Source organism: Pinus tabuliformis, chromosome 3_1 (assembly GCF_031772625.1).
Source record: "Pinus tabuliformis cultivar Carrire ecotype Pingquan chromosome 3_1, CPIR1, whole genome shotgun sequence".
Lineage (NCBI taxonomy): Eukaryota > Viridiplantae > Streptophyta > Pinopsida > Pinales > Pinaceae > Pinus > Pinus tabuliformis.
In genome coordinates this window covers 729,663,024-729,735,112 of record NC_142301.1, presented here as the reverse complement: position 1 = coordinate 729,735,112, position 72,089 = coordinate 729,663,024, and the positions used below count along the sequence as shown (strand labels likewise).

The window sequence follows — 72,089 nt, the reverse complement described above, 5'->3', positions numbered from 1 at the left end:
GGTTCCATCCTTTCACGACATAGTTTCCACTGGTGCTTTTTTGATGGTAAGTCTAACTGTAAATTCTTCCACATTTTTCTTGAGTATTATTACAGTTGTATATGAATGAGTTCTAATGTTTCTATCCATCCCACTTGGATGGAAGGTTTTCACAAGTTCAGGGGTCTTAAGCGGCATTGTGGGGAATCCCTCATACCAACCTTGATTCATAAAAAGGCAAGACCTGCCTTGCACCGGGTACTTAACTTCTTTTTTGTTTTTATGTTGAAATGTCTCGCGGCCAGAGAGCCAAGGTTTCTTGTTTACAGTTATTAATCTCTTGAAGGGTTCTTAGCTGTCTAGAGCTATTATCAGACTGCACATGTTTATGTTTTTTAGTTACGAAGAACTTATGGGGCCGAGGCCTCGACCCACTCCATTGTTCACATAAATATAGGTGTTTTCATGCCACTACTCTATATAATAAGGATACTCTTAAATAATACAGGTTTTTACTCAAGTATTGTATATATGTTCTTGCTATTTTGTAACATTCTATCTCAATTTCTAGACAGTGCGCATTTTCTTAGTTTTTCGGGTGCTTACTTGAAGGAGTTTGGTCCTTATCCGTCAAGGCATGGTGAATATATGAAGGGTTCTGTTATCTTATTATTAATGTAGTCTAAGTAATGTTTAAATCCTTAACTGCATAAGCAGTCCAGGATTTTGGTCCTTCCTGGTTCAGGTTTTCTCTTCGCTTCGATATTTTGCAAATTATTTATCTGAATATCGTTGTTCTTCTCTAATCTAGCACAGAGACTTGCTTTTTAATTTATTCGCTTAGTGTAACATCTTACATGCTTCCTCTGAACGAAGCGTTTCTTTTCATTAGATTCTAGCTCTTAGTATTGTATTTTCCTTCTAAACATTTATGTGTCTTGGTACTGTCGGCATTCAATTTACAAATTTCAGAGTATAAGAATATGTATTTGACAATTCTGGTCTTGCTACTGAAGAATCTGACTTTACCATATATGAGGGAAAATATTATTTATTTCTTCTTTCTATTGGGTTTTTAGTTATGCGCATACGGAACTATGAATAGTTTCGGTCTTCCTTTCATTGAAGCATTTCTTCTACATGGTAATTTCTTGTCTAAAATATTGGATACAGAGTTTTGAATATTGTTGGTTATTTTTCAGTTAATTCGTTATACTACGCTATAAAACTCTGTCTGAGATTTAGCTATGTTGTTATTGATTTATATCCAGTTTCAATTTCTTTTTTGGCACTGTACTATAAGTACTTTCTAATTTTTCTTCAATACTTACACTGTAATTTCTACTATGAATACATAGATAATTCCTATCAGATTTCTATTATCCACTCAAATCGTAATTGCGCTACTCATGGGATTGTTAAGGAAGGAAATCTATCTCTTTAAATATACAAAATAACCTACTGATAATTTCCTGAATTAACCAGTTTACGAAGAATAACTATTTACTAACTTAGAACTTAAGCTTATTTAACTGTGTAAATTATATTCCTAATACAAGAAGATTCCACTTATCTGGTTATGTTGTTCTAGAATTTGGTCTACAAATAGACCTGCTCTTTATTTTGTCTCCCAACCCTGAGATTACTATTCCAGCAAATCTCCCCCCGAGCTGTTCTTGATACAAGAACCTTCTTAGTTTCAGTGTTCTCAGCTATCTGGTCCCAACTAGACCTAGCCACGAAAAATTGTCTATTACACCAGCACATATTTTCTTTCCTCTTTTCTTATTCCTTTCTTTGTTTCCTTTTTCCTGATCTCAGATACCTCTATCCTCTTGATCTTCTTGAATATATCTGTAAGAATTTAGTTATGGATAGATAACTGTCTCTCTAACTACTTAGCAGGTAAAACCATATTTACTAATAAATGCTAATTCATTTTTCAAAATCATTAGATTCTAAAAAATAGTTTTTATAAAAGAAAATAATAATATTCTGTTTGGTCTGCAGTAGATTTAAATATTTACATAATCTGGGGATATCACATCTTCCTCCTCTAAGATGTAACATCGTCCCGATGTTTTCCTCCTGAAAATAATCCCAAAGATGTCTCCTTCATAACCTGCTCATCTTTCCAGGTGGCCTCTTCCGACCCATAGTGCTGCCACTGCACTTTAACCTGGGTGATAACTCGTTTTCGTAGCATTACTTCTCTCTGATCGAGTAGAACTAGGGGCTCGATCAAGAACTCGTCTTCCAATTCGACCTATACATAGTAACAAAAATAATTTAAGTCATCATCTAGCTAGTTAATAATCTATATGTATATATATATATATATATATATATATATATATATATAATACTTTATTGTATATTTTACCTTAATGTCTTGCCAATTGATTACGTGATTAACATCATAAACATATTTCTGAAGTAGAGAAACATGAAAGACATAGTGTACATGAATGTGACTGGGTAAGGCGAGCTGATATGCCGCCGGTCCAATTCGAGCTAGAATTTGGAAAGGACCGCAGAATCGCGGTGCTAGTTTAGTACATCTAATCCATTGCAAGGTGCTTTTCTTGGCTCGTACTCGAATCTAAACATGATCCCCTACTTGGAATTCCCGAAAGCTCCTCTTCTGATCAGCAAAGTTCTTTTGCCGGTCCTGAGCAGCTTTTAAATTGACTCATACATTTTTCACCATCTCTTCCATTTCTTCTAACATATCTAGCCCTAGCATCAACTTATCCTCTGGACCACTCCAACTCAAAGGTGTCTTGCACTTACGCCTGTATAATACCTCAAAGGGACTCATCTGTAAGGATGCATGGTATCCATTGTTATAGGCAAACTCTACCAAGTGTAGGTAGTCCTCCCACTTAGTTGGTTGTTGCATTACGTAAGTTCGCAACATGTCTTCAACAACTTGATTTACTCGCTCAGTCTGTCCATCCGTTTGAGGATGATATGCAGTGCCAAAGTGTAGTTGTATGCCCAATCCCTCAAAAAAGGCCTTCTAGATAGCTGATGTAAATTTCACATCACGGTTGGAAATGATCATCTTGTGGATCCCATGTAATTTAAAACTGTTTTGCATAAAAATGTTAGCAATTTGCACCGTTTTATAAGTTGACTGGACAAGTATGAAATGAGCAGACTTGCTCAATTTGTCCACTACCACCATGATGGAGTCATTTTTCTTTTTTGACTTAGGCAGTCTGGTAATGAAATCGATGGATATGGTTTCCCATTTCCATTCAGGGATAGGTAGAGGGTGAAGTAATCCTGCTGGGTGTTGGTGCTCAGCTTTTACTTACTGGCATTCCAGACATCTAGCTAAATATTCTGCGACCTCCTTCTTCATACCAGGCCAGAAAAATTCCTTTCTCAGGGCATAAATCATTTTTTGGTATCTGGGGTGGCCTGCATAAGGATTTCTATGATATTCATCTAAAATTAAATTTTTGAGATGTTTCGGGTTAGGCACATATAACCTCTTCCTATAAATCAGAAACTCTTATGCATTTACTTCATATCCTAATTGTTGTTCATGACTATTTGAAATTTTAGCTTACTACCACAAATGTTTATATACTAAATCTTGCATAGCAGATTCATGAATCTGCTCAAAAAAAGTTGTTCGTGATTCACTAAAAGAAACTTCATATAAACAATTTACCTTTCAACTTAAGGCATCCACAACCTTGTTTTATTTTCCCTTCAAGTGTTTGATTTCGAAATCGAATTCACTTAGGAAATCTGCCCAATGAGCTTGCCTAGCATTTAAAGTTGGCTGCTTGAAGTAGTTAGTCAGACTATTATGATCAGTGATCAACAGAATTTTCTTACCCATTAGGTAATGCCGCCATATTTTTAAGGCGTGAATCACCACTGTCAGTTCTAAGTCATATGCCGAGTACTTTTTCTCGTACTCTTTAAGCTTCCTGGACTCATAGGCAACAACCCTGCCTTCTTGCATTAATACTCCACCTATACCTTCCTTGCTAGCATCCGTACAAACCAAATAATCTTTCTTGGGATCATCAATGCTAAAAATGGGTGCGGTGATAAGTAAATGTTTGAGCTGATCAAAGCTCCTTTGACAGTCGGGGGTCCACTTAAAGGCTTTTCCTTTCTTTTGCAGAGAGGTAATAGGATATGCCACCCTAGAAAAACCTTCCACAAATCTCCTATAATATCTCGCTAGACCCATGAATGATATTATGTCAGCTACATCTTTCGGTACCGACCATTCCATGATAGTTATTATTTTCTCTGGGTCTACTGTGATTCTATCCTTGGTGATGATATGTCCTAAGTACTAGATTTTCTCTTTAAATAAATCACATTTAATGTACTTGACATACAATTTGTGTTCTCTTAGGACTTGCACAAAAATATGGAGATGCTCCTTATGTTCTTCTATGCTTCGAGAGTAGATCAATATGTCATTAATAAAGATCAATACAAACTTGTCTAAGAACTGATGGAATATATTGTTCATGAGGCACATGAAGGTTGTTGGGGAATTAGTTAGCCCAAACGGAAAAACAACGAACTCATAATGTCCATATCGAGTCCTGAACGCAGCTTTTGCTATATCTTCCTCCTTTATTATGATCTAATGATATCTTGAGCGAAGATCGATCTTTGAGAATACAATTGCACCTTTCATCTGATCAAATAACTCATCTATACGGGGAAGGGGGTATTTGTTCTTTATGGTCAACTTATTTAAGTAACGATAATCCATGCACATTCACAGGGTTCTGTCCTTCTTTTTAACAAATAATACCGAATCTCCCCAAGGGGACACACTGGGACGGATATACTTTTTATCAAGCAACTCTTGAATCTACATTTTTAATTATGTTAGCTCTGGTATGCTCATTCGGTAAGGTGCTCTAGAAATTGGGGTAGCTCCTGGAATTAACTCAATGGTAAAGTCTATGTCCCTCTTTGGGGGTAGACCTGGAATTTCCTCAGGAAATACATCTGGAAAATTTTGTATCATGGGTATATTCTCTAATGAAACAGTTTTATCTTTAGAGTCAGCATACCCTACTTGTATTGCATAAACTTGGTAGCCTTTTCTTATGCACTTTTCTAATTGGGATGCTGTTACAGGTCTTAATTGCAGAGCTTTTTGAATACCTTGAATTTCTTACCTCTCCCCTTTTTCATCTCGGTAATTAATAGTTTTGGTTTTACAGTTAATGAGGGACCAATGATTTTCCAACCAGTTCATTCCTATAAGGATTTCATATGACCCCAGGGGTAACACATATAAATATGCCATGATAGGTTGATTAGCTAATTTTAAAGGGAAGTTACTTACTTTAGCCAAAACTGTCATTTTTGCTCTTGTGGCTACCTGTACTAATCAAGGATTTTTAAACTTAACAGCTTGCAATTTACATCGTTCCACTATCTTGGGACTAATATAACTCAAAGTGGGCCCGGGATTAATTAAAATAGATATAGATTGGTCAAAAATTGTACCTTCAAATTCAACCATGGTTGGCTGAAATTCTGCCTGATGGTCTTCAAGGGCAGCGTTAATTTTGGGGATGCTTCTTACCACTTCTCCCATAGTAGTTGCTTCTTGGACTTGGGGGATCTGATCAGCTCCCTTGCAGTGTGGGAAGTTTTTGACACAATGCAGACGTCCGCATCCCCAACACTATACAGGTGGTTAGTTAACTAACTTTGCTTCAGTTCTGCCAGATTGCTCGTTCATCCTGTTTTCACTTGGTACCTTAAATATGGGTTGATTCCTATTCATATTTTAGTTAGTTTGTCCTCTATACAGCCCTTTGCTACCTGTGCTCTTATTTCCCTTATGGCTAGGAACAAATTTACTTCCCTTTTTATCAGCCCACTTCTTGCTCATATCTCCCTTTGGCTTGTTTTACTGGTAGAAGATATATGCCTTACGAATAACTTCATCCATGGTTTTTGGGTTATCAAATTCTAGTCATTCTTTCATGAACAACGGAAGACTGCTGATAAACCGCTGCACGTTTTCTTTTTCTTTGCGTATGTACGGAACATATCAAAGTAATGACGTAAACTTTGTTATGAACTCAACCATGGACATTTGGCCTAGTCGGAGGTCATGAAATTATTTTTCCTTTTCGTCATAAAATCTTTCTGTTAGATATTTCTCTTTGAAATATTTTTGAAACTTTTCCCAGGTTATGCTTTGTTCACTGACTCCACGAACTATTTTTACTTCCTCCCACCACTGTGTGGCTTTCCCTTGTAGCTGAAAAACGGCTAGACGAGCTTTTCAATTGTGGTCATACTCGTAAAGTTGGAAATGTTTATTCATATTGATGAGCAATACTTCTGTCGCCTCTTCTTGTTCACCATCAAAGAGAGGAGGCTTTATTTTTCGAAACTCCCATTGAAGTTCCATTTTATGCCTTTTCTGGGTCTTGTGATTTGACACATTGACTGATTCTTCTTCATGGTTTTCTTCGGCACCTTTAGTTTCCACATTTTTAGTTCGAAACTCTTTCTCTCCTGTCATATTTCTGTGTTCAGGGCTAGGGAGTGACGGCTGCTGATTCTGTCTATAGGAAAGACTCTTCATAATTTTTTCCTGCTCTTTCATTAGTCTCTCATTCTCTGCCCGGAGTCGGGCCATCTCATCTTTCAACTCTTGCACAGTCACCATGATATTTGTATTAGTATTTCGTAGCTCATCACCCAATTGCACTCAAACCTCAGGATTGCCTTCTTGAAATGATGTTGGTCTTGTTCCCATTACAGACCGGTGTGGTGGATTCCCACTTTTCCTCGTGTTGATTTCTCCTTGCCTCCTATGTGCACATCACTGAGTTTGTTATTTATTTATTCCAGAGGCCTCTGTTTTGGAAACATGAGTGCTCTGATACCATATGTCAGACCTCCACATGCTAATAATAGCATATATAAAAAAAATTATTTACTATGTCATCCAATGCACTTTCACTAATTTCATGGCAATTATATATCTATGTTAACATTATAGAGATAGTAAAAAAATCTATAATTAAAATCAACAGCGGAATTATTAGCTAACTTTAATTACATTGTTTAACGTATATGTAATATATTTTTTGCATAAGAGTTGGCAGATTTGATTACACACCCCAATAGGCTCATTTATGGATTTGAATGAATACATTTATTTCCCAATACCATGCCTAGACTGGTACTTAAATGAAATCCGGTCAAGGCCTCATCATCCGGCCATTTCATACATGTGTATTTATTGACTCTGGTTGTTTCGGCATAGGTGGCTGTTCGAAGTACTCGCTATTGTCTAGCTCCCGCGTTGCCCTCGGGATTGTTTCCCCCATTGACGATGCTTGGCTATTCTCTAGATTGGACGACGTTGGTGAATTCAAGCTTTCATTGCCCAGGAGTAATGGAACCGTTTGGTCATTGTGTCTTTCCAGACAATGAAAGACCATCTCCTGCTCTGCTCAGGGTTTTATTGTTTGGCTCCATCTCTTCTAGTTACCTTGCTCATAACTGTAGTGCACTCTTATTCCATTTCCTGCGTCTGGCATTATGACTTTGCTCTGGCTTGTCAGATATTCTGCAATCAATTTCCTTGGTGTTTTGGTTCCATCCTTTTGCGATAGGGTTTCTACCGGTGCTTTTTCAATGGTAAGTCTGATTGTAAATTCTTCCGCATTTTTATTGAGTATTACAGTTGTATATGAATGAGTTCTAATGTTTCTATCCATCCGTCTTGGATGGAATGTTTTTACAGGTTCAGGGATCTTAAGCGGCGCTGTGGGGAATCCCTCATACCAACCTTGATTCATAAAAAGGCAGGACCTGCCTTACACCGGGTACTTAACTTCTTTTTTGTTTTTATGTTGAAATGTCTCGCAGCCAGAGAGCCAGGGTTTCTTGTTTACAGTTATTAATCTCTTTAAGGGTTTTTAGATGTTTGGAGCTCTTATCAGACTGCACATGTTTATGTATTTTAGTTACAAAGAACTTATGGGGTCAAGGCCTCAGTCCACTCCATTGTTCTTGTAAATCTAGGTGCTTTCATGCCACTACTCTGTATAATAAGGATACTCTTAAATAATACAATTTTGGACTCAAGTATTGTATATACGTTCTTGCTATTTTGTAACAGTCTATCTCAATTTCTAGACATTGCGCATTTTCTTAGTTTTTTGGGTGCTTAGCTGAAAAAGATTGGTCCTTATCTATCAGGGCATGGCGAATATATGAAGCGTTCTATTATCTTATTATTAATGTAGTCTAGGTAATGTTTAAACCCTTAACTGCATAAGCAGTCCAGGATTTCGGTCCTTCCTCGTTCGGGTTTTCTCTTGGCTTTGATATTTTGAATTAGTTATCTGAATATCGTTATTCTTCTCTAATCTAGCACAGAGACTTGCTCTTTAATTTATTCACTTAGTGTAACAGCTTACATGCTTCCTCTGAACGAAGTGGTTCTTTTCATTAGATTCCCGCTCTTAGTATTGTATTTTCCTTCTAAATCTTTATGTGTGTCTTGGTATTGTCGGTGTTCATTTTACAAATTTCAGAGTATAAGAATATGTATTTGACAATTCTGGTCTTGCTACTGAAGAATTTGAGTTTACCATATATGAGGGAAAATATTATTTATTTCTGCTTTCTATTGGGTTTTTATTTATGTGAATACGAAACTATGAATAGTTTCGGTCTTCCTTTCATTGAATCATTTCTTCTACGCAGTATTTGCTTGTCTGAAATCTTGGATACATAGTTATGAATATTGTTGGTTTTTTTTTTTTTTTTTTTTTTTTTTTTTTTTTTTTCAGTTAATTCGTTATATTACGCTATAAAAATATTTCTGAGATTTAGCTATGTTGTTATTGATTTATATCCGATTTCAGTTTCTTTTTTGGAACTATATTATAAGTACTTACTAATTTTTCTTCAATACTTACACTGTAATTTCTACTATGAATATAGAGATAATTCCTATCAAATTTCTATTATCCACTCAAATCGTAATTGTGCTACTCATGGAATACCTAAGGAAGGAAATCTATCTCTTTAAATATACATATATTCTTTGCTTTGATCAGTCAAATTAATTAAAAATATATATATTCTTTACTTTCATCAGTCAAATCAGATGCCAAACTAATTTAAAAATATATATATTCTTTGCTTTCATCAATGGAGGAAGGATGCTATTCATTCTAAAACTCATAATTTTACCATATTTAAGAGTGGAGTCTATTTCACAATCAAGATCATTTATCTTAATAAGTTATTTTCAAAAATCTAACATGTGTGAAGTGGATTATTCAATATTACAAGATATTGGTTAATTTTGATTAATGCTCATGACACATTGGTTATAGATTAATAACTCACTTAAATGATCTGGAAAAAAAATGGTTAATTTTGATTAATACTCATAACATATTGGTTATAAACAAACCATTCACATTATTTAAATAATTTAGAAACGAAAATTGTATTTTATAGTGCAAAACTCCAACATTACTTAAATTTCATGATTTTGTTTTAAGAAATCATGGATGATTATTACTATTATCTAAGATCAATTTTGGTTTATTGAACCTTAGGAAAAATGTTAAAGAATTAATCACTTTGTTTAAAATTTATATCTATATTCCAAAAAAAATATAGAGAAGCTCTTTTAAAATCTCCATAGATTAAAAGGTTGATATCACTCGATTTCAGGTAGGCATATGCATAGTATTTTAAGAGAGACCATTTTGCATCCTCCAAACTTCTTAGTATCACAAAGATGAAAAATTCTTTGATCTTGAGATGTCTTATAAATTGTTCAACTCCCTGTCTCACTATGAATATTGTGAGAGTTCGATCTTATCTTTGCAATATCTATTTTCTTCTTTAAGCTAGCTAAACAAAAATATGTTCTATTCTTCTAGATTGAGGTTAATGGTTCATCTTTATAATTCCTTAATTTTTTTCTCTATTTCTTTGTGACACCATAATTTAGCCTTAAATTTAGATGTGATAATATTTGGTATTAATATTATACAAATGCCCTCCTCTATTTTGCAATGATGTAACTGAGGCTTACCATATTTATGACATCTTCTCTTAGGTAGGTCATAAGTGACATTGATGGGAATTTGAGGCAATCTTAGAAACCTCTTGCACTCTTTTGTGTTTTCAAATTAGGTACTTAGTGATAGCCATACTCAATGGGGGAAGACTAACTTTTATGAGGAGAATAGGATGGGACATATTTATTTTATGTTTAAAATTCTAAATTATAAAATACTTTGAAGGGTTGACACCTTAATTTGCAAGATTTTGGGTATGCTGGTGAAGTCCATGTCAATGTCCCCATATGCCAACTTGTTAGCACCTTTAGACAAGCCATATTGGAAATAGTGGTTAGGCTTACTAGGTTTTATGGAAATCACATTAATTAATCTACTTTTGAATTCTTGTTGATAACATTTAATAGTTTTACTTTGTTGGTCATTTTATATGTCTCATAAGATCTCTTTAGTCATATCTCATATATACAAATGCTATGACATTTTCCAGGTCAAGGACATTTGATTTTAGAGTTATGGATATTTTATTGTGAGTGTTACATGCACTTTCAAACCAAAATTCACAGTGATTTATGCCTTATAGTAATTTTATTTTTTTCTTATATTAAATATATGATTTTTTAAATATCATTCTATTATTGAAAGTTAATTTTTTAATCAAATTTTTATTGGTGAAAAACTAATTTATTAATAAAACATAATATTCTTTAACAAGAAACTCAAAACATCAACAAAAAATAAAAAATAAAAAACAAAACAAATAAACAAAAACAAAACAAACAAACAAAAACAAAACACAAAACAAAGTATCAAAACACTTCATGAGGGAACGGAGAAACGCATCATGAGGGAACGGAGAAACGCAGAATATTTTGGATGGACGTGGTCTACATTTAAATTTGGGCCGTTCCCCATTGGATAGTCGTGTAGACCATTTCAACTCCGCTATAGTGAGAAGTTGATAAAGGTGTCGCTGAAAGATTCTAATTCAAATCAAATTGACAATATAAAATAATATTTGGTACTTGGGTTGTCTGCGACTTTAGTGTCAGGCCCTGATTTTATATTTGGTACTTGGGTTGTCTGCGACTTTAGTGTCAGGCCCTGTACACTTGAAGTTACAGTACATTTTAATGTTCTGAAGACTCTCAACGATTTATATTTAAGATTGATTAATTTTGAAATAAATATAAAATAAATTAATTGATTTTATAGCAAACATCTTTTTAGTTTATTAATATATTTATATTAATCTTTAATATAGTTCCCTATAAAGTTTTAAATTAGCGCCCTTCACACTTTGCATCAAACTAAACAAAAACATCTTATTATCATTAATATTATAAATTTGTTTTATTTGTTTGTAGTTTGAGTTTTGCATAATCTAAATTAAATTGTATTTTATTTCTTATTTGTATATTGAAATTTAAAAATTAATAATCTTTAAAATTAATTAGAATTTTAAATTAATAATAATAAATTGTTATTTTTATTTGTAATATGTAATTATATTTATATAAATTTAGGTTTTTTAGGTAGAATTTCAAATAGAGCAATCATGGGTTATGTCTTATGGCACATAACATGATCAACAATTCATGTTAGAGCCTTGAATACTCTAGACAAATATAATTCTTGATTGAATTTGTTTTATTCTCCAAACCTTAGTGTGACTTTTGTTGCCTAGTAGATCTAGTTTGCTAAGGGATACTCGTTGTTGCATTCTTGTCCAATGTGATAAAGGCAATGACATCTAAAACATCTTGTATAATACTTGAATGAACGAGCAATTCACACATGCCTTTTCCTATTGAATCCATATGAATCCAATCTGCCTACAAACTTGCTTTTAGAGGATTGATAACCATCTTTATCATAGGCTTTCCAATCCCTAGCCTTATGCCCGAATTTTGTACATAAAAAGAAATAACCAAAAAATGTACTTTGATACCTAGATGAGAAATATTCCCTTAAATATATTCTAAAGACATTCTTCCTTGGAGGAGGATTGAATCTTTGATAATGATCATTCATCCTTACATTGTTGTCTTCTTCCTAATGGGGCATCTTCAGAACATCAACAATATTTGCAATTTCCCCTTCTTCAACTTTGTCTTCAAACTCAAATTTAACCTTTGGAAACTTAAAGCTTGAGTGTTCTTTTCAAAGAGATTTACCTATATAACCAAGACTTGTTTTGTTGCTTGGAGGTCTTTGACAACTAAGAATGTTATCCAATACATGCGAACTCTTCAAGTTCTTATTGAGCTTGTCAACTTCAGTCCTTAATGAAACATATTCTTCAAATTGGGACTTCAAGGAGATGCTTTTGTCTTTAAGCAGACTTGTCGAAATTTCTTCTATCTCTCTTGCCTCTTTTCCTCTATCTTTAATCAACTAATTTCTTCTTCTACTTTGATAAGCTTGTAATTCGTCTCCTTAGAGTCTTGCATCTTCTCTTATAGTTGATTCACCAAGACATCCTCACTTATTTTAGATTCTTCTAGTTGTGCTTATAAGGATATTGCATCATGATCCCTGATTTTGGAAAGTTCATGCTTACTTTTTCTTTTATTCATGACATTTTCTAGCTTATCTCTCAAGGAGATATTCTTCTCTTTTAGGGTTTCACAATGGTATTCTTTTTCTTTCATCATGGTTTTTCATACTTCATCTAGAGTTCTTGCTTCCTCCAGTTGAGCCTTCAAAGTAACAATATCACGATCCTACTTTTTATGGAATTCATCTCTTTCTCAAAGCTACTATTCTAATTGAATAACCTTTATTCTTTACCATTCTAGTTCATTTAGGGCACTCTTGAGTTCTTCATGATCTACTTTCATCTCAACTTCATCCTTTACTTCCTCTTTCATTAATTGAGGAATATCATCTTCATCCTCTATAACAAGATATGGACACATATAAGTATAATGATCTTGTTTACCACAATGGAAACAAAATATAAAACCTCATTCTTTAGCATCCATGCATATGTAGAAGGAGTCTTCCTTGGTATCACAAACATTGCTCACATGATTGCAACCCTTCGTTTATTGAGATAACTTCTTCTTTCTCTTTCCTTTATTGGCCATAACTTCCTTGATCTACCTTCCAGCAGTTAACTATTGGCATAAGACACTTTCTTTGATACCACTTGTTCGACCAAAGATCACACTAAGAGGGGCGGTGAATCAGTGTGAGATAAATCTAACCATTTCACAAATTTTAGTCAATTAACAATTATGTATTTATGAATCATAGTCATTTGTTGGATATAAATAAGTAAAGCAATGCATCATCACATTAGCAAACCATCAAGAAGCCACCACATCAAGAAAAATATTTTATGTGGAAACCCATATGGGAGAAAACCACAAATTATTCTTCTTATTGTTCTTCAATTCATTACATAGATTTATAGGCACCCATCCCCAAAATATGCAAGCTGCTACTTGCAGTAAGCCACAACATGATTAAGGAACCTACCTCGAAAATGTGAAAGAAAAAATCCACTATAAGCTAGAACGTGAATGAGGCACCAACATCAATGATGAAAAAACTCTCACTTGCTCTAGGCTCCAACCTGATTTAGTCTCTAACCTTAGTGGAATCACCCACCCCTTTCTTCAAATTCTTATGGATTTATTTTCAAAATATTTCAACTTGGATCCACTATCATCATCTAATGAATCTTCTCTCATAAAAACTGCCATAACCTGCAATCATTGCCACAACCTACAAACATTGTCACTAGAACCACTGTCACAACCTACAAATATTGTAATCATTGTCATTGCAACCACTATCATAACCTGCAAACACTTCCACTGCAACCATTGCCAAAACCTCCAAAAGTTGCAACCATTCCAACCACTGTCACAACTTGTCACGCTATTTTCAAACTGTTGTCCATACTCTATTCAAACCTGTTCATCAAGCTAGTTGCATGAAATCCTTCTCAAAACTATTCTTTCCATATACCCAAAACCAACTACAACTTGTTCATAAACTCCTAAACCATGTAATGATGATTCCGATCATAAAAAATACATCAACAAGGCTTTTCATGCCTTCCAAAATGTTCACCTTCAAACCCTAATCATGGAGCTTCTTATGGAATTCAATTTGGCTCATGAATGAGCCTAGAAACCCACAAAACCATATAAAACCATATATTAAACTAACTATTCTACAAAGTTCCCTCTTTAGGGCACACTTCTACAAATTTCCACTTTCTGGTAGCAATGCTACAAAATATAGACTAGTGCCTTATTATTTGTTCGACAAAATGGAAATTATAAATAATAAAGAAAAATAATTTTCAACCTAACAATTGTTGAGGCTCGAGCATGGGTCTTGGTTTCCATAACACAAATCTTTTACCAACTGACCTGCTCAACATTTCTTGTAACACCATCCTTCCAATTTAGTGTTATTGAGACTATTCTAACTTCAAAGGGTGGGAATGGTTCCACTTCAATCGTCGACCAACAACATACTTATGGTTTGGAGCGAGACCTGATGTGGTTATATGCTAATCATTCCTAATCTTCGCTTATATAATATGTAATACCGCATGTAATAATGACTTATTCCTACATGTACATCAGCACATGGTGTATCGATCCTATGTGTCAACTATTTTGGTAAGGGACATCCTCCCTTCCTCGTGAAAATTCATAACCCTATTGATCCATGTCTCTATGTAACCATGTATGAAAGTATGAATAATTACAAATTTTACACAAATTGATGTGTCTAGTCACCTCATGTTGTTTCTTTATTGAAAACCTAAGCCAATCAAATTCTAGATCAATTAATCATGCCTGGAATAATTCAATCTCCGCTCAATGTGAAGCCAACTAATTTCACATATTCCTCCAATGTGTTGGTCTTTCCATAGTCAACCAACCCCAATACATGGCCATCTCAAACAACCCCAACTCAATGTATCACTCTAACAAAAATAACTCAGATTAATGCATTAATATTTCACTCCACGTGTTGATCATTATAGCTCGCATGTCTTTCCATATGGTTGGTAATTATTCCAATGCATAATGCATCATGTATACCACATTCTATGCTTGTTACACCTCAGATCATAGCTAAGTCATTAATAAACTGTACCAATGTTAGGAAGTGAACCATGACTAATTAACTAATGTATATTGTCACTAACGATGAACCATGAAACTGTAAATGAATACCAAGGAACCATAAAACCGCATGTCACTACCAACGAACCATGAAACTATAAGTGAACTATGAAACTGCCATTACGGGAATTTTTAAGTCTAAAATGGGCCTCCTAGGGAAATTACATAATAATAATGGAAATAATAAAATAATATTAGATTACATCATCAAATTTTAGAGGGAAAAAATATAAAATAAGTTAATTGATTTTATAGCAAACATATTTTTAGTTTATTAATATATTTATTTTAATCTTTAATATAGTTCCCTATAAAGTTATAAATTAATGCCCTTCACACTTTGCATCAAACTAAACAAAAACATCTTATTATCATTAAGATTATAAATTTGTTTTATTTGATTGTAGTTTGAGTTTTGCATAATCTAGATTAAATTGTATTTTATTTCTTATTTATGTATTGAAATTTAAAAATTAATTAGAATTTTAAATTAATAATAATAAATTGTTATTTTTATTTGTAATATGTAATTATATTTATATAAATTTAGGTATAATTTCAAATAGAGCAATCATGGGTTATGACTTATGGCACATAACATGATCAACAACTCATGTCAGAGCCTTGAATACTCTAGACAAATTTAATTCCTGATTGAATTTGTTTTATTCTCCAAATCTTAATGTGATTTGTTTTTGCCTGGTAGATCTAGTTTGCTAAGGGATACTCATTGTTGCATTCTTGTGCAATGTGACAAAGACAGTGACATCTAAAGCATCTTGTGTAATACTTGAATGAAGGAGCAATTCACACATGCCTTTTGCTATTGAATCCATATGAATCCAATCTGCCTACAAACTTGCTTTTAGAGGATTGATAATCATCTTTATCATAGGCTTTCCAATCCCTGGCCTTATGCCTGAATTTTGTACATAAAAAGCAATAACCAAAAAATGTACTTTGATACCTGGATGAGAAATATTCCCTTAAATATATTCTAAAGAAATTCTTCCTTGGAGGAGGATTGAATCTTTGATAATGATCATTCATCCTTACATTGTTGTCTTCTTCCTAATGGGGCTTCTTGAGAACATCAACAATATTTGCAATTTCCCCTTCTTCATCTTTGTCTTCAAACTCAAATTCAACCTTTGGAAACTTAGAGCTTGAGTGTTATTTTCAAGGAGATTTACCTATATAACCAAGACTTGTTTTGTTGCTTGGAGGTCTTTCACAACCAAGAATGTTATCCAATACATGCGAACTCTTCAATTTCTTATTGAGCTTGTCAACTTCAGCCCTTAATGAAACAAATTCTTCAAATTGGGACTTCAAGGAGATGCTTTTGTCTTTAAGTAGACGTGTCAAAATTTCTTCTCTCTCTCTCTTGCCTCTTTTTCCTTGATCTTTAATCAAAAAATTTCTTCTTCTACTTTGATAAGCTTGTAATTCTTCTCCTTAGAGTCTTGCTTCTTCTCTTCTAGTTGATTCACCAAGACATCCTCACTTATTTTAGATTCTTCCAGTTGTGCTTTTAAGGATATTGCATCATGAGCCCTCATTTTGGAAAGTTCATGCTTACCTTTTCTTTTATTCATGACATTTTCTAGCTTATCTCTCAAGGAGATATTCTTCTCTTTTAGGGTTTCACAATGGTCTTCTTTTTCTTTCATCATATTTTTTCATACTTCATCTATAGTTCTTGATTCCTCCAGTTGAGCCTTCAATATAACAATATCACGATCCTACTTTTTATGGAATTCATCTCTTTCTCAAAGCTACTATTCTAATTGAATAACCTTTATTCTTTACCCTTCTAGTTCATTTAGGGCACTCTTGAGTTCTTCATGATCTACTTTCATCTCAACTTCATCCTTTACTTCCTCTTTCATTAATTGAGGAATATCATCTTCATCCTCTATAACAAGATATGGACACATATAAGTATAATGATCTTGTTTACCACAATGGAAACAAAATATAAAACCTCATTCTTTAGCATCCATGCATATGTAGAAGGAGTCTTGGTATCACAAACATTGCTCACATGATTGCAACCCTTCGTTTATTGAGATAACTTCTTCTTTCTCTTTCCTTTATTGGCCATAACTTCCTTGATCTACCTTCCAGCAGTTAACTATTGGCATAAGACACTTTCTTTGATACCACTTGTTCGACCAAAGATCACACTAAGAGGGGCGGTGAATCAGTGTGAGATAAATCTAACCATTTCACAAATTTTAGTCAATTAACAATTATGTATTTATGAATCATAGTCATTTGTTGGATATAAATAAGTAAAGCAATGCATCATCACATTAGCAAACCATCAAGAAGCCACCACATCAAGAAAAATATTTTATGTGGAAACCCATATGGGAGAAAACCACAAATTATTCTTCTTATTGTTCTTCAATTCATTACATAGATTTATAGGCACCCATCCCCAAAATATGCAAGCTGCTACTTGCAGTAAGCCACAACATGATTAAGGAACCTACCTCGAAAATGTGAAAGAAAAAATCCACTATAAGCTAGAACGTGAATGAGGCACCAACATCAATGATGAAAAAACTCTCACTTGCTCTAGGCTCCAACCTGATTTAGTCTCTAACCTAAGTGGAATCACCCACCCCTTTCTTCAAATTCTTATGGATTTATTTTCAAAATATTTCAACTTGGATCCACTATCATCATCTAATGAATCTTCTCTCATAAAAACTGCCATAACCTGCAATCATTGCCACAACCTACAAACATTGTCACTAGAACCACTGTCACAACCTGCAAATATTGTAATCATTGTCATTGCAACCACTATCATAACCTGCAAACACTTCCACTCCAACCATTGCCAAAACCTCCAAAAGTTGCAACCATTCCAACCACTGTCACAACTTGTCACGCTATTTTCAAACTATTGTCCATACTCTATTCAAACCTGTTCATCAATCTAGTTGCATGAAATCCTTCTCAAAACTATTCTTTCCATATACCCAAAACCAACTACAACTTGTTCATAAACTCCTAAACCATGTAATGATGATTCCGATCATAAAAAATACATCAACAAGGCTTTTCATGCCTTCCAAAATGTTCACCTTCAAACCCTAATCATGGAGCTTCTTATGGAATTCAATTTGGCTCATGAATGAGCCTAGAAACCCACAAAACCATATAAAACCATATATTAAACTAACTATTCTACAAAGTTCCCTCTTTAGGGCACACTTCTACAAATTTCCACTTTCTGGTAGCAATGCTACAAAATATAGACTAGTGGCTTATTATTTGTTTGACAAAATGGAAATTATAAATAATAAAGAAAAATAATTTTCAACCTAACAGTTGTTGAGGCTCAAGCATGGGTCTTGGTTTCCATAACACAAATCTTTTACCAACTGACCTGCTCAACATTTCTTGTAATACCATCCTTCCAATTTAGTGTTATTAAGACTATTCTAACTTCAAAGGGTGGGAATGGTTCCATTTCAATCGTCGACCAACAACATACTTATGGTTTGGAGCGAGACCTGATGTGGTTATATGTTAATCATTCCTAATCTTCGCTTATATAATATGTAATACCGCATGTAATAATGACTTATTCCTACATGTACATCAGCACATGGTGTATCGATCCTATGTGTCAACTATTTTGGTAAGGGACATCCTCCCTTCCTCGTGAAAATTCATAACCCTATTGATCCATGTCTCTATGTAACCATGTATGAAAGTATGAATAATTACAAATTTTACACAAATTGATGTGTCTAGTCACCTCATGTTGTTTCTTTATTGAAAACCTAAGCCAATCAAATTCTAGATCAATTAATCATGCCTGGAATAATTTAATCTCCGCTCAATGTGAAGCCAACTAATTTCACATATTCCTCCAATGTGTTGGTCTTTCCATAGTCAACCAACCCCAACTCAATGTATCACTCTAACAAAAATAACTCAGATTAATGCATTAATATTTCACTCCACGTGTTGATCATTATAGCTCGCATGTCTTTCCATATGGTTGGTAATTATTCCAATGCATAATGCATCATGTATACCACATTCTATGCTTGTTACACCTCAGATCATAGCTAAGTCATTGATCAACTGTACCAATGTTAGGAAGTGAACCATGACTAATTAACTAATGTATATTGTCACTAACGATGAACCATGAAACTGTAAATCAATACCAAGGAACCATAAAACGACATGTCACTACCAACGAACCATGAAACTACGGGAATTTTTAAGTCTAAAATGGGCCTCCTAGGGAAATTACATAATAATAATGGAAATAATAAAATAATATTAGATTACATCATCAAATTTTAGAGGGAAAAAATATAAAATAAGTTAATTGATTTTATAGCAAACATATTTTTAGTTTATTAATATATTTATATTAATCTTTAATATAGTTCCCTATAAAGTTATAAATTAATGCCCTTCACACTTTGCATCAAACTAAACAAAAACATCTTATTATCATTAAGATTATAAATTTGTTTTATTTGATTGTAGTTTGAGTTTTGCATAATCTAGATTAAATTGTATTTTATTTCTTATTTATATATTGAAATTTAAAAATTAATAATCTTTAAAATTAATAATCTTTAAAATTAATTAAAATTTTAAATTAATAATAATAAATTGTTATTTTTATTTGTAATATGTAATTATATTTATATAAATTTAGGTAGAATTTCAAATAGAGCAATCATGGGTTATGACTTATGGCACATAACATGATCAACAACTCATGTCAGAGCCTTGAATACTCTAGACAAATTTAATTCCTCATTGAATTTGTTTTATTCTCCAAATCTTAATGTGATTTGTTTTTGCCTGGTAGACCTAGTTTGCTAAGGGATACTATTTGTTGCATTCTTGTGCAATGTGACAAAGACAGTGACATCTAAAGCATCTTTTGTAATGCTTGAATGAAGGAGCAATTCACACATGCCTTTCGCTATTGAATCCATATGAATCCAATCTGCCTACAAACTTGCTTTTAGAGGATTGATAATCATCTTTATCATAGGCTTTCCAATCCCTGGCCTTATGCCTGAATTTTGTACATAAAAAGCAATAACCAAAAAATGTACTTTGATACCTGGATGAGAAATATTCCCTTAAATATATTCTAAATAAATTCTTCCTTGGAGGAGGATTGAATCTTTGATAATGATCATTCATCCTTACATTGTTGTCTTCTTCCTAATGGGGCTTCTTGAGAACATCAACAATATTTGCAATTTCCCCTTCTTCATCTTTGTCTTCAAACTCAAATTCAACCTTTGGAAACTTAGAGCTTGAGTGTTCTTTTCAAGGAGATTTAACTATATAACCAAGACTTGTTTTGTTGCTTGGAGGTCTTTCACAACCAAGAATGTTATCCAATACATGCGAACTCCTCAATTTCTTATTGAGCTTGTCAACTTCAGCCCTTAATGAAACAAATTCTTCAAATTGGGACTTCAAGGAGATGCTTTTGTCTTTAAGTAGACGTGTCGAAATTTCTTCTCTCTCTCTCTTGCCTCTTTTTCCTTGATCTTTAATCAAAAAATTTCTTCTTCTACTTTGATAAGCTTGTAATTCTTCTCCTTAGAGTCTTGCTTCTTCTCTTCTAGTTGATTCACCAAGACATCCTCACTTATTTTAGATTCTTCCAGTTGTGCTTTTAAGGATATTGCATCATGAGCCCTCATTTTGGAAAGTTCATGCTTACCTTTTCTTTTATTCATGACATTTTCTAGCTTATCTCTCAAGGAGATATTCTTCTCTTTTAGGGTTTCACAATGGTCTTCTTTTTCTTTCATCATGTTTTTTCATACTTCATCTATAGTTCTTGATTCCTCCAGTTGAGCCTTCAAAGTAACAATATCACGATCCTACTTTTTATGGAATTCATCTCTTTCTCAAAGCTACTATTCTAATTGAATAACCTTTATTCTTTACCCTTCTAGTTCATTTAGGGCACTCTTGAGTTCTGTATGATCTACTTTCATCTCAACTTCATCCTTTACTTCCTCTTTCGTTAATTGAGGAATATCATCTTCATCATCTATAACAAGATATGGACACATATAAGTATAATGATCTTGTTTACCACAATGGAAACAAAATATAAAACCTCATTCTTTAGCATCCATGCATATGTAGAAGGAGTCTTCCTTGGTATCACAAACATTGCTCACATGATTGCAACCCTTCCTTTGTTGTGATCACTTCTTCTTTCTCTTTCCTTTATTGGCCATAACTTCCTTGATCTACGTTCCAACAGTTAACTATTGGCATAAGACACTTTCTTTGATACCACTTGTTGGACCAAATATCACACTAAGAGGGGCGGTGAATCAGTGTGAGATAAATCTAACCATTTCACAAATTTTAATCAATTAACAATTATGTATTTATCAATCATAGTCATTTTTTGCATATAAATAGGTAAAGCAATCCATCATCACATTAGCAAACCATCAAGAAGCCACCACATCAACACAAAGAAGCAAAATCTTTTATGTGGAAAGCCATATGGGAGAAAACCACAAATTATTCTTCTTATTGTTCTTCAATTCATTACATAGATTTGTAGGCACCCATCCCCAAAATATGCAAGCTGCTACTTATAGTAAGCCACAACATGATTAAGGAACCTACCTTGAAAATGTGAAAGAAAAAAACCATTATAACCTACAACCTGAATGAGGCACCAACATCGATGATGAAAAAACTCTCACTTGCTCTAGGCTCCAACCTGATTTAGTCTCTAACCTTAGTGGAATCACCCTCCCCTTTCTTCAAATTCTCATGGATTTATTTTCAAAATATTTCAACTTGGATCCACTATCATCATCTAATGAATCTTCTCTCATAAAAATTGCCATAACCTACAATCATTGCCACAACCTACAAACATTGTCACTAGAACCACTGTCACAACCTGCAAATATTGTAATCATTGTCATTGCAACCACTATCATAACCTGCAAACACTTCCACTGCAACCATTGCCACAACCTCCAAAAGTTGCAACCATTCCAACCACTGTCACAACATGTCACGCTATTGTCAAACTGTTGTCCATACTCTATTCAAACCTATTCATCAATCTAGTTGCATGAAATCCTTCTCAAAACTATTATTTCCATATACCAAAAACCAACTACAACTTGTTCATAAACTCCTAAACCATGTAATGATGATTCCGATCATAAAAAATACATCAACAAGGCTTTTCATGCCTTCCAAAATGTTCACCTTCAAACCCTAATCGTGGAGCTTCTTATGGAATTCAATTTGGCTCATGAATGAGCCTAGAAACACACAAAACCATATAAAACCATATATTAAACTAACTATTCTACAAAGTTCCCTCTTTAGGGCACACTTCTACAAATTGCCACTTTCTGGTAGCAATGCTACAAAATATAGACTAGTGACTTGTTATTTGTTCGACAAAATGGAAATTATAAATAATAAAGAAAAATAATTTTCAACCTAACAATTGTTGAGGCTCGAGCGTGGGTCTTGGTTTCCATAGCACAAATCTTCTACCAACTGACCTGCTCAACATTGCTTGTAACACCATCCTTCCGACTTAGTGTTATTGAGACTATTCTGACTTCAAAGGGAGGGAATGGTTCCACTTCAATCGCCGACCAACAACATACTTATGGTTTGGAGCGAGATCTGATGTGGTTATATGATAATCATTCCTAATCTTGGCTTATATAATATGTAATACCGTATGTAATAATGACTTATTCCTACATGTACATCAGCACATGGTGTATCGATCCTATGTGTCAACTATTTTGGTAAGGGACATCCTCCCTTCCTCGTGACCATTTATAACCCTATTGATCCATGTCTCTATGTAACCATGTACAAAAGTATGAATAATTACAAAGTTTACAAAAATTGATGTGTCTAGCCACCTCATGTTGTTTCTTTATTGAAAACCTAAGCCAATCAAATTCTAGATCAATTAATCATGCCTGGAATAATTCAATCTCTGCTCAATGTGAAGCCAACTAATTTCACATATTCCTCCAATGTGTTGGTCTTTCCATAGTCAACCAACCCCAATACATGGCCATCTCAAACAACCCCAACTGAATGTATCACTCTAACAAAAATAACTTAGATTAATGCGTTAATGTTTCACTCCACCTGTTGATCATTATAGCTCGCATGTCTTTCCATATGGTTGGTAATTATTCCAATGCATAATGCATCATGTATACCACATTCTACGCTTGTTACACCTTAGATCATAGATAAGTCATTGATCAACTGTACCAATGTTATGAAGTGAACCATGACTAATTAACCAATGTATATTGTCACTAACGATGAAACATGAAACTGTAAATCAATACCAAGGAACCATAAAACCGCATGTCACTACCAACGAACCATGAAACTACAAGTGAACTATGAAACTGCCATTAGGGGAATTTTTAAGTCTAAAATGGGCCTCCTAGGGAAATAATAGTGGAAATAATAAAATAATATTAGATTACATCATCAAATTTTAGAGGGAAAAAATAAAAAACTATTTTTTCAACTCGTATTTTCAACTTATCTCCCTATGGGTTAACTCAAATTTCGAGCGGAAACACTTGTTGGATGCAAAATTTAATTCCTCATCCAAGGAGTACCCATTTTGCATACTTTCGATGGATCATATTACACGAAAAATGAGAAATACATGAAAAACATTATTGCAATCACGTTTATCATGTATTTCTCATTTTTCGTGTAGCAGGGTCCATTGAAAGTATGTAACATCGGTACTCCTTGGATGAGGAATTAAATTTTTCATCCAACGAGTACTACCACTCACAATTTGAGTAAAATCTTAGAGACATAAGTTGAAAATACGAGTTCAAAAAGTAGTTCTATTATTTTATTATTTTTTAATCTTTTTAATTTTTTACTCCAAAAATGGTGAATCATCCCCCATGGTTGACATCATCATCTTGAATCCTATTGGTTCTTATAAAGTTTATTTTTCTTGTATATTTTTCTTAGGAGGCCCATTTTAGGTCTCAAAATTCCCCTAATGTTACAACTTGGTAAAACTATATTCATTTCCAATGAATTTGGAACTTGGTTGCATCTTCGAACTAGAGAAAATACATGTAAAAATAAATCATCACAAAACTAGAACCATAATCAAATCATTGTATTTCAAGACCATACATCTTAGAGTATAACCATGAATTGGTTTCATAAGCCTTCATAACTCTCACCAACTCATTGTGTTTCATTTGTGCCTCGGTCGATCCATAAATTTTCATTCATTTTTTTTCACTGCGGGACATAATTCAAATCGTAAATAGTCAATATCAAGAGTTCTTAGCCACAAACTCATCCAAACTCAGTAGTAGATCCATATCATTAAGGCATTCCAAAACAACGAAATTAAATTCTTCAAATGGTTACACCCATAGTCAAAATTGTATCGACTTCAACAAAACCTCTTAGCTACATCTACAATATTTGAATCATAACCACGATCAATGTAACTTCTTCGAAATCAAAACCACAATTAATATTCACCACAAAGCTTGTATGTTTCTCTTTCTCCAGAAGAGATCATTGTACACACTTAATCACATACACGCGCACACACACGTACATTGTTGAGTGGTAAGGGGTGTATGTGGGCTAACATGGAACTAACATTCACAGTTGTAAACTAGGAGTTTTAACCCCATACTGATGCCCACAAATATGGAATGTTAACCCATATGACCACGTTCATATGACCTGTGTACATTCTTCAATAAGTTTGGTGATTTGGATTTTTTTGCACTATTGTTTGTTTTCAAATGACCATAACTTCTCATTTGGGAGGTATTTTTCAAGCTATAATATACTATTGGAAAGGTCTTTAGGAGAAAAATCCAACCATACTATCCATATGATTATTAGGGCAGTGTAAATTCATAAAAAATGTAATAATCTTCAAACCTATTAAACTTCACTTAATGAGAGCCTACAATAGATCTAGTTGTGATACTACTTCATAGAGGTTACTTTTGATTCCTCAGGCACCCCTTTGACATTAATGACATTTATTTTCATCAATGAAAACACAATGTGTAACAATTTATTTATATGAAATATCTTGTAGGAACCAACCTATTGTTACATCAATCCCTTTTGCTACTTTGTAGGCACCAACCTATAGGAGACACCAATCCCATCTACTGCTTTATAGGCGTTACAAGAGACACCAATCCCGTCTGTTTCTATGTAGGTTCCAACCTACAGGAGACACCAATCCCATTTACTTCTTTGTAGACACCAACCTATAGAAGACACCAATCGCCTCTGTTGCTTGTAGGTACCAATCTACAAGAGACACCAATCCCATCTACAGTAAATATTTGTAGGCAACAACCTACTTTCTTGCGTCTTCATACTACCTATTAGTTGCTTCTACTTTCACCAAGTATTCTTGTTTATTATGTCTTCACCAACTTCGTTAGTTTCTTCTACCACCACCAATTCTACCTACTGCTTCTTCCTGCACCAACTCTACTTCTCCCAAAACTTGTTGCCTTGGGCTTCTTCTCAAGAAAACATTTATATAGCATGCCACGTATCTAATTTTGAAAATATGGTTCTATAATTTATTTCATAGGTAGATTGATATTTCTTCTCTTTCTCTCACAAATTTCACAGCCTAAAACATCTCAAGAAGAAATCTATAGTAAAAATGACTAGCTAACCTATTTGAAACATGCTTCATGGGAATTTAGGAACACTAACTTCCTCAAATAATATCTCAAAAATTATAGTTAACCAAGGTCTATAATTTGAACCATAGGTACATAACAATATTCTATTTTTATCCTCCAAGCTAATGGTCTGAAACATCCTAAAACATTCTCAGATGACATGTTTGAAGAATATTTCAGGAGCATTCAGGAACCCTAATTTTCTTCGACCATATCTATAAAACGATAACGAATCAAGGTATGAACTTTCAACCATAGGTACATGAATATATTATATATGTATCTTCCAAATCTCATGGTCGAAAACATCATAGACCAAAATATATAGTGAAAATTCCAAGATGACTCGTTTAGCTATAGATCACATTTTTGCTTCCACCTTTAGACTCCAAGAATCATCCCAAAATTTATTCCTCGGATCCTCTTGCAACCTCATATATGTTCTACAATGAATTATTGTTAAAATGAACTCATATTCCCTTCCTTTATTTATAGCATTTGTATGTTCTATTAAGTGGATGACTTATAAAATTGGTTGGGTTGGCCTACATGTACTTTGGTTGGGTCATCTAGGAAAATTATTCCATATATCGTTGTTCCTATGGAATTAGAAGGAGTTACATATGTAGTTGGAAATGCCATGGAATAACATTTCTAGCCATATATCCTATGAATTATTTGACCTAGGTAATTAGAGTAAAAATTCCTTCAACAACAGGGTATTCAAATGGGGCCTGGTTGTACTTTGGTTGGGTCATCTTGACAAAATATTCCATATCTCCTCATTCCTATGGAATTAGAAGGAGTGGAATATACCATTCGAAAGGTATTGGAATAATATTTCCAACCATATATCCTATGCTCCCATTTGAGCTAGGTTTTGGACGTAAAATTCCTTCAAAGATATGGTATCCAATTCAGACATCAAAAGTCAAAAAACAACATTTGCAACAATCTTCTTTTCCAATCTTTATCTTGGACATAAGTAGTCTCCCCTGTTTAACATTAATGAGAAAAATATTTCCAAGTCTTTAACATTAATGAAAAAAATATTTCCAAAAACTAGTTGATCGAGTTTTAGTTGGGTCATGTGATCGTGTACTATTATGATTGACAAAGACTCAATGGATTGACAAATGATTATATGCTCTTGTTAGTCGGCTGATCAACTGGACCATGTTGTTTTGTTATCTAGTCAACTAATTTGTGACTGTGATTGGGATAGAAATTGGGAGAAGCACAAGTTTAGGGGGAGCATCCCTTTGTCATTGATGTGTTAAATGGGACGAGTTTCAAACACGGGGAGTATTGGAGAAAGGGGAAGTTTCTTTTTCTATTCCTAGCGGATTACGTGTTTCATTGTAGAATTTCCATCAATTGCAAAGGGGAAGATTATTGAACAAATTGTTATCCTTGATGTAAAAGGGCTTATATCATTGATATTATATATAAGTATCGAAGTATTTTAGAAAGGGGGTTCTTGTGAAAAAGAAGAAGTCAATGAGTGAAATGGAGATTCCAAACCCATGGTTTATGAAGCCAATAGTATTTCCCATGGTATTTGGAAAAATGGAATAAAAAGGTAAATTAATTATTTAATTAATAAATTGATGTGACTTTTTGAATTAAAATATATTTTCATGGAGGGTTATGATAATATATAATAGGAAAAAGAATTGGAAGGAAAGTGTGTGTCAACAAAAATGTAACTTTTGGAGTGAACAAGTTTACAACTTGGAATTTTCACTATAACTATTTTTTTGGGTGCTTCAAATGGTGAAATTTTGAGCATATTGAGCAGAGATTGAGTAGATCATTTTATTAGAATTTCATATCTTATTTCTCTATACTTTTGGAGATATACACTATGGAATTTAGGGTTTGTGATTGATCCTGAAACCTCCTTCAAATGAATCATCTTGGGACTTTTGCTATAAAACAAAATTGACGTTTTTGACCAAAAAAAAATTGTGGAGATGAAGGTGAGATCTCGAGATACACATGATCAAAAAATCAAAATTTGATTCATCATACTTTATAAGATATACCATGTGGAATTTATGATTCTTGAATGCTCTTGAAATCAATTTCAAATAGGTCAGTATGAAATTTTCGCTATAACTTATTTTTTGGAATCTTTCACACCATGAAATTTTGTGTAAATGGAGGTGATATATTTGGGTACATGTGGTCAAAATTATAGACATTGTATCATTATGCTTATGAGATATGCACTATGAAATTTAGGGTTCCTAAATTCTCTTGAAATTAGTTTTCAACATGTCAATTTAGCATTTTCATTATAACGTATTTTCTTAGAAATTTCAGAATGTGAAATTTTCAGGAGACAAGGCGAGATATTTTAGTGCCTATAAACATTTCAAATTCTAGATTGCTACACTTTCATAGATATTCTCTTCGAAAGTGAATGTTTTTTAATGGTCTTGAAATCATTTTCAAATAGGTAAGCTTGAATTTTTCACTATAACTTGTTTTCTTGTACTTCAGATTGTGAAATTTTTAGAGATGTGTCGAGACATATAAAATTGTCTGCAGGTTAAAATTTTATAGTCATATTTGCAAAACTGGATATGTGATATTCTGTACAAGTTCATTTTTGGCAGGAGGCAAAAAACAAACTTTGGGAGAGTTACCATAAATTTTATTTGGAGATTCAAATTTCGGTTAAACATAGTTAAGGTAATGGTAGTAAACAAACTTAGTGAAGGAAGAAGCAGTGATCATACCCAGTGAAGGAAGAACCAAGGAGAGTATTGGTGAAGGAAGAAGTAGCAAGAAAACTTCATGAAGCTAACATGAATGTGATTATCTTTTGAAAGAGTTACATGCACTAAATAAGAGTTGTAATTGAAGGTTGTTGGTCAATCAAAGGGATTGATGTATCCTGCTAAGTTGATGCTTGATAGTGGGGATTGTTGTCTATAGTATGTTGGCGCCTATAAATATTTGTAGGGTTTGGGATTGGTGTCTCTAAGAGGTTTGTGCCTACTAATGTTTGCAACGATGTGGATTGGTGTTTCTGGTAGGTTGATTCCTATGAGTTTTTACAATAGTGGGGATTGGTGTCTCTAGTAGGTTGGTACCTATGAATATTTGTAGTTGTGGGTATTGGTGTCTCGAGTAGATTTTTGTTTACAAAGGTTGGTAAGAATATGCATGTGCAGAATATTAGGTTCATACTAGTGGGTATTGGTGTCTCTAGTAGGTCAATTCCTACAAATATTTGTAATAATATGTTGATTCCTACAAAGAATTATAAAAAAATATTTTGTGGTTTTATCTTGAAATGGTTTTAATGTAAATCTTGTGTTCCACACTTTACAATTGATATATATTATATGTGATTTATTTAGTATGGTTCATGAAAGTTTAAATAAGTAAAACTTACCCTTGGTAAATAGTGGTACAACACATCCCTCCATACTTTATAAATTGGAAGTATGACTTATAAAATGGAGTTTCCTCCTTCTTCACATGTACATCTAATCCTCCATATTTCTTGCTTGAAGAAGGTAATTGGTGACAAGATCTCAATTTAAACTATTTTATGAGAGATTAATGAAGAAGGAAAAATCATACTAGAATTAGAAAGAATCTTGGAAATAAGGATTAAGTAGTTGAGAAATCGAATAATTATTGAGTACCTCATCAAATGGAATAACCTACTGGTGGAAAAGTTGATATGAGAAGATGAGTTATATTCTTTGCACTTCTATCTCCATGCATGATTTGTTGCACCTAGTGCAATGGGGGAAAAGCTCTCTTACATGAGGGTTCATGGGTTAATGTATATGTTTAATGATATATTTTTTTTGTTTTTATTAAATTATTTGCAATAATTAATTATACATAATTAAAATTTACATCTTAGTATTTTATTTTAAAGTAATATTATTATTTAGAATTTAGAATTTAAAAAATTGAGTGGCAAAGTATTGATGCAATGGAATATTGTTGAATTAAATATGGTTTTTCCATGTTGGTTTTCCTAGATTTAGTTAAATATTTTATAAAATATATACATTTTAAATGAAATGTGATTCAAGTTTCATGTTAGGTGAAATGTGATTCGGGTTTCATGTTGGCAGTTATTTAAGTAAAGGAATATTAAAAACGGTATATGTAAGACATTAAAAGTGTTAAAAAATATTAAAGATATTTTGTTAGGTTTATTTTCATTTATGTTAATATTTAATTAAAAATATTGTAGTATGGAATATATAAATCGCTTTAAATATATTTGTAGTTTTGTAAATTGTGTTTGAAATTTTAATATAAAATAAGATAATTAAAATAAAATAATAATGGTCTAATTTAATTTTAAAGTTATAATTTTATGAAGATGAAAATATTTTATTTCTTTAAATTTAAGTTTATAAGTTATTATTATTTTATTTTGAAGGGATAATAGTTCCTCTCAAGTCGAGGGTTGCTATGATTTGGCTATATGAGAATGTTATTGCTGAGCTTGAAGACAATTGAGGGTTCATCTAAAGAAATTAAATGCAATATGGACATTAAGCAAGGGTGTCCCCTATCCCTTACCATTTTTTACATTTACATCGATAAACTAAAAGAATGTTGGAAAACTATGGGATGTGATGACCACAAACTCGCTAGTATGGTCATTACTCTTCTCCTTTATGTTGATGATAACATTCTTCTAGCCAGAAGCCATGAGGATCTCGAAAAGTAGCTTATAATTATCTATAATTACTTCTCCAAGATGCATATGACTATTAATACCGACAAGACTAAAGTCATGATAATTAAATCCAAAAATATCAACCATGATAATTTCATCTATAATAAAAATCCCTTGCATAAGGTTTCTTCAAACAAATATTAGGTATTGATATTCATAATCAACTCAACTAGAATTATAGCATTGAGAAAAGGATTATTGGAGGCTGGAAAGCTCGTCAAGAGCTTGAAAATAGTTATAAGTTGACTAATCTTTGGGTTTGGAGTAAAAAAAAGTTCCTCTTTGAGACTCTCATCTCCCTTGTCATTTTATATGTTGTGAGGTTTGGGGTTGCAGTATATCTATAGAATCGTGGAGGAAGATCATTCAGATGTAAAAGCAATTTATAACCTAAAACCTCAAGATTAAAGTAAATAATCCCTATCCTATCCCCTTGATTGAAGCTAGCCTTTTTCCTATTGAGAGCATGACTATGTTTAAGTATCTGATGTATAAGAATAATCTTTACAACATGGAAGCCATGAAGTTCCCCAAAATTGCTTTAACTCTATCTAGAACCCCCAACTTCGGCTCAAGTGAGGATGACACAAGGATGCCCAGTCTTGGATCAACCATTGGGGGATAAAGAAGGAGATCATCTTGGAGAATAGGGATAATATTAATAATATTATTACTTCTAAATTTAAGGATAAGTTGTAGGATGATAAGGAGTTAGAGGGGGAAATGAAGCTAAGGTATTATAAGGAGGTGATCAACCTCACTTGTGCTAACCAATATTATCTTTCTGTCTTGACGAGCGATAAGAAGAAATGAACATTATGAAGATAAGAACTAATTCTCATGAGCTCCAAAGTGAAACTGGGTGTTGGTCTATTTCCAAAACACCTTGGGATGAAATAATCTATCATCTTTGCAATACTAAGTGGGTTGAATATGAAAAAAAAATCTCTTGGATTGCCCAGCTCTTACTCACATCGTTTCCCATTTCCAAAACATTTTCCACACTACCAACATTTTTGACTTGTTACGTTAGTAGAACTACAGTGACCTAGGAACGCTTCTTTCCTAAGGAGTCTCAATTCTTACTTTCTTAAGTTCCAATAGACCACATTAGTCTTAGTGGATGTTAATCATCATGATCATGATCATCATATAATATAAGCATAAACTTAATGAAATATTTAAATTATTAAAAAATATAAAATTTATTAATAATATATTTAAAAATATATAATATTATTTATAGTTAAATATTTATATTATTCTTATAAAAATACAAATCTAATTAAAATGGAAAGCATATTAGATTTGAATGAATCTTTTAGAGGTAATAAAACAAATTTTGAGTTGATTAGTATGTTGTTTTTATTATCATTTATTTATTATGATATTATCTAGCACAACTATATTAAAAATATTAATATGGTTGATATAGTTGAAGGCTTCATTTATATCTATCATTGATAAATAATAATAATAATAATAAACTATGGCAATACAAATATTATTATTATCATTATAATTAATAATAATTATTATTTCATATTAAATTTTAGGTGATTTATTATTATATTAATAATTGATTTATCTTTGATACATTATTAATTAATTCATTATATAATTAATCCATTCATTAAATAATTAATTTAATAATTCATTAAATAAATAATAATAATTATTTAGTAGTAACAATATTTATTTTAAAATGATTACAATAATATTTAATTAACAATAATTACTATTAATTAATTAATTAATAATTATTATTAATTAATAATAATTCTTAATTCTTAATTATTAATTAATAATAATAATTCATTAATAATAATAATAATAATAAAATAAATAAATAATTAATTAATAAAAACTATTACAATAATAGTTGGTTTTTTTTAATTAATGGCTTGTGTGGTAGATACAAATGAAACCTTCGACGTATATCAACCACATTTACTAGTAAATATGGTTGTGCTATTAGTAAATGTGGTTGATATATGCTGAGAGCATATAATTATCATTATTATTATGATTATTATTATTATTTCTAATTGTCCATGGGGTCTTGGATAAACGGTAATCAGGTGTTCTGTTAAGACACTCGTTGATGTAAAGTCATCGGTTCAATTCCTCGTCCCGGTCGAAGTGATATATTGGACATGATGAAGATGTAGCCCTCCCAGGCTTACAAAAAAATATCATTATTTTTAATTATTATTATTAATTAAATTTAATATCATTATAAAATAATAATAATTAATTAATTCCTTTTTATTTCATTAGTTATTAATTAATTTATTAAATAATAATTTTTAATTTATTAAATAATTAATTAATTCATAAAACAATTAAATAATACATGATTAATAATTAATCCATTAATAATTAACAAATAATAATAATAATAATAATTAAGTAATTATTTTTATTATTTATTAATATTATTGAATTGAGGCTTCTGTGATCCATATCAAGTTTAAGAGAAATTTTTCGGTGTAAATCACAACATATATCATTTGTCAACCCGTTTTGAACCAACCAGTGTGGTTCATCATCAGGACTAATGATGATGAACCACACTGGTTGGTTCAAAACGGGTTGACAAATGATATATTAATATTATTAATCCCTAGAATTAATATTATAAACATTATGAATAATATTATACCTTAAGAATATGAGCCCTTAGATTGAGAAATCTAAGGAATTTATATTATTAATCCAAGGGATTAATTCTAAAACCCCGAGGTACTATAAACCCAAGAGCATAATATTAAACCCAAGGAATTAATATTATAAACCCAAGGGATTAAAACTAAAAACCCAAGGGATTATAAACCCAAGGGTATAATATTAAATCCAATTGTTAAATATTATAAACTCAAGGTATATAAAACCTAAGATAAATATTATAAACTCTAAAATAGACATGGTTGACCATGGTTGATTTTCATATTGACACAATCTTTGTTACACTGCGACATTGGACTATGGTTGACCATGATTGATTTTCATATTGGGACAATGTTTGTCACAATGTGATGTTGGACAATGGTTGTCCATGTTTGATTTTCATATTGAGACAATATTTGTCACAATGCAATGTTGGGCCATCGTTGACCATGGATTACCATGGTTGTCACAATGTGACGTTGGACCAAGAAACAATCTTTGTCACAATGTGACCATGGTTATTGACCATGTTTGACCATGATTGACCATGGTTGATCAAGTTTGGTTTCCATATAGAGACAATCTTACAATGACGTTCGAACATGGTTAGTTTTCATATTGAGACAACCATTGTCACAATGCGCCATTGGTTAATTTTCATATTAAGAAAATCTTTGTCACAATGTGACGTTGGACCATGGATGACCGTGATTATAAACTCAATGAATTTATATTAAATCTAAATATTAATATTATAAACCCAATGGATTTATACTGAACCCAAAAATTAATATTATAAACCCTAGGATTAATATTATAAACCTTATCAATAATATTATACCCTAGGAATATGAACCCTTAGATAGATAAACCCAAGGGATTGATATTACAAATCCAAGAGATTAATTCTAAAACTCAAAGTTATTACAAAACCAAGGGAATAATATTAAACCCAAGGGATTAATATTATAAGCCCAAGGTATATAAACCCCAAGATAAATATTATAGACCCAAAGGAATAATAAACCTAAGGGATTACAACTAAAAACCCAAGGGATTATAAACGCAAGGGAGTAATTTTAAACCCAAGGGATAAATATTATAAGCCCAAGGTATATAAACCCTAAGATAAATATTATAAACCCAAGGAATTGATATTATAAACTGAATGGGATGTATATTAAACCCTAGGGTTAATATTATAAACCTTATGAATAATATTATACCCTAGAAATATGAACCCTTAGATTGATAAACCCAAGGGATTAATATTGTAAAATCAAGGGATTAATTCTAAAACTCCAAGATATTATAAAGCCAAGGTATATAAAGTCTAAGATAAATATTATAAACCCAAGGGATTAAAACTAAAAACCCAAGGGTATAATATTAAACTTAAGGAATAAATACTCTAAACACAAGATATATAAACCATAAGACAATATTATAAACATTAAAATAAACATGGTTGAGCATGGTTTATTTTAATATTGACATAATCTTTGTCACAATGCGATGTTGGACAATGTTTTCCCATGGTTAACCATGGTTGATTTTCATATTGAGACAATCTTTGTCACAATGTGACATTTGAACATGGTTGACCATGGTTGATTTTCATATTGAGGCAATCATTGTCATAATGTGACATTGGTTGATTTTCATATTCAGGAAATATTTGGCACAATGTCATGTTGGGCCATGGTTGAACATGATTATAAATCCAAAGATTAATATTATAAACCCTATTAATAATATTTCACCCTAGGAATATGAACCATTAAATTAATAAACCCAAGGGATTGATATTACAAACCCCATGGATTAATACTAAAAACCCAAGGGAATAATATTTAACCCCAAGGGATAAATATTATAAACCCAAGGTATAAAAAACCTAAGATAAATATTATAAATCCTAAAATAAGCATTGATGACCATGCTTTGCCATCGTTGTTTTTCATACTGAGACAATCTTTGTCACAATGTGACATTAGACCATGGTTGATTTTCATATTAGAGAATCTTTAGCACAATGTGACATTGGACCATCATTGACCATGGTTGAGCATGATTGTAAAACCAAATGGATTTATATTAAACCCTAAAATTAATATTATAAACCCTATCAATAATATTATGCCTAAGGAATATGAACCATTAGATTAATAAACCTTAGGGATTAGCATTATAAACCCAAGTGAATAATAAACCCAAGGGATCAATTCAAAAACCCCAAGGTATTATAAACCCAAGGTATATAAACCCTAAGATAAATATATTTACACTAAAATAAACATGGTTGACCATGGTTGATTTTCATATTGACACAATCTTTCTCACATTGCGACATTGGACTATGGTCGACCATGATTGATTTTCATATTGACACAACATTTCTGACAATGTGTCATCAAGTAATGGTTGGACATGGTTGATTTTCATATTAAGACAATCTTTGTCACAATGCGACATTGGACCATGGTTAACCTTGGATGGCCATGGTTGTCACAATGTGATGTTGTCCCATGATACAATCTTTGTCACAATGTGACTATGTTTTCATTTTCCATATTGCGATAATCTTTGTCATAATTTAGCATTGAAACATGGTTGACCATGGTTGAATTTCATATTGAGATAATCCTTCTCACAATGCGACATTGTTTGATTTTCATACTGAGAAAATATGTCACAATGCAATGTTGGACCATGGTTGACCATGATTATAAGCCAAATGGATTTATATTAACATAAATATTAATATTGTAAACCTTATGGATAATATTATACCCCAAGAATATGATCCCTTAGATTAATAAACCCAAGTGATTGATACTATAAACCTAAGGGAATAATAAACCTAAGGGATTAATACTAAAAATCCAAGGGAATAATATTAAATCCAAAGGATAAATATCGTAAAGCCAAGGTATAAAAACCCTAAAATAAATATGGTTGACCATGTTTTACCATCATTGACTTTCATACTGAGACAATCTTTGTCACAATGTGACGTTGGACCATGGTTGACCATGGTTGATTTTTATATTTAGACAATCTTTGAAACAATGTGATCTTGGACCATCGTTTACCATGATTGTAAACCCAAGGGATTTATACTAAACACTATGATTAATATTATAAACGCAATGAATAATATTATACCCTAGAAATATGAACCCTTAGATTAATAGCCCAAAGGATTGATATAATAAACCCAAGGGGAAAATAAAACCAAGGTATCAATTCTAAAACCCCAAGGTATTATAAACCTAAGGGATTATTATTATAAAAGCAAGGTATATAAACCCTAAGATAAATATTATAAACCCTAAAATAAACATTGTTAACACTGGTTGACCATGGTTCATTTCATATTGAGACAATCTTTGTCACAAAGCAACGTTGGACCATGGTTTATCATGGTTGAGCATGATAGACTTTCATATCGAGACAATCTTTGTCACATCACGATTTTGACCGTGTTTGATTTTTATATTGAGAAAATATTTGTCACAATGTGGCATTGGACCATGGTTGACCATGATTATAAACCCAAAGGATTTATATTAAACCTGAGGATTTATATTTTAAACCCTATGAATAATATTACACCCTATGAATAATATTACACCCTATGAAAATGAACCCTTATATTAATAAACCCAATGGATTAATATTATAAACCCAATGGAATAATAAGCCCAAGGGATTAATACTAAAAACCCAAGGGAGTAATAATAAACCCAAGGGATAAACTCTTACATTAATAAACCCAAAGGATTGATATTATAAACCCAAGAGACTAATAAGTGCAAGGAATTAACATTAAAAACATGAGGAAATAATATTAAACCCTTGGGTTTAATATTATAAACCAAGGTATATAAACCTTAAGATAAATATTATAAACCCTAAAATAAACATGGTTGACTATTGTTAACCATAGTTAACCATTGTTGATCATGGTTAATTATCATTAATAACAATTAACTATTAACTATTAATTATTAATTATTAATTATTATTAACAATTATTATTTATTTATTATTATTTTATTATTATCGACAATTTTTTTTTATAGATAAATTTTAGCACCATAGTTTTCTCATTATAAGTTTTAAACCAATCTCTGTTGTAGGTAACATGAATGGATGCTCCTCAATATGTCAACCATGCATTACAATCATATGTTTTTACTTATAAGGCTACATCTAGAATAAACAATTTTACATTTTTGATGTTGTTACTTACTTCTACTTCTCTATCAACAAAGTTGTTAATCAATATTCTATATTTAGACATATTAAACTCCTTTTTTCTTTGTATTCAAAAGCTTAATGTCCATACCTACCATAATAGTGGCATGTACCATTTCTTTCTCACAGTCATAGTTGTTTTTATTAAACCTCACCTTGATATAGTTTCACCTCAAGGTTGCCTCCTTTGTTTCTTATCCATGGTTTTTCTGTGTATGGTTTCTTATCTTGATTCATTAAACAAAAATTTGAATTTGAAATATGTTATGGAACACTCTTTCTCCCTTTTTCCTTCTTGCATAAAGATCCATGTCAATTCATTAAGTAAAGGTGATTTCTTGGCGATAGTTACTTGATATTGCAACATACAATTTAATGTGATAGTTACTAGATTGCAAATGGATACTTTTTCACCAATATCATCCAATTTATATTTTAAATCTTTAATTTTAGATAGATAATTCATAATGTTCTCATTTTGTTCCATTCTAAATGAAAGAAGCTAGCTTTTCAAAGTATCACTCTATTTGTATTTATTGATTAATACAAACTCTGTAATTCCTATCATGGCTCATTTAATGTCTTGCATTTCCTTATATGAGAAATAATCATGTATTTTATAAACATTCTCAAGAAAACCCTTTCTTTGGTTTATCTATTCTCCTAATTTAGCTTTTTCTATTCACAATCATGCATTATATGGTTTCAACAAAGTCTGTCTCTTAAACTTTAAATTTATATAATTCAAGAATCTTAATTAGTTAATTCTAGTTAAGAATCCTTCATACTCCCTCTAACAACAATGGATCCTTTAGATAGCATGAAACACCTATCTCTATCTCGATCTCTCCATAACAACTTCTATCACTTCATATAGCGTGCAACCCCTTACTCTTTCTCTCCATAGCAACTTTTATCACTCTCATAACCGTTGTGTACTTTTCTTAAAAAAACATCTTTACCTCATAGCATCTCACACTAGGTTTCAATAGAAATTAAAAATTAAACTCACACAAAAAAAATGAAACAATATACAAAGAGAGCTAGTTCTTCATATGTTGAATAAAATAATACACGTGTATGTACATATGCAGAGGCTTTTTATGGACAAAGAACTAATTCTTTACTTCATATATCAAATAAAAAAATATACATACATATCTAGACTTTAAGCTTTTTATGGAAAAAAACTAATTCTTTACTTCCTATGTCAAATAGAAAAATATACATACATATCTATAGACTTTAAAAACATAACCATGAGCACTCAAACAACCTCAAATCTACACAATTTACAAGCAAGTAGATTTCTTCGTTTATTTTTAACCCTTAACAGTGAGTAACTAATGGATTGATTTGTTTTAACACTTGCTAACTAATAGATTTTTGGATGCATCTTTCACTTACTATCCCAAGGACGTTGCACGTCACTACTTTTCTTCTGGGACGTTTTCTGCGTGGGAGAAGACAGCAATGGCAATATTGAAGAATCCTAAAGTTGTTAATATTGGGAACACACGAAAGTGGCCAGTCTTCGCATTGTCTCGTATTAAAGTTTATCATCCACGTACTGTACTCCGAAGGACATTGTTTCGAAGTCGTTTATGGAGGTAGAAGTCGTTTATGGAGGTAGAGGAATTGTTTGGATGGTTAAAAGTGGTTGGAATTTGGGTAAAAAAATTCAATTTTTTTTGCAAAGACAGTGTTTGAATAGTGTTTTTACAGTGAAATAGATTCAGCACCATCATAAAAATCCAAAGCACATAAAATTATGAATTTAAACAGCTTTTACATAAATTTACAAAAATCCCTACCAAATTTCAAAATATAACCCGAATTTCCAAAACTTTCAAAACAAAAAAACATAATTGTTCTACAGCATATGTTGTTTCCACTGTTGTTACCAATCCTTCGATAATAGTCTTTTCACAAATGGTTGTGTGTTTACCGGCTTCTCAAGATTGCAGATATTTCTCTGGGAATCTAAATATGAAACTCTGATATTGATGATTCAAAGTGACTTTACTCATGCACTGCCTATATCTTCAGTTGTGGGGCCGTGGCATCAACTCTCATCAGGTTTTCCCTGTCCCTATTTACTTTTTGAAAATAGGCCATGTTCACGAACCTGAGATCAGGGCACTGACGATGTAAAACTGTCCGCATTGAGATCGGGATCTCCTTGCCTGAGCGTAATGACCTTCGCATACCCTTCGACTGAGAATGGGTATACCCAACAACCTGTCAACGCTGCGAACTCTTTTATTTTTATATAGCTTCCAAATATTTTTCATACCAACTCTTCGTGCTACGGCAGGCCTAGGCAGTCCTATTATATATTAGCCAGAAATATAATATGTCTTAAGGTGATAGAATTTATTGCGTTAATTTATTAGTATAGATTTATTTTAAATACAGATTTAACATGAATTTAGAGGTATTTAATTTTTTCATCTGTAAATTTGTTTATGAGTTGATATTATTTAAATGTTTTGTATAGTTATTTAAATTTTTTTATTTTTGGATATTTAATTTTTTTTTTTAATTTTAGATTATGGGTTAATATTATTTAAATGTTTTGTATACTTATTTATTTATTTATTTATTTTTTAGATTTTTTTAGTTTTATAGAGAGAAATAAAATTTCAATTTTAATAATTAACAACTAACATTACTCGGCCTGGAGTATGCCGTAAAACTGCTTCTGCTTGGCTAAGAGCTCGTCTTCCTCGGACGTAAGGAAACAGGTTAACGGCCCAAGACCCAGAGGCATCTGGCAGGAGTGAAAGCCTGCTCCCTTACGGACCACCAGCGGGTTATTACAGGTGGCGTGGTTTTCCTTGATAACAATGATGAGTCAAACCGACATTCGCGGATAGCAGCCAGAGATGGTTGTCCTCACTGTTGGTTTGACACCTGAGTTTGATAGGTTTTGCCACTTTCGGAAAAAAAAAAAAAAAAAAAAAAAAAAAAAAAAAAACAACTAACATTACACGTCATGTCATACTAAGCTGAAAAATAAACCTCCCCACTAAAACCCAATTCCTAACTTGACTTTCTTAGTTTCTCAAGCTCCCGCAGGCCATGATGTCGGCTATATCTCCAGATTTCCATCGAAGAAGAGCGAAGTCAATGACTTGGAGATCCCCCAATTGACGTACACTCTTCGATTGAGAAAGGAATGACATATTTGTTTTGGGTTTTGAGTTTAACATCAGACAATGATACGAAAATGAAAAATAACAATTAACTAGCAATTGTCCCAAAAGGTACAAAGAGAGGCCGATAGACTTATGAAATTAGAATTGTTGAATTTTTATAAAAGATTTAAAAGTACAAGTATTTTTGTAGAAAATATTAAAAATAGAAAATAATGAATGTTGAAAACCATATAAGATGTACAGTGTAAAATATTTTATTAATATATATATATATATATATATTAAAATCTCAATTGTATTTTCAATTGGGTATTGGTTAACTTTTATGCTCGTCCATAGTATGATTAGTAGTTCATATATTACAAATAGAGGCTTGATTGTGTATGAAGCAACCATTTTAAGAGATCGAATGATGTAAAATTGAATAAGGATGGTTGTCAAGATAATTGGCACTTGTGGATCTAGGGAATGATCCCTCATTTGTTGAAGATATGTGAGTGTTTTTCTCATCGAGAATCTAGTTTAACGACTACACATTTAGGAGGGTTACAAGACAACTTGATGGAGTTCGCTCTATGTGATTTCAAAGATGTTTAAGGAAGCTAATGAAGACTTCGACAAGAAGATCAAAGACAAGTACTTGTTAAGGGAGAGACTTGGAGATTTAACTCCTAATTGTCTTGTCCATATTGATTGATGTTCTTCATCATTAAATGTAATAGTTGTGTGATTGTTAATTAGTTGGATTTGAGAGATTTAAGTCCAACTAAAATAGTTCCTACTTTGGTGTTTGGTTGAGATATTTTCTCAACTAATTGATTGTATGGTTAAGATAAAATTTATATCTTAAACCAATACTTATTGTTTTCATATGTGATGTTTAAAATAAAATACAATTAAATTTGTGATGTATAATTAATTTTTTAACTATTTTTATTTAATAATAATAATAATAATAATAATAATAATATAATTAAAATAATAATTAATAATAATATAATTGAAATGATAAAAAATAAAGATTCATAGGAATGACCAAAACAATCCAATCTGCGAATTGACAATTGGACATCTTAATAGTAAAGGCATTTTAAAAATAAGCATAACTTTGAAAGAAAGTTGAAATTGATTTGATCATGTCAAACCATTTTTGACCTATGCAAAAAGTTGATGAACAGTTTTGGACATATGCAAAAAGTTGCTTAGGAGAGGTTGAGATTGAAAATATATAATCATTTTGGACATATGTGGTGGGTGAGAAAGTAAAGGTTGAAATTGAATTAATTTTACATAATTATAATTATGATATTATGTGATAAAGGATTAAAAAACACAAAATCCCAAAGTAAAAGTTGTTCCAGTTGAATTTACTTTACTATAAAAGAATGTTGTATCTCCGTGCATATTGTTCTGTATCTACATACCTATTTGAAAATGGAAAAACACCCACTTTAAATTCAAATTATACTCCTCTATTAACTGGAAATACTTTATCAAAATGGAATCATATACCATATACCTGTCTTAACTATATCCACTTTATTAATGTGGATCCATGAGTTGGATGACACTTGTGGCCATATAAAAGTTTAAAGTCAAGAAGCTTGGTGATAATCAAGCATTGAAATAATATTTTTAAATTTTAAATATTTAAAAATGGTATATTTCTTCTGCATCAAAAGATACCTTTAATGACAGAAAACGGAAGCTGGCTTGCTTTTATAATTTCTAACTTTAAAAAACAGAAAGCTGCCTTTACTTTTATAATTTCGAAAAACAATGTGATAGAATTGAATAAAATATCATAGGCTAAATTGAATAAAATTATAATAAAATATAATATAATAGACTGAAATGAATAAAATTAAAATAAAATATTGAATAAAGAAAGTAGTAATCTTTCCATGCAAGTAAAATTTAGTAGCTAATATTGCAGAGGGAAATCCCATCATATTACATAATGAAATCCCATCATATTACAAGTAAAACTGAGAAATTTCATATACCACAATACAAGTAAAACTGAGAAGCCAATCTTGTAGAGTGAAATCCCATCATATTACAGAATGAAATCTCATTCTATAGGATTTACTAGGGTCATTACAGAGAAAATAATCATAAGTGGAGATCTGATTCACAAGGCATGACATGGACTCTGCTCTCAGAATGTAAGCCTTTCATTTACCACGACACAAGCAAAACTGAGTAACTAATCTTGTAGAGTGAATCCCATCATATTACAGAATGAAATACCATTCTAAAGGATTTACCAGAGACATTACAAAGATCGCTATCACAGTGGAGAGCTGCTTCACAAGGCAGGACATGGATTCTGCTTACAGGATGTAAGCCCTTCATTCACCACAGAAACTCTTGTTGTTGAAGATGAGAAGCAGCACAAAAGTTAGTCATTCCACATCTACTACAAACTTACAACAATATTAACATCCTGCAAATATTCTCATCTATGAGGAGCTTTGGGGGCCTATAGATTACAAGAGAATAGCAGAAATTCTTCAGTAAACATGTTAGTAGCGTACTGATCATCTTGGCGGTTGGAGACAAAACTGGTGTTGAAGCTCTCTTTCCTCACAAACCCTGCAGGGGCTTTCTTGTCATAATTTTGAGTAGAGAAAGGCTGGGTAACAAAGTTGTATGGCACGTATGGCCACAGTTCTACATGCTTCCCAGTGCATTTCACTTTCTTCAGTACTTTGTTCGGCTCCACAGATCCCGTGACTGTCACTTTCTGCATCTTTCTATTTATATCCACCATTTGAACTCCTGCACAAAATTTCCCACAGAAGAGAAACAAAAGTTATTACAATCATCAAAACCCCAGCTTATATTAACCTAGAAAAGAAAATGATGGGCCACTTTGGCCTGTGGCTTAGATGTAGATCTTGGTTGTAACAGGTGACGAAATTTAGCATCTCGGTACAGAAATCAGTAACAAAGATAACGGATTGGTAATGAGCAAACATAGATCCTGAGGTGCAAATTTTCAAAAGCCCAAAGCAAAAAAAATTGGTAAAACAGAGCAAACATGAACTTTGAGTTGAAGAACTGAAGAAACTTTAAAGAATTAATTAGCACACAAGTAGTTCATGCTGAAAGCATTTGCAAGGCAGTGTATCATTCTTCCACTTTGATTTGCATTTCCACCATATGTGTTAGTTCTCCTTGTGGTTTAAATAACCAAGCAATGCCTCTTACTTTTCCAGTATTGAACAAAAAATTTCAATGACAGTTTCACCAGAGATGAGGGAAAGATTTTAGTTAGGTAGTTTTCAAATACTAGGTTTGCCTAAGCTAGATACATTTGAAGAAACATCTTTGTTAAGCCATGGACAATTAGTATGTAGCTTTGCTTTTCAACTGAAAATACTTAGGCATCCATATGTACATAGTAAAGATACCAAAATCTATAGCTATGATTAGAAAATCTAATTTTCAGATTGGAACCAATTATCTTTATCAAAGATGAATAGGGTATTATCAAAAAAAAAATTCAACAAAACACATTTTACCATTTTACTGACCTGCAAATCATGTGACAGCATCCAGATGTTTTTTCAACAATTTGTCCACATTTTCCACACAGTTGCCAATCTTTTTTTTTGGTGAGCTTTAAGAGCAACAAATCATCTTTGTTACTTTCGGGAATAGACAATTTCTCCAGGTCAGAGCAATCCAAACCCACATGCCATGACACACCACATTGAGAACAAAACAACCTTCTGCATTTAGGGCATTCTAAATCTTTAATAACAACAACAGCTAGCTCAGTTGAGCTTCCTACTTTAGGCACATCCTTCAACAAGAGTGTCGAGCAATCCTTGAATGGGAAATAGAACTTCTGAGAACTGGGAATCTCTTTTTCCACCAATATGTCAGGAATTTTTTTTGGAGAGTAAAAGGCATGCAAATAGATCTTGTTGTTCAATTGTATTGGTCTATTAAGTTATGAATAATGTGTTAGGTAAGACTTTTTTACGAAAATGGTAGCCATGCCATAACAATTTACGACTGTTTGTTTGAAAATATACATGGATCAAAAGGAAATATTACATGGTTCAATTGTATTGGTCTATTAAGTTATGAATAACGTGTTGGTAAGAATTTTGTTTAATAATCCAATTATGAACATAGTATAAGAACTACACCGGAAGGTTCTTTGTAGTCTTACATATTATGATTGGCATTTAAAAGTTCATATCCCCATGTATGAAAGACAACTTAGGACAACCAAGCTACATGATGGGAATAAGAATTTATGATGGGAATAAACATTTGGGCAATCTCTAAAATTTAACCCAATAAATAAATGAATGAACCAAAGCACAGTAAAGCATAAGGCAGAGTTCATAAGGTGGAATTCATACTTGGTGTTGGGATGGTGAAGCATAAGGCAGAATTCATACTTGGTGTTGGAATGGTGAGAAGGCACCCGTTGACATGTAATAGAATACCAAGCCAACAGCCACTACTTTTGAGATTAATGGGTATAATAAAGGATACAATAAACACAAAAAGAGAAGATCGAACACTTTGCAAACATGCACATTGTAACTCCACTGATAAAGAGAACTTAAGCGTAAACATTACAATTGCTAGATAGTGGGCCATCAGAACAAAACAATAAGTTTGTATAAAGGCAAACTATAGATAGAAAAAACAATAATTTTTCGATGCACTATACAATGATTGAATTCAAAAAGTGTAACTGAAGTTGTGTTTAAAACTTTAACATTATTTGATAAATCTTTGTACATGATTTATAGTTACCAGACCCTGCCAAGTCAACTTGGAACTAGCACTTCTACCCAACCTACCAAATAAAGTCTAGTAACTTTATATAAATGCTATTTCTTTGTTGCATAAAAGTTGTATTAAAGCAAGTGAAACTTTTTCAACTGGGGAAAACACCACTGATGAGTGAATTGAACATTTAGGAGCATCACTATTGAATTTCACTTGAATACTTCTAAATATTTCACTTGCTTTTGTGTGTTTTTCACAAGCAATTCTACAGAAGACAGTTACATGCTTTGCAATGTCTTTCTTGAAATTTACATATATGCCGAGTCATTTTCAAGTTGGTTGGAAAATATCTGCCGAGTTTTGTGTCAAGGTTAACTAGTGAAGTAAAACATGTCCTAAGCCAAATAAAGTCTAGTAACTTTATATAAATGTTATTTGTTTGTTGTATAAAAGTTGTATTAAAGCAAGTGAAACTTTTTCAACTGGGGAAAACACCACTGATGAGTGAACTGAACATTTAGGAGCATCACTGTTGCATTTCACTTGAATACTTCTAAATATTTCACTTGCTTTTGTGTGTTTTTCACAAGCAATTCTACAGAAGACAGTTACATGCTTTGCAATGTATTTCTTGAAATTTTACATATGGTCTACACATAGAGACATGTTTGGTAGGTAATAACTAAACATATATACAATGAAAGTATTCTTTGGCTTCTAAACATATGTACAATAAAAGCATTCTATTACATATAGATGTAATTAACAATGAGCAACTAATCATATATGCATGATGGGATATGGCATTGGCAACACCAATTAATGTTTATTGTGGTGCCAAACTGTGTGAGTTGTTCCTGCAATTAATGCAGCATTTTCCTGTGAGCGTCCCTTTCATGGATGTGAATTGTTATCTTAAGTATTTTTCTTATCTTCTTTAACAGTTCAATGGTTGGGCGCAAATGGTAAAGAGGCAATGATTGTTGGGGCAAGATTCTTATTTTCATATCTTGTAATGTAAGTTCTTGTTGCTGAATTTCTGAGCAATACTCATACAACATTCGTATGTAGCCTATATCCATACCTGTTGCCATCCAAAAAGAAAACATTGTAAGTGACAATGGATGTGTTTGATGAAAGCATTTTTTTTAAAGAGATGAAGTAAAATAAATAATTTCTCAAAGAAATTTTTAAATTGTAGTGAATGCTAGACCTTGTCATTCTTAGCGGGAAACATTTTGTTTGAATATTTGAAATAAAATAAACGATTTCAAACTAATATAAAATCATATTAGGTTAAATTTAATAGCAAGCAAATGTATGTGAAATTTGGTTATGTAGTAAGTGGTGTTTACCATGTGGGTAATTCTGGAAGACAGGCTGTACGATTGGCTAGAGTGTATTCTCCTGCACAGATTTTGATGCGAGGAATGATTCCTCTTACTTTCTACGCTTAAGATATGGATTCTTCTGCATTTGTGCAATGCGTGAGAATGGGAAAGCTGGATTGATTTTAATTTCTGCCAATGACCACACTCTTGAAATTACAGTTAACGTTAGCCATTGTCGTTCTTTGGTGCCGATGTCTACTGTTGCTTTGTCTAATGTCATTCCTTGTGACTTGTGTATCGTTAAAGCCCATGCCATTTGAAGTGGTATCTGACGGCGTGTACCCCTTGTGATGGGAGAAATGGGTACATATGTTGGGTGTGAAATGTCCCATGGTGTTCCTTTGTATTGTCTAAAGTCGACAACCACGAAGGATGGTAATTCTGGGGGCTTTGAGCCAATTGAATAAAATATTGAGATGACCTTCCCAAGTGCGCCATTGACGAGGCCTGCATGTACCCATAAGTTGCTGGTGAGCATAACTTTTTGTTCGTTGCATAAGAGCACTTTTGCAGGCAAATGCTCATCTTCTGTTGTAGTAGGAGTTTTCTGCCTTTGTTGTTCTGTAGAGCAAAGCGCTACTGGGATGTTCAATTTTTTAAGCATTTTCCTATTATGCAAGACAACTGAGTTGTTTGTTGCATATAGGTGCATGGATTCTTCAAATGTGCATTTCTCTTCATGTGTAAGAGACGAACTTGTTCTTGACATTAGGTGTTGCCAATCTTCAAGTGTAGATATTCCATTTCTAAGATTTGTGAGTATTTTCCAGAAAGTAACTTGGGACGGGCTAGCTCCTTATTGATGAAAAACGGTTAAAAGTGTTATGAATATGTCGAAGTTGTGCCAAAGTGTAGTGCCACGTGATGTCCCAACATATAAAGGAATGTCTTTTACAGGTGGTAGCTAGCCTAAATCTCTAACAAGGATAATTGAGTGATTACCAAATGGTGCATTTCAGTGAAGAGGGAATGCCTCTCTTAGACGATCGTCAATGCGAGAAACCATTTTTGGACCAATGAAGCTCATTTCATCAATGAGAATGTATTCTACATGACGGAGTTGCTCTTGTAATTGTAGGAGTGGTTGGCCTTCAAGAGGATGCATTGTTTGGATAGGGATACGAAGGGCAGAGTGAATTGTGAGGGCATTTATGTTGAAAGCTACAATGGCAGTTGGTGCAAGTGACAACAAAGGGTTTTTGTTTGCTGGTGAGTTTTCCACAAATGCATGGTGCAAACATTTAATCAAATGGGATTTTCCTGTCCCAGTTGTTCCATGTATGATGATTCTGTGTGGGGGTTTTGGCGAAGGGGTTTTAAAGTGTGAAAAAGAAGTGGTGAAAGCTATGTTTTGGGTAGGAGATAATGTGTGATATTGGGGAAGGTTGGAAAAAGAACGATGTTGGTTTTGAATGGTTGAGCGGTTGAATTCAATGAAATTTATGGCAGTTTCTTGCAAGTGGGGAGGGATAGTATTATGTGACCAATTGTGGTTGGCATCGAAGTTGCGGTAGCTAATCATGTCGAGGTCATCAATTGCAATATTGTAACCTGGGTGCAGTTGAGAGAGGATTTGCCATTCATTCATCTGCATGGAATCAGGAGGGGTGTCGGGGGTAGTTTGATCTTCAGCATGTGGGGTTTGTGGGTTTTCAATTTCTCGATGGACATGCCATGGTGTATATGTACCCTTTTTTTGTTCCCAATGTGTAATAATTTCTGCATCAGTTGAACCAATATCATTGGGGAGTGTTCGGAAGGAGAAATACAATAGTAATTCACTCCAACAAAAGGTGGCATAAGAAGGATCATCAGAGGGAGGAATGACATTGTAACGGGGCAAGACATGTACAATCATTGGAGGGAATATGTGTTTCCATTGGTTTTTTTTTCCGCTAGGCAGAATATGACCATGAGCGTGTAGCTTCAAGGAGGGGCAGTGATTCCAATGAGACAGGCCTATTCATGTATGCAAGGATAAAGTTTGGTGTCGAACCGTGATTCTCAGTATCTTGTGAAACACGTTTGAAAATAGTCTTTTTGACATTCAAAGAATGAAATGTATGGCTGCAGAGAGAGAGAGAGGTAGCTTTTGTAACATATGGCATATTTCTTGTGCTCCAATGTCTCTATCTGCAATGGTTTCTGTAAGGAGTTTTCAGATGACAGCAACAGTAGGTGCTTCTGGAATGGCACTTTTTGATAGCCGTGATAGCATTTGACAGTAGCTTTCAGATCTTGTTTCTTCTTTTGCTGCATACTTTGAAATATATTTTAACACAGCATGGCGAGAAAGGACTGGTTGGAAATCAACATTTTCTCTCCAAATAGAGAGTAGATCGGCATTGTGAATATTCAATCTTTCATCATTACGAGCAGGGACATAGGTTTTATGACCTTTATCATCAATGAAAAGTGAAGATGTGGACTTCAACTCCCACAGTACTCCATACCGACAGCGAAGTACATTGTCTTTCTTGTGAAGACAAGAAGATTCATGACACTTTGTATGACGTTGAACGTAGTTGACGAGCTCTATATAGTCTTCAGACTGATTGGACGTGAATATTGATGCTGTGTCAAGAAGACATGGGTTATGAATTGTTGATTGGTGAAGCGGAATATTTCGGTGTTCTACCTGACGTGGATTCCAGGCAGTTACGTAGTGGTTGAAATATTTCTGTGCATTAGCAACTTCTAATGCATTGTCCCAGTCAATTATCCATGTTTGGTGCATTTTGCAGACAGAGGAAGCCATGAATGTGTGCAGATCCTCTATGTTTCCATTCGTATCTGAATATAACATGAAATTTAAATCTGGTTAATACATATATATGCAATGTAGAAAATTAATGTAGAGGGAAATAGATATTAAAAAATACCTACACTAGTAGTCTACTGCATGGAGGCCTTTTTGCAGGATTTCTTTGAGGAAAATTGTAAATCTGCAATGCATATATTAGGCTGTTAGATGTGGGTTTTTATATATGTTTTGAATTTCCCATTGGAAGTGGTTGACTGAATTGGAAGGAATACTGGTAGGCATGATCATGTGCAAGTCATGCCATTTAGTATCAGCTGCAATGAGAGTGAAAAAGAATGTCGGACTTCCTATTTGCATGATCATGTCAGTCAGCTCAGATCATCGTTTGTTCCAGAAAGACCGTGTTCCTTGTAGGGCTGAACCGAACCGCATTATTTGCTCTAGCAATCTTGAATCTGGAGAGTCACGAAGACACTGTCATAGGTCTGAAACCGTTGTTGGCAAGTTGTTCTCAATGTACTTCTTCACAAAAACACTAGCAGTTGCTTGGCTACAGTGGCGCATTAGAATGTTATAAAGATAGTAGCGGAATCTTGGGTGTTGGCCAAATCGGTTATCATGGTAGTGCAACAAGTGTAAAGCATATTCATGCATCTCAACTTTTGTAAGTCTTGGTTGCATGATCATGGCAATGTCTTTAGGGAAGAGTGTGGGGAATTCCATGGCAAAGAGGCCGATGGTGTTGTATTCATTTATAGCTGCTAAAGATATTGGAGGCCAATCGATAGAGCTTGTTGAATTTGAATGGGTCAAGTGCAAATAGTTACAAATGTTCTCAAGCTTAGTACATGAATTTGGGAGTATTGGAACGAAAGAAGAGGGTTGGATTTCTAATGGAGGTAGCATGACATTAGTATCATAAGTAGAATCAGTAGTGGTTTGATGGGGTTCAAAAGAGGAAGTGGTTACATTATGGAGAAGAGAAGAAATATCTATAGGGTGATCTGGTAGCGCAGAAATTGCAGATGAATTGAATTGAACATCACAGTAGTAAGGGTCATTTTTTATTTTGTATTCAAGGGCTGCAAGGACACGTGATTTGCAAACAAAGAATTCATAAGCCTTTTCAAATGGATTTTGCCTTTTCACAATGAGGATGTCTAAGTCAGAAATCAATCGGGGTAAGTATTTGGCAATAGTGGTGATGTCTTGAGGGAAGCTAATTGTATGGCCACTATATTTGTATTGACCACCATGGGCATGAGTGACTTGTAGAATGGGGTTGACATGTGCAATGAGCATTTCTTCAACTTGTGTTAACTGTTGAAGGACATAGGGTTGTTCACCAGGGTTCATGTTGTTCATTTCAAAAAAACGATTGGTAGATTTAGATGATGCACAACGAAAACAAGAAATTATACCATGGAAAAGCTTTGTTTCCATTCCTAGGTATGATTCTTTGCATATTGTGCAAACATGCAGGTAGAAAGTTCATCAATCCTTTCTCGAAAGCAACGGTGTTCTTCATTAAGGGGAGAGTTATATTAGATTTGATGAAGGTGAGATGGGTTGGTTTGTATAGTTGGGAGAGCTTTTGAGGTGGGAAGGGATGTAGAGGAAGTAGTAGGGTTGTTGCGGTTTTCATAAAGTAGTCGCCGTCGTGCATTTATTTTATCCTTTTGCTATGCATAAAGAAGACGTCGCTGCTCGTTTTTGTCTGCATTTTGATTGTTTTTTGGCATATCTAAACAAGGACAAATAATTATTGTTAGTTTTCATAAACGAGTATTGCATGTTTGGAGAATGTATTACAAGTTTTAGAATTAATTTTTTTTATTTGAACATAGAATTAATTTTTTTTATTTGAACATCGGTGAAGGTAGGTAGATTATGTAGAAGGAAAAACATGCAATTAGGAGTACTATAAAATCATATGTTATTTTGGCATCTATTATTGAGAGGAGAGGAGCAAGATAACCAATATTTTTCTCCCGTCTTCTTCATTTTTTTTTTGACAAGTTTGAACAATAGCATGAATAGATTAGCAAGCAAGAGATCAATATACAACATGTAAACAGCGAACGGAAAACTTATGTAGTAAGTCTTTACAGATGTTGATATCTATATTATGTAAAATGAAAAGGGGTAAACATACATATTTTGGAATAACTGGAAGAGAGTATTTGCAGTGACAGTGTGCATCACAATAACATGGGTGTAATTTACAATAATATGAAACAATCAGTTGTGCAGAAATGTTTGTTTATGTACAAACAATAGTGTTATAAGAGACCCTAAAAAACAGTTCAAAGGCGGCAAACAATAGGTCGTTTTGAAGTGGACATTGCTTGAATGTCAGTGAGGGCTTCTTTGCATGCAGAGGCATATTGAATTTCTTCCGAATTTATCAGTATTGGTTGCAAGTGTTGAACACCGTTGAAGTAATCTGCTTTAATGGAAAGTGTTAGCAGGAAGCGGCGTCCTAAAATTCGGCCACAAATTTTCTACAGATCAGTTGGTTCGATAGAAAGAAGGAACATGTCTTTTGCATGATTCCCATGAGCTCATTCCCTGCGTCATTGAAAGCTGTGATGTTCTGTAGGTGCCCGGTGTGGTCATGTAGCTCAATTTTAAGTTTGTAACGGTGGTCACATTCTGGGAAGTCGCCATTACATTTTGTACAATGCCAAAGATTGTTAGAATTCTCCATAACCTTCTTCATGCATTGTTTTCCATTGAAATCTAATGGAAATGCTAGAATGTAGAAGTCGTCCAGGTCAAGAGCAGTTATTGTTGCACGAACTGAAACCCATATTGCTTTATCGTAGGTTTGCATGCCAGCAATTTCAAAAAACATCTTTCATGGTAGGGCACGTTTCGAAGCAACACCATAGTTTCTACTCAAAGATGGAGAAGAAGAGCTATAACCTGTTTCACAGAACCATGCATATAGTTGATGAGTTTCTTCAACTTGTGGATTTATGATGAGAGTGCTTGTTGATATCGTACCTACTGTGGTGCCATTAAATTCAGATACACAACCTCTGATTGCAAGGATTGGTGGGTTGTCGAAAGAGTAGAATTCAGCAAGGTTTTGTCCTATAGAGTCACAATGGTCTCCCCATAATGTTACATCAATGCTAAAACCCGACTTGTCTTTTAATATGAGTGTTTTCCTTAATGTTTCACTTCCGTCTTTTCGTCGAATTGTTGATGCAGGTGAAGTGGAGGTAACAACACCAATGACATCCACATTCGTATTTGGACTTGCACTTTTTATTTCAGCAATAGTCTTGAAGTGAAAGCTCTAGTAAGGAAACGTTGGATCATCTATGGGACATGGGTTGATAGTGGAAGCAACAAACAAGTAAATTTCCCATTTGTTCTTGAGGTGGTTGTAGTTTGGATTTGCTTCTTTAACTGTGTCATTTAAAACAATGTATAGCTGCCCAACTTGAATTAGATTGTAAAGAGATTCAGCCAATTCAGCAAATGCAGAAAGGTGGATCTCTTCCTTATCACGATTGATAGGGTCAAATCCAAAAACTTTTCCTGAGCCTCACACATTGTTGTAAGTCTTCAATGATGTTTTTGCAGATGCTCTACCTTGGATTGACCAATATTTTCGGTAAGGATTGAGTGCCGTGAATGGAATTGTTGTAGTTGTTTCCGTAATTGGTGGAGTAACTACAGAGGGCAAGGTATCTTTTGTTGATGAAGAGCTAACCTAGGATGTACCTGCCTTTGCATGTAGTAGCGTCAATGAGTCCTTCGTCAATGCTGCTGAGCGCATCACAACTTCAAGCTCAACCACTCGGATGGACCTTATGTAAACAAATGAGAAATGAATTAATGAAGATTCCATTTTTTTTTGTAATGCAAGAAGCGTTTAGAAGGAAAAAAATAGAAGAGGGTAATTTCAAATGTTGGGCCTTACGAGGAGTTTTGAAGCACCGTGCAAGCTGCTTTTTTAAGCAGAATTATTGAGCCAATTTGGATGTCTCCAGATGGAACTTGTGGGCTATATGCGGATGGTAGCAAAGTCTTGTGTTGATGTGTTCCATCAGATAGAGTAATGTGGAAGTGTGAGGATGTTGTTTTTAATGAGGTAACAGAACCAACATCGATTATCTGAAGTAGTGGTTGAATCTTAGTGGAACCATTCAGAAACAGAGGAATGGCATTCGTTTTCAAGGTTGTCTCCATAATATTAACATGGGGGTTCTTTTTCCTGTGATAGTAGTACTTGCAATTCATCAAATTCACCACAACACAAAATTCTGGTAAAAGAAGTTGTGATGTGAATGCGGAATCTAATCTAACAAGGATAACTTTTGATGGTGAAACAATAATAAGGGCACAAGATATGAGAATGAATTGTCATTCACACCACTATTAAAGGTGATCTGACCTTGTAGAACAAATTTTTGTAACATGTTTTGGCATGAATTACAAATGTTTTACGTAAATCCCATGCTATGTATGTAAGGTACGTGGCTAAACCTTTTAGAAACTGTAACGATGTTTCTAAAACTCTTATAATGTGCTCAGAATCTGCCTAAACATGTCGACTGATGTGTCCAAAATTTCCTGATGTGTCCAACATTGTGATACCCTCTGTCACTACTCCACTCAAGCCTTGCTTGATGCAATGATGAGTTTCCCAATTTGGTTCATTGCTCTTAAAGGAACTCAGTCCATAAACATAATATGCCTTTCCCTCCCTTGATCCACATTTGTTATCTTGATTTGCATAAGCTATGTATCCTCTTAGTACCAAGACACATCCACCTAATATGAATCCTTCCAAAGACGGACAGCCCCCAAAAGCGGTAAGCATTTCATAAGCAGAAATTCAACCTAGAGGGGGAGGAGAACAACCTCTCATATTAACCACCCAAGCTAGACCACATTGACAAAATGTATGTTAATAAGATTCAGCGACAAGGTACATATTGTGAAAATTTGGAAATAGCTCAAACGACTCAAAGATCCTTATAGTCTTACAGTACCTTTAAAACATGTATGAAATAGGAACATTTTCCAGCCATGCCTAATACTAATCCTTTCAGCAATATTAGGTTCGCACATGATATGCGATCCTTGTAGGAAAAATCCACATGTTTCTTACACAACGTAAAACCCATTAAGAGATGTGTTTCAATAACATTCAGGCAGAAGGTTTATATTTTGCACATTTGGTAGAACAATTTTTTTTAACATGTTTTGGCATAAATTAAAAATGTTTTACGTAAATTGCATGCTATGTATGTAAGATACGTGTCTAAACCTTCTAGAAACTGTAACGATGTTTCTAAAACTCCTATAACGTGCTTAGAATCTGTCTGAACATGCAGACTAGTGGGAAGATATGCTTTGTGCTTGTGTTCAACATGGGTTAAACCAAATACTGAGCACTCTTTGGTAATGACTTGTAGGTGTTGTCAGTTAAGGATAGCTTAGGTACAACTACTACTTCATCAAAAGATCCATGTGATATTAATTTGGACTCATTTGATTTTTCCCATAATACCCCCACCTCTAGAAGCCAGATTGGTCTACAGCATGGGATACTTTCTCTCACTACTCCACTCAAGCCTTGCTTAATGCAATCATGAGTTTCCGAATTTGGTTCATTGTTCATAAAGGAACTCAGCCCATAAACATAGTATGACTTTCCCTCCCTTGATTTACATTTGTTATCTTGCTCTGCATAAGCTATGCATCCTCTTAGTACCTAGACACATCCACCTAATATGACTCCTTCCAAAGACAGAGAACCCCCAAAAGGGGTAAGCATGTCACAAGCAGAAATCCAACCTAGATGGGGAGGAGAACAACGTCTCATATTAACCACCCAAGCTAGACCACAATGACAAAATCTCTGTTAATAACATTCAACGACAAGGTACACATTGTGCAAATTTGGAAATTGCTCAAGCGACTCAAAGATCCTTATAGTCTGCAAACGAGAAAATCTGGGAAATGATCAGGGTAGACCATTCTTATTTATGGGTTAGGGAGAAACATAGATAGAAGAAAAATGTGGAGCAAAATAAACCCTCTCTAGTGATATAGATATTAATACAGATATTAGTTTAATCCATTATTTTTATATAAATAATAATAATTTAATTTTTAGAATTGAAAATTTTCTTTATATTATATAAAATTAAAAAAATATATTACTTTAAATTTTTTTATTTTATTATAAAAATTAGTAATAAGTATAAAAAAATATTATTTTAATTTTTTTAGTTTATTATAAAAATAAATAATAAATATAAATAAGCATAAATGATTATTCTTTAAATAATTTCTCTCTTTTCATTGACTCCACACACAATGAGAGAATATTTTCTTAGAAATAGACATCCATATACATGTTGATCTCTTGAAAGAGCTTTACAACTATTTTTGGTGTTTATAGGACTTTAGGCAACGTTGATGAGGTATTTTTGTGCTTAGGTCTCAAAGCAAATGTTTTTAAGGATGACTATAATATTGTTTTTATGATTTCTCAAATCTCAAATTCTTTCTCCAAAATAAGTGTTAACTCTTATATAATTATTAATCACATCTTTCATAATATATTATTAGTAGCATAGCTTTATAATTTAAATGGACGGTAAATTTCTATAGGCATGAAAACATTTATCTTATGATAAATTTTACATTTCCAAGATTAAGAGAATCATAAAAAGTAACTAAACTATTATTATTATTATTATTAAAAAAATCAATATATGAGTTAAACATATATACATTTCAAAAGATATATGGCAAAACTCTTAACCATGGAAATTCATTTTCAATTACCATGGAGATTCTTGATTTAGTAATACCACATGTCAAAACTACCATAACTAATTCATATGATATTTTTCTTTAATCAATTTATTAAAAGGAAAAAAAAACATAACTATTTATAAAACAAATCTCCATTTTAAAAATGTTAATTCCTTATCATCCACAATTAAAATAAAATAAAAACCACATTTTAAAATAAATACACTTTTCAACATATTTACTATAAAACTATAATTTAATTAAAACTAAATTAAAAATATTCAAAACTAACTATAAAAAAACTTAAAAAAAAAAAAAACTAAATTGTTTTAATATTTTTCAAAATTGATTTTTAAATTGTTTTAATATCTTTCAAAATTTCGAATTAGACCAAAAAGCAAATAAAAGTACACTGAACATTCAGAACTGATCTAAATTGTTTTAATCTTTTTCAAAATTGATTTTTAAGTTGTTTTAATATTTTTCAAGATTGTGAATTAGTCCCAAAAAAAAATAAAAGTACACTCGACATTGAAAACTGTGTCAACTTCACTCTCCAAAAATAACGGTTGGGTATATATTTGCATATGCCCCAGACAAATAACAATGACAATGTAAATACTACTATTATAATAATAATAATAATAAAAATAATTAAGGTAAATTATTGAAACTTTTTCGCTCACAAAAAATTAAGGTAAATTATTGAATGTTTAGATTTTTCCTTTGTAAAGCACAGCCTCAGCGCTGATGTGAGCAGCATGCACTGCATAGATAATTTCTACACTCTTTTTGTCAGGGAGTGTTGATTGTGTGGTAGGGATGCTCAGCGCTTATGTGAGCAGCATGGACTTCATAGATAAAACACGTGTTTAAGTATTGTTGGTTGTTCACTCTTGTTATTTTCTCTCCATTCTCATTCAAATATAACATATTTGACTATATAATACACATATTTGAATAAGGTAGCTGTGCACTTAATTTAATCAAAACATATGTTTGACCATATAAGTCAATTATCTACTTAATTCCCCGTGATAGCGAGTAAATGTGGTTGGACTCGGCCGCCACCATTCACGGGAAGGGAACCTTATAATTTAGAATTCGACAACTTGCAGCCATACATGTGTTATTTATCCCTAGACTCCTTCAAATACCCGACCCCACTCACATTTCCACTCATTCTCACTCTCTCATATTTCATTCGTCATGCTCTGGAGTCTCAATTCTAATTAATAATTGTGCGGTTCATACGCAGGTTTATTCAGATTTTCCGGGTTGTAAGATTATTTCGTACTCACGAATTCCGAAGAATTCGGGCAATCTCTTGATATTATATAATCGTTATATACACACGTCCATAGAGATACAGGAAGCAGCGGGAGGAGGAGAAGACAGAGCAGTGGCCACTGCACATCATATCGAAAAATCTCCGGGCACCTCTGAGAACATGACGAGAGACATGCTCACAATCCTCACCTCCGACAACCGCCTTTCCGCCGCCAGCAATCAAAATCTCGGCAATCCCCAGGGGAAATCGGCCGATTTGGAGGCCAATTTGGCGTTGGCCGACAGAATAATCTCATCCTGGGACTCCAACTCGTTGAACCCCTCACTGTTCCAGAACAACCCAAAAGAAACCAACGAGTATCTCGATGCTGTGGACGGCCTACGTGGCGTCATGGAAATTTTGAACGCCACTCAAAGCAGATCGGATAAGTTGGTGCATGCGCAGCGCCTCATGGAAATGTCGATGGGGCGCCTTGAGAAGGAGTTTCACCGAATTCTGTCGACCAACGTCGAGCCGACCATGGCGTATGAGGACTGCAACTCGAGACAGGGTTCGTCGGACGACGGTTTGACAGACGAAGATGAAAGCAGCAGCAGCAGCCGTCGGAGTTGTAATTCTAACGCCGACGAGATCTGCGAAATCGACTTGATGTCGGTCGAAACTGTGCTGCAACTCCGCAGCATAGCGAAGCGCATGGTTGCCAACGGGTACGGGAGTGAGTGCGTACGAATGTACGGGCTCACCAGAAGGCCTGTAATCGAAGGGTGTCTCAACAGAATTGGCGTCGAGCGGCTCAGTACCAGGGATGTGCAGAAGATGCAGTGGGGAATTCTGGACATCAAGATCAGGAAGTGGATACGCGCCGTGAGAATTGCGGTGAGGATTCTGTTCGCCAGCGAGAAACGGCTCTGCGACGAGATATTTGCCGGGTTTAGCGACGTCAGCAATTTCTGTTTTTACGGGGTCGTCAAGGGGCCCACGACGAAGTTTCTAGAGTTTGGTGAATCCGTGGCCATGAGCAAAAGGTCGAGCGAAAGGCTCTTCAGGGTGCTCGACATGTACGAGACTCTGCGGGACCTAAAGCCCCACATCGACACCGTTTTTGACCACGACTCATGTGCCAGCATGCGGACGCAAGCGTCTACGACCCTTGTTCTGCTCGGTAATTCGGCACGGGGGATTTTGAGGGAGTTCGAGAATGCAATCGAGGAAGAGAATTCAAAGACTCCGGTGCCCGGAGGCACGATTCATCCGCTTACGAGGTATGTTATGAATTATCTGATTTTTCTGTCCGATTACAAGGAGACTCTCACCAACATAACAGCCAATGATCCCACTGATATCTCCAAGGGCCTGCCTAATAGCGTCATGGACTTGTTTGGCGAATTGGATGGGCTTGATGATGAACTGGGGAGCCCAGCCTCTGCTCTCTCAGTGAGATTGGGATGAATTATTACAAGTCTGCAATGTAAGTTAGATGCGAAATCTAACCTCTAGCAGGATGTTTCCCTGTCATCTCTGTTTCTCACGAACAATCTTCATTACGTTGTTAAGAAGGTCAATGGTTCGAAGTTCATAGCACTGCTTGGTTATGGCTGGTTGAGGAAGAATCAGGGCAAGATGAGGCAATATGCGGAAAATTACGAGAGAGCGGCCTGGACGAAGGCGCTCAATTGCTTGAGGGATGAAGGAATTCACGGGAGGGGGGTTTTTCCAGTGGGGTGTCACAGCAGTCCTTGGAGAATAGATTCAAGGGTTTCAATTTCGCAATTGCGGATCCTGAAGTGTTATTTCTATCATCAAGAGATCCAGCCCAATTACTATCTGTATAACCAATCAACCCAAAATTATTTGATGAAGTATAGCAAATGTCATAGTTTCTTGTTCCAGGCAGATACCTTGAAATTCTTTTCCCTGCTCCTAAATGAATCTTACATGGACTTTGCATGAATCTAGAAATCAAACCTACTGCATGAATAGTATCAGGCCTAGTGGTAGTAAGGTACAAAAGACTTCCTACCAGACTCCTATAGGATCTAGCATCTACTTTTTAAGCTCTGTCTTCTACAAAAAACTTTTCACTTGTATTCATGAGTGTGCTCATGGGTTTAGAGTTTCCCATTTTCCATTTGTGAAGAAGATCTGAAACATACTTTTCTTGTGAAATAAAATTTCATGAATCATTTGTGTCACTTCTATGCCAAGAAAATAATGCAACAAACTCAAATCAGTCATTTCAAATTCAGTCATCATAGCCTGCCTAAACTCTTCCACTAATAAATAACTTGAAGATGTGTATATCAAGTTATCTACATATAAGCAAACAATTAGTATATCATGACCATTTGACTTGATATATAATGTGGATTCATTTTCACTTATGTTAAATCCCTTTCTTAAAAGATAAGCTATAATTCTACTATACCATGCTCTTGGAGCTTGTTAAGCCCATAAAGAACCTTTTTTCAGTTTGTAGACTCTGTGCTCATTTTCTGCTTCTTCATATCCTTGGGGTTGTTGAACATATACATATTCTTTCAACTCACCATTTAGAAATGTTGATTTCACATCAAACTAATAAAATAACCATTTATATTGTTTTGTCAATACAAAATCATTTCTACTTGCATCAAATCTTGCAACAAGATCATATGTTTCATTGTAGTCAATACCTGGTTGTTGAGTATATCCCTTTGCCACTAACTTTTCTTTGTGCTTTTGTATTGATCCATCAACTACATACTTTGTTTTGTACAACCATTTCACCCCAATGACTTCTTTTTCAGTAGGAGAATCCACAAGCTCCCATGTTTCATTCCTTTTAATCGTTGTCATCTCTTCATCCATTGCTTTGCACCAAACTGACTCTTTTATGACATCTTGGCTCTGCTTTAATATGACACATCAACGAAAAATTAGTATACACATAGATTTCATTTAAGGATTTTGTCTTTCTTGGAGGAGGACATGGACTTGAAACATGACTTGAAGTTGTAGAAGATGATGAAGTGGATATGGCCTATGAAGTATTTTGATCACTGAATGAATTTTTAGAAACAAAAGATTCATCTTCTTGTACAATAATACTTGGAGTTTGTTGTTGTACATTTTGATACCACTCGCATTCTTCTTTCTCATCAAAGAACACTTCACGACTAATCATTAGTTTTCCAATTTGTGGATTGTACAATCTATAACCTTTGGTCTCCTCACAATAGCCAATAAAATACATTTCACACTTTTAGCATCCAGTTTTCTTCTCTTTTCAGTACAAACATGAGCATAATCAATGCAACCAAATACTCTTAAATGAGAAACATTCGGTTTTTTTTCCACACCATGCTTGATAAGGGGTAATATTTTGCACACTTCTTGTTGGGAATCTATTAAGAAAATAAACAGATGCAGCTATAACTTCAACCCAAAAAATATTTGGAAGGTTTTAACCTTTTACCATGCTCCTAGTCATCTCAACAATTATTCTATTTTTACGTTCAACAATGCCATTCTTCTCGGGAGTATAACTAGTTTTCCATTTCCTTTGAATTCCATTCATTTTACAATAAGAATCAAACTTTTTAAAAGTGAATTCTCCCCCTCTATCTATGTGTAATATTTTTAGAGAACAACCACTTTGCTTTCCACTACAACTTTAAATTGTTGAAATATGACAAATGCATTAGATTTTTCCCTAATGAAATATACCTATGTTCTTCTATTAAAATCATCCACAAAAATAATGAAATACTTATTTTTGTTGAGAGACAAAATTTGCATAGGAACACATATATTTTCATGCACTAGCTTCAATGGTTTACTTTCTCTCCATGATTTTCCTATTAGAAATGAATCTCTATGTTGCTTACCAAAAATACACCCTTCACAGACTTCATCAATAGAACTATTAAGGGGGTAACCCTTTGACCATTTGCTTGTTATATAAGAATTTCAAGCCTTTCATATTCAAATGTCCATACGTCATGTGCAATAGCTAGGAACTATCATCATAAGAAACATTTGATGTATTTGCTTCACAAGGGAGATTGAAAGCAAATATTATATTTTTGCAACATATTTGTCTTCGAAATAATTTTACTATGATCATCTTTATCATAGATTATGCATTTTTTGTTCTTAAAAACAATTAAATATCCCTTTTCAAGGAGTTTCCCAACACTCAACAAATTATGTGCTAGAGCAGGAACATATAAAACATCTTTAATGTGCATTGGTTTTCATGGTTTTGTCTTCACAGCAACTGTTCCCTTACCTTTAGCTTCAACTGGCTTGTCATCTCCCAAGAGTACATAATATTTTGTAAATTCATCTATCTTCATGAATCCATATTTGTTTCCTATCATGTGATTAATGCAACCACTATCCATAAGCCATACCTCCTTGGAAACATTATTAGTTGAATCACAAGGCAAGAATAAAGTGCCAACCTCATCTTTTTCTTCAGAAAAATTAGCTTGTTGTTTTCGTTTTTTCCAAAAAAATTGTTCATATTCGCCAAATATTTTACAATAGAAACACTGAACTTGGGATTTACTAAATATTTTACCTCCATCATTGTCATCATTACCTCATCCTTTGTTTTTTTTGTAGGAAAACATTATTCCTTAACCTTTGCCTCCTCTGTATGTCTGTCCTCTTCCTCTTCCTCTTCCATGAGTGTTCTGGATTTCCTCATGGGAGGAATTCTTACATTCATGAATTTTGTCTTTGGAAACATTTCCTTTTGCTTGAAAAACTTGTTTAATAGATTTTTCAGAAGATATATTCATTGTTTTCTCGTGAAATTTAAGAGACCCTATTAGCTCATTCACAGACAGTTGAGTTATATCTTTAGACTCAATAGCAACAACAACCCCATCAAATTTTATAGTCAAACTTCTTAAAATATTTTCAACGATCTTTTGATCTTTTAAATCTTCTCCATATGATTTAATTTCATTCACTATTTCCATAACTCCAGTGAACAAATCTTGAATAGATCCAGAGTTTTGCATGCACAAAGTTTCAAATTCTCTTCTTAAGAACCACAACTTAACAAATTTTACCTTATTACCTCCCTGATATGCATGTTGCTACACATCCCATGCCTCCTTTGATTTTGTTACTCCAACTAGTCATGGAAAAATCGAATCATGTACTCCTTGCTGGATTAGGAAGGGAGCCTTTGAATCCTTTTTATGGTTTTCCTTTAGTTGTGTTCTTTGGTCTTGAGTCTAGTGGGCAAGTGTTTGAACAATGTTTTCATCTTAATGCTCCAAAAACCAAAGTTCTCACATTTAAACACTTGTATTTGTGGCTGAGAAATATTCATATTGTTGTTGTTGTTGGCCATTGCTCCTAACTGTTGAGCACTCCACCAATAACTTGAATCTGCACAAGCTTCACAAAATTATGAAAACTCTTGCCAATGGCTTTCACAAAATTTTGAAATCTCTTGCCAACAACACACATTTTACATACAAATCAACTCTCTTCACCTAGCTCTGATACCACATGTTAAATCTATCAAGAGCATACATATGAAAACATGTAAAAAAATGAACAAAAACTAGAAAAAGTCATGTTCTCAATGCATGAACTCAACTCTCATTTGAATCTCATATTTTCATGCAAGCAATGAATACATTATTATATAGTCAACATATTTCTAATTGGATTATCAATTATATGACAAAATTCTGATTCTAATCTACTACCCCCTAATAATTTTATGAATAATAACTTTGAATAATGACTACATCTATTATTTTGTTGTCCTAATTCTGATAACTCACTAAAACAAAATCTGCTAACTAATTTATCAGCAATTACATAACATAATTAAGCATTAATTCTCCCTTCTAAAAACTCTACTCTGGTTGAATGGCTTCAGATATTTCACCATATGCACTAATCTCTTCTAATTAAGTGTTGTAATATCTGAAATTAAGCATCATTTTCAAAACATAGAAAATAGGGAAACTAGACTCTGAAGCTTTTTGAGGATTGAGTCTCACTTGCATGTTTATTTTTCATTAGTTTTCAGCACTGCGCAAAGTATAAGTCATCTTGAATTTCCTTAGGAATGGAAGAAACAACATTCGTTCTAGAACTGGCAACAGCTTAGCATTCGTTCTAGAACTAACAACAGCTTAACATTCAATTTTAGGTATCTGTCGATGTTTAACCACATTTTCGTAGGCAAAGGTGTTATAAAGTTTACAAGTTTCTTTGAAAAGGTGTATCAATTAGAAGATAAAATCCACGCTAGAATATATCTTAACAAAACTAACATGTGCTATGTACTAGATATTTTTGAGTCAATTTTTTCCAAACATTTTTGGGAATTATAAGTTTCCACTATATAATCTGAAAAAATCAAATGTTTTAAAAATGATTAAAAATACAATTTAAATGGCTAAAATGAAACATTATATCACCTGATTCTACCTCGGAAAAATATCACCTGATTCAAAACATCTCATATAGTTAGTAATTAGGTTGTACGTGGATAAAATCCATGTTTATGCTATTCAGAATGCCAAGACTGCTATATATGGATATAAATTTTTGACCAAGCTTATTAGGTAAAGATTATAAAAAATTGTATATGTTTAAAAAAATTATGTTTTATTTAATGTTAATATTTGGTTTTCAGGTATAAATTTTTGACCAAGCATATTACGTAAGGATTATAAAGTTTTTGGTTTAGATATCAATTTATGACACAGCATATTACGTAAGGATTATAAAGTTTTTGGTTTAGATATCAATTTATTTATGTTCATTTTATGGCAATAGTGTATATATAATGGCTATAGCAGTGCGGTACAAAACTAATTCATATATTGTGAGCTTTAAGATCATTATGGTTGATTTTTGTTTTTGTTTTTAAATATAATGTGTATATGGAAATTAAAATGTTTTAAATTTTAATAAAAATATTTCTTTAAACAAATTTATCTAATTTTTTTTAGTTTGATGTAGATAGGAATTGAATCTTAAATTTCGGTTTTACATAATACTTTAAAGGCAATTGGCAATTAAACTGTGGCAGTAGGATAATTTGCAAAACTATATTTAGTAATAAATGTCTATAATCATTATTATATATTTTTAATATTAATTTTATAATTTTTTTCTAATTGTGAAATCACATATTTAATTTCTATTTTTAATCTTAATTTTATAAAAAAAATCAAATCTTAATTTCATATATTTTTTTCACTTCATAAAATTGTGAAATCATACATCAAAGTGATATAAACACTTTTAAATAGTTAATAATAATAATAATAAATAATATATATATATATATATATATATATATATATATATATATATATATATATAATTAATTAGAATTACCAACTTAATCACTCTAAAGTTAAATGTGAATTAGCTGACTCATTTTACCATATAAAGAAATATAGGAAAGGGCCTTAGCTTTTACTTTTTGGATTTTGTTAAAATAAACCTATTCAAAATTATTTTTGTAAAATTCCGAATAGGTTTAATTCAGCATTTCCTCTCTTAAATTTCAAATAACTTCTTTTCACCATTTTGACGCTGAGTAATTTTTTTTCTAAAAAGATTAAAATTTAATTATTTAATTTTAGTTAGTTGAAAATACACAAAGCAATCAAGTAAAGATAAAACATATTATATAAATACTTTTTCTGCGATTCTTCATTTTTATTTTTTAATAGTTTTTTTGGACTTCTCATAACTATTGGTCAATAACACCAAAATACAACAATTCTTATTGTAAAGATTGTATTAGATCAAAAGATTCTACCCTCGAAGGTTGTCTTTGTAATGAAAAATGAGTTTCTTCAAGAAGTACTTGGGCTTGAGAAACTAAGTTTAGCATTATTTGAGTAGAATAAATTGTAAAGATTGTACTAGATCAAAAGATTCTACCTATGAAGATTTCCTAGGTATGTGTGAAACATGAGATTCTTCAGCAAGTACTTGGGATTGACAAATTGACTTTAGTATTATTTAAGTGGACTAAGAAGTTTCACTAGAAAATGTTTATACATTTTGTAAGCTAAGATTTGTGTGAAGATTTGCCTACCATTCATTTTATGAGGCTTTCTTTCTAGCATCAAATTGTTGATAGACAAGAATATTTCTCATCAACTAAGGGAAAAGTACTAGATGGCACCATTCAATTAATATCTAGATCAATCAACAATTGAAAAAAGAAGATGTAAGTACATATTCTCCAAAGAGGAAAAACTCTAAGCTAATCTTATACTTAAAATAAATTTAAAATTAACAAAAAGTAATCTATACTAAATACATATCCAAGCCAATAGCATACAACTATTTCATAAGTAGATGCAAGAAAAAATATGAGTTCTTAATACTGCAAAAACAATTCATAAACTCAATAACATTTTAAACACATGTAGATAAAATGTTAATGATTGGGATAGGATGACATGAGCTCTTATATCCCACTCATAAAAATTAATGAATATTAACATGTTATGGAAAGGAATTGCTCAAACTAAATAAATGAAAAATCATACATTTGTATGTCGTATAATATTCAATAATAAAGGACTAGATTCTATTAAAAAATGTAGCAAGAAAGGCTCAATTTGACTTTAGCCTTAGTCAAATTGAGTAAACCGGATTTCCACATCATCACGACAACTTGGAGGTAGTTCACTAGTGTGACATGACTCTTGTCACTTACTTATCTCAATAAATTTGAGTTAGAGGGCTTTGAGTTCAGTTATGCATGTGTGATTCCTAAATTTTAGCAATCTAGTTCGATTATTTTCAGTTGTATTCAGTTAATTGACCTATATATATTATAGATTGAGTTAAAGGTCAATTGTGCAAAGGGATAGTAGTCTAACTCAGAGATCTATCAATTAACTGATCAATTAGCCCAAAATAGCTAATGCATGCAAGGAATTCGAATTCTTCAGTTGAAGTGGAGATGACAAGGCAGTGTAACATCAGTTGTAGACTAGTTTTGAGTGTACAGGTGTTGCATGAGTTAGGAGATCAATCGTTGGGAATTACACAAGAAAATGGGAGGAAATTCCTATCTTTTAGGTGTTAATTTACGCAGGAATGGAGCAAGGAAATAAGAGGCTAGAGGAGAAAATAATTGGCTAAGTGTTGGCCAAAGTTTCTCATTCCGCACAGACAACAATTATTCTTTTGCAGGTTGTGCTCAGAGCTAGAGCAAGCAATTGTAATAGTTTCTTTATTCAACTGATTAATGGAAAGAGACTTGAGGGGTTTTGCCTAGTTGGGTTCCCAGAAATCATTTTGTACTTGTAGTTTTGTTTATTGCATGTCTATACATGTTGTTCTAAATTGTTATTTCCATTCTGCAAATCAGTAGAGTACAATTTTGTCCCTTGTTTTTCGGTTTGAAATCTTGAGTAGTTGCAATTTCTATCAAATTTTGACATGTTATCAGAGTAATGGAATAACATTAGAACCAATATTCTAAACTTGTCTCTTAAGAATTTCATTTTTTTTTTGCTTTAGTACAACAATTTTTCTTCGGGATTGGGAGAATGTCTTTCAATAGACTGAGATTGGAGTATGCCCTAGAGGGTAGCTCAAATTTCATAGCATGGAAGGATCAAATGGAAGTAGCGCTTGATGATAATGGTGTGTTAGAATATGTTAAAAATGACATTGCAAAACCCCAAGAGTATAATTCACAACAATTAGCCTAATGAAAGAAGGATGTTACAAAGGCCGGGAGAATCCTTTTGGAAGGTATGAGAGACCACGGGGTCTCAAATATCCATGGAGAAGAGACACCATTTGTTATGTGCAAGACACTAACTGAGTTATTCGAAAATAGTAGTAACCATAGAAAATTGGCCCTGAAAGACAAACTTCGAAACATTAGAATGAAGAAGAATGACATTATTCCACAATATCTCTCCAAGTTTACACACGTTTGACATGAGCTTGGAGAGGTTGGGGTGAATGTTGTAGAAGATGACATGGTGAGCCTAGCTCTTCTAGGCCTTCCAAAATCCTCGCATAGTTACCAGGACTCTATGAATGCAAGGGAAAAATTATCGAATTGGGAAAGGTTGTGGTCTGATTTGGTTCAAGAAGAGTTCTAGAGAAATAACATGGATAAAGCATCATCCACAATTGAGGATGAAGAGAATTTTTCATTGGTTGTAAAGGGGAAGAAGTGAAAATGAAAGAATGCCCAAAGAAAACCTGAATCTAGCCAAAATAATGGTAAGAAGAAAGACATGAGAAAGATAAAATGCTTGCACTGCCATGAATGTGGGCACTATGCAACAAAATGTTCACACAAGAAGAATACCAAGAGGCTTTTAGGAGGAGCATCAGGTGAAGCACTGGATTCACAATTCGAATTAGACTTCACCCTGATAGCATGCATGGACAACATTGTTATGGGTAGTGTGTGGTAACTTTATTTTGATTCCTCGTTCCATATGACAGGGTACAAGGAGCTTTTAAGTAGCTTGGAGGAGAAGGATCTCCAGATGCATATCGAAATGGGGGATGATGGAAGGTACAATGCTACAGGAATTGGTATTTTCACCTTTGAGAGGGTGAAAGCCTCTTCTTTTTGCCTCAAAGATGTTATGTTTGTACTTGGGCTGAAGAAGAACTTGGCCTCTATAGTAGTATTGGACAATAGAGGATATGATGCTATTTTTAGTAAAGAGAAAGCATTTCTCAAACACATAGCTATTAGGAGAGTGAAGTATATCTGGGTTTGAGTGAGGAACCTACACAAACTTGAGGTGGGAGATTGCATTGCATTGAGGAGTAAGGTTGAAAAAGTGCAAAGTTGAGATGTTTGAGAACTCTGTCACAAGAGATTGGGTCATTTAAATAGGGTTGCACATTGGGGAAATATGTCAAATCCACTTTGCATGGCCGAGATATGAGAGAAGATGCAATCTTGGAGTGAGTCCACTATGATTTTTGAGGACTCTTTTTTATAGCCTCCACAGCAAAACTAAGTACTATATTATTTTTATTGATGATTTCTCTAGAAAATGCTAGATCTTCTTCATGCAGAAGAAAGATGATTTTTTCTCAAAATTTTTTGAATTCAAGGAATTGGTTGAGAGGGAGACTGGGAGGAATGTGAAAGTTCTCAGGAGCGATAATGGAGGTGAAATTGTTTTGCATGCCTTCAAGGATTTTTGTGCCAAAAAAAGTATTCGAAGAGAACTGATAGCTCCCCACAACTAAAAGGAAGAACAGGAACATGGTGGGAGCATCAAGTTCCATATTGCATGATCGGGGGCTACCATTACATCTCTGTGAAAACTCATGCAATACCATAGTCTACAGTTTGCAGAACTAGAGTCCTCATCGAATACTTGGCATGATCACACCAAAGGCAGATTTCTTTGGGAGAAAGCCTAATGTGTCTCATTTCATAATGTTTGGAGCTTTAGTTTATTGTCATGCCTCCAAGGATTCGAGGAAGAAACTTGAGCCTACAACAAAGCTAGGGTTTTTTGTAGGATACACTAAAACTCCACACAATTACCAAGTGTATTTACCTCGACTAAGGATGATAGTTGTGAGAAGAGATGTCAATTTAAATTAGGATAATTTTATGAGATGCTCTCTATAACGAGATTTGAGTATGCCACTTAAGAAGGAGCTTCTAGATACAAAGGAGAAGCCACAGGATGAGCTTCAGGAGGTTTTGGAGAAGCCACATGCAGTGGAGAAAAAAAGAGGCAGAGTGGAGGAACCCACTCAGCCAGAATCTCCCAAAGAGGGGAGAAAGAGAACCAGAGGAGCTGATAGATTGTTGCGAGATGTTAGGGAGAATGTGGGACCCCCTACATCATAATGTAAGAAAAGGAGGTCACATGATCGGTACACCAGATACATGGCTCTCATGACAAAGATCAATGAGACAAATCCTTCTTCATTTGAGGAAGCAGTTTCTCAACATTTTTGGGTTGATGCCATGGTGGAAGAATATGAATCCATCTGAAGAGCAATGTATGGGAGGTGGTTTCGAGACGAGAAGGGAAATCACTGGTTGGTTCTAGATGGATCTCCAAAGTGAAGTATGCAACTAAAGGGAGCATCGACAAGTACAAGGCTAAATTTGTGGCCAAGGGATTATCTCGAGTAGAGGGAATGGAATTTGAGAAAAATTTTACACAAACTGCAAGATATTCCTCAATCATATCCATTCTAGCATTGGATGCGCAAATGGGGTGAAAAATCCACCAGATGGATGTGAAGACTGCCTTTCTCAATGATTTTGTGGAGGAGGAAATTTACATAGAGAAGCCAGAAGGATTTGAGACATATTATTGGGAGTCACATGTGTGCCGAATCAAGAGAGAATTGTATGGTCTCAAACATGCACCCTGAGCATGGTACACTCGGATCAACAATTATCTCAATGGATTGGGCTTCACCAAAAGTGAAGCAAATGTGAACCTCTATCACATTGTGGTAGATGGTAAGTTGATTATTATTGTTTTGTATGTTGATGATTTAATATTGGCAGGTGATGAGCAGTTGATCCACTCTTGCAAAGAGGATCTTGAGAGGGAACTTGAGATGAAATGCACGTGCTTAATGCATTAATTCCTTGGGATGGAAGTATGGCAAGGTGATGGTAAATTATTTGTATCTTGGGGTGTTGGAGTGAAAATTTCCCTATGGAAAGGGTTGAAAACCTCAACAGAGCAGGATAAAATAATCAACAAAGAACACACAATCAAGCATGCCAAACATTCAAACTATCAAACTTGGATTTGGAGACTTATCTGAAGGTCCTATGTTTAAAGGTGTTCATGTAGGGTCTAAACCCTTTGCTTCTTCCAAGATGTGCAAACCTGCAAATCAATCATAGAAGCATATACATAATAGATAATTCAATGTGCATACATAAGAATATGTTAGATCATCATGTATAAACATTCATATTATCATTCATAAGATGAAAACATATATCAAGAACACAACATGAGCTTATTTATATATTAGCAAAATTAAGTATAGGATAGATATAACCTAATCTAGGCCAAAGGCACTGACAAAGCCTTCCTCAGAAATCGTCCAACCCAAGCCACAAAGACAACCTTTCTAATTTGTGCAAGAATATGCTAGGTAAGGATGTTGATAATCTCTACAAAGGAAACCAGGGTTTCCTAGAGACTCGGAGTGCAGAAGGCATAGGAAAAGCAGACTTGATCTGGGAGAAATCGAGTATAATGTTGATATCCTTCTTCTCTTGTTGTGATTAGGCCTACCTAAGGGGTGTATATATACCACCTCAAATTGGTTCTTTTAGTTAGGCCACGGGCTCCTATAGGTGGGCTCTTGATAAAACTCATAAACCCCACCAGAAAAATATCATTTTATTTTATTTCTTTTATTTTTTAAAAGGTATATGCGGGTATAGTATTATGGGACCCATGTATGTATGCGTTTTTGTATGAGAAGAGTCACCTATGTCTACAAGAGTGTTAAAGATGTTATAACATATGCCCTCTAATAGATGAGGTCAGAAGGGAACATGATCACTGAAATATATTAAATTTAGAGAGAGGAGTCATCTGAAAACTCGAGAGGAGATCAACACATTCCAGCCCATCGAATACTTGTGGAAGGAGTCAGAAAGAAAACTCATGTCTGAGGTGGGCATACTCATGCTCATAAGTAGTAAAGCATGTCTGCTGATCAAGTATAACGTGGATCCAAAATGTATACATAAGTGTACAAAATGAGCTGAAGAATACATAGTGGATCGTGAGATCATAGCCATGAAAGAACACAGTTGAGTTATGTCTCAATATCACATATAGAAGAATGTATGATCAATGATGTTGCATAACTGATCCTCATAAAAGTACCAAGTCATATAGGTGTAATAGTGGTATTGAATAAACTCGGGTGTCAACATATAAGATGTTGTTGTGAAAAACTTCAACATATAGACCTAAGATGTGTCATTAGAAGAAAACTAAAAGTGTTTTCAAGTGAACCAAGATGTTGACACAACCCGAGGTCTTCACTAACCACAGATGGTACATTTCTACACCATGGGAATAAATGAGTTGAAGTCAACAATATGAGAAATTGTTTGATTAGCGGTCATTGATGTATATTGTTATCAAACGTGAGACAACTCACCAATAATGATAATGAGTGTCAAGGTACCCCAGTACAATACAAAAAGTATAAATAGATGTGTTGAAGTTGAACATTTGAAAGAATCTACCAATCAGGAGACATGGATGTATTCTCACTATTGACAGTGAAGGAG

At 33.4% G+C, this 72,089-nt stretch overlaps 1 protein-coding gene across 1 annotated transcript; it reads left to right on the top strand.

The window, feature by feature from the left end:
• Positions 1-50,872: 50,872 nt before the first annotated feature.
• Positions 50,873-59,251, top strand: LOC149189379 (exocyst complex component EXO70B1-like). Its single transcript, XM_089410210.1, has 3 exons — positions 50,873-50,903; positions 51,205-51,281; positions 57,770-59,251. The coding sequence occupies exons 1-3, from the start codon at positions 50,873-50,875 to the stop codon at positions 59,249-59,251; spliced, it is 1,590 nt and encodes a 529-aa protein (XP_089266336.1).
• Positions 59,252-72,089: the final 12,838 nt, after the last annotated feature.

What these genes read in the sequence shown, in the direction of transcription:
- LOC149189379 (XM_089410210.1), top strand. Translation starts at nt 50,873, where the DNA reads ATGAGGATGTCTAAGTCAGAAATCAATCGGG. An exon ending in TAAGTCAGAAATCAATCGGG is followed by an intron (nt 50,904 to 51,204) that starts GTAAGTATTTGG and finishes GCAAACATGCAG; the next exon opens with GTAGAAAGTTCATCAATCCT. An exon ending in TTATATTAGATTTGATGAAG is followed by an intron (nt 51,282 to 57,769) that starts GTGAGATGGGTT and finishes GTTCATACGCAG; the next exon opens with GTTTATTCAGATTTTCCGGG.